This window comes from Thalia democratica, chromosome 6 (assembly GCF_965202585.1).
Source record: "Thalia democratica chromosome 6, ktThaDemo2.hap1.1, whole genome shotgun sequence".
Lineage (NCBI taxonomy): Eukaryota > Metazoa > Chordata > Thaliacea > Salpida > Salpidae > Thalia > Thalia democratica.
This window is the reverse complement of record NC_139170.1, coordinates 15,150,743-15,222,831: the sequence shown is the minus strand read 5'-3', so window position 1 is coordinate 15,222,831 and position 72,089 is coordinate 15,150,743. Positions and strand designations below refer to the sequence as shown.

Sequence of the window (72,089 nt, the reverse complement as noted above, 5' to 3'; positions counted from 1 at the left end):
CATTTTTTATTCAAAATAGGTTAAGCTGTACAAATAGAAAATTTAAAGTAATACAGTTTCACCAAGAAAAAATCTTTCTTACTTTATAAAGCCATAGATTTTTTTAGATAATTTTTAGCTAAAATCTACTATTCTTTTAATAACGAAATTTACAAAAAATATACGTTTCACCAACCAGTTTAAAAAGTTGAATATAAGTTGAATAAGTTTATGTATTATAAGTTGACAAAAATGTGTACTTAATTTTTTAAAGCTTTAGTTTAAATTTCAAACGCCGTTTTTAATTTCAATGGATTGCAGGACTTTTGTGACGTACGACTCGATAACAGAAATGTACCATCGTACACTAGGTCCTCATATCAAACTTTTTAAGCGCTTTTCTTTTATAAAAACAATAGTAGAACAGTGTAAAAAGTATTTTTAAATCTATTCGAGTTCTTTGAGTTTACAATAAATAGTCAATAAAACAGTGTTAGTTAATATAAAATAGTGTTTTCTATAAGAACTATTTTCATTTACTTTTATTTAAATATGTTTGTATTCTATATAGTTAGGTGTGTGTTTGATTTAAACATTTGTTTTCTCTGTCTTCTGCTTAAGTGGCTTAGATTTTGTTGCTTGAGTCCAATTTTTCACAATAGTCAACAATAATAGTAGTATATTTATTAAATTTATCAAATATTAGATAGTAGTGTCTTAAAAAACTACGATAAAACATTTAAAGACAATAAAAGTTTGTAGTTTAGTTCTTGAAAACACGGTTTTCGTTATTTTTGAATTACTTTACAGATGACGAGTTTTCTTAAACAAGTATCATAACATATTTCAAACATTAACAGTCAATTCTATTTTAAAATAAAACCCAGCGCACACGAAAATCAAAAATTGTTTGTCACATATCCTACCAGTAAAATACATTCAAAAAGACGCCGCGCCGACCCTTGTCATAAATCAGGCGTCGGCAAATTTTGGTCCACGGGCCAAATACGACCCTCAAAGCCAAAATCTGCGACGTGCGAGGAACTTTTTAGCTAAGACATAACTTTTTAAAACCATTAAAATAAACTAGTTTGTATTAAAAAAATTAAACAATCAATAAGACTATTATTTAAACAAATATTCTTTACCAGCGCTTTATTATTGGTCACTTTATCATATTTTTGATTATTTTCATACCAATTATTTTTGATATCTGCGGCCCTCGAAGATTTTTTCTAAACATCGGGCCCGTGAGCAATTTTCTTTTCGGATTTTGCTCGAGAGTAACAAAATGCTGCCGACCCCTGCCATAAGTTAATGCATGATAACAAATATAAGTTTTATTTCAAGTAGTAGTTGTTTATAATTTGAAAACTTCCATGTACCGTTTGAGAATACATGTGTCATATAATTTTTTTTACGAGAAAACAGTTTTAAGTATTATATGTTTACCTTATTCCTTATGAAACTCCTATTTTTTATAATCCTACTTTAAATTAGTATGTTCATATATACATAAAGCTATTAAATAGATACGTTAATTTATCACTGTTTTCTCTAATTTAAATAAAGTTTTACTTTTGAAAAAGCTCTGTTCTACTTGAACAAACTTGTAATAAACTTTTATCTAGTCGCATTAACAAACAAAACATGATGTACTTTAAATTAATTAGCACTCACATTCTTATACTATGTATATTTTTTTCAAACTAAACTATGATACTTGAGACCAGAGTAGAGCCCAGTATGTACTAACTTTTATTGGTTTAGCAAACTTAATAAGTAAAAAATGCAATTTCCTTCAAATTAGTAAACACTTGTAACTAGGTTTTTTAATCAGACAAAATACCTATTAAACCTAAATTAATCTTTATGTATGTTACACAAACTCCTATGAAACATCCTTAAAGAGATTTATTTCGTTTAAGCTCGCTCTTTTTGTAAGCAAATTTAAACGGTACTCTTTCTTTATCAAACTAACCCATGCTTCTGTGTGTTAACAAGTTAAACTTCATCGGAGCTCTGTAAAAAAAAAACTGTAAGGGAGGCATAATAAATAAAGAAAGAGTACTGTTTAAATGTATTATTATCATATATTCCAGTGAACTTGTTTCGCTAGGATTTTTATTTGCAAACGATTAACTTTGAATTTTAAATAGTTCATTTTGTAAACATAACATTTACGTATTCTTTACAAAACAATCTTTTAATATTATAGTAATTTTTTAATTGTAAAAAAATTAACCATGCACATATTCTACAAATAAAAATTGACAGCAATGCAAATTGTCAAATTACTATACAATTTAAGAGTTTTTTTTAAGTTTGTATTCTTTTGCGTGTTTTAAGTTAACAAGCTTCAACATCAACGTTTTGTTTACTTTATTATTTTACGAATTCTTAACCCAAGCGTGTAGTAAGTAAAAAATATGATAGATGCTCGGTTTTAAATTTCGTATCGTAACAAAGTAAAAAAATATATATATCAGAGTATTTTCTATTTTTAGATGAAATAAGGGGTCAGCAAACTGCGGCAAGCAAAGCAAAAATCTGTGATCCGTTTTTCAACTAAATACATAACTTAAAAAAATATACTTAAAAACATTGTGGTAAAAACTTAGTGTTACGCTCTGAGTTTAATAATAAGTTTTTTCTAATGTTTTTGCATTATTTGTTTTATCTTATTAACTATTCTTAATAAATTCGGACCGCGGAATTTTGTTTTAAAATCATCCCGTTACTTACATAGGTAAACTTTTATACGACAATAAAGATTCTAAATATTTTTGATCATTTCAAAAACTTTGAATAGAAATGAGCTATACATACTTAACTCTTTATTACGTAATATTAAAAAAATTATATCAACAATTTTTATTGTTTTATTTTTTTGTTTGGTATTAACATAAAAAAGTTTACCTTAAAAATTAAATCTAAAAATAAACTAATAAAAGTATTTATTTAGTTATACAAAAAAAAACATCAAATTTGATTTTGGCAGAGTTATCTCAAGAGAATTTTTAGAACAAAACTAAGAAATTTCAGTTTTATATAACGTAACTAAGCTAAAGTTCAAACATCGCTCTGAATAAATTGGGTAAAACAAAAAAATATTTCACTCAAAGTTATCAGACCGAAATTAAATACAGCTCTGTCTTCTATAAACTTTTACAAGACAAAACACATGCTCATTGCTTGTTTTACGCAGGAATCCGGTAAGAGTATGTTAAGCATACTTATTTGCAGATATGAAAGAAAATGGTATGTAGTTTTTTGTTTTTTCATAAATCTAATCTTTAAAAAATAAGGAAAGTTAATAGAAAAATCAAAGTGTACTAGGTTTAAACTATAATAACTTAGTATATTTGCAATAAAAAAAATAATATTTCAGCTTTATAAACTCCAAACATCATAAAAGTGCGAAAGTTATACTAACTCTTTTTTTTATTTATAAATTAAGTTTATATGAATTTAAGTTTTAAATAAGTTTAAAGTAAAAGCTAGATTGTTACATTAATTTTTTTTTTTGTTTTGCTTCTTTTTGTAATTTAATGTTTACAGCGTATTGATTAATGTTCAAAAAGTTTAAGTAAGAAAAACATCTTTAAAACAGTAACAAAAATACTTTTTTATTTGTCAAAGATTTTCTTTTGTTGTTTTATCAAAATGGAGAGAAGAAACTTTTGTTTTAAAAATAAATACGAAGAAGTTAATAGAATAGGATTATTTTGTTGTTACAATTTAATGTTAAACTATAGAAATATTTAAAAAATTAAAACTTCTTTCAAACTGATCGAAAATTTAATTTGTTATGTAAATACTTCATTGTATGATGTTAGCAATAAAAAAAAATGTCTATATTGTCTTTATCAATTACCTGACTTTTGTAGTACTCAAAATTTAAGTTCAGACAACAAACTTATTTTGATAGAATTATCAAATTTTGAAAATATGCCTAAAAACTAGGGTAAAGTACAAGTTTTTTTGCAGAAAAAATAACATTATCTTCATCTAAAAAATAAATGCATAAAAAGTTCTATAAAACCAATCTTATTTTCTTATAACTCACTTGTCAATGTACAATAGTTCCAATAGAAGTTATAAGGAAAATCCATCTTGATTAGATTTATCATAAGAGTTGGTTTGTTAATTTTAAGTATAAAGCATTTTTTGTAATACATTCTATTTGGAGTTACAATTTTTCAAGTATAGTTTTTAATCAATACAAATCACTTTGATATTTTCAAAAAATATTATTTGTTTTAATTTACATCCAGTTAATATCATTTGTCTATTAAAACTTAGACATAGGATAGTTTGTTTTGATTGTTATCTACATTTTAAACTAAATCATACTATATCAATATTTATAACGGACAAGAAAAACATACCATACTAGGCATATATTTATAACCTTAGTTTTTTTTTTGCAACAGGTTGTTTTAAGTAAAAAAAAAAAGAATTATATGTCAGTATACTTAGAGGAAGTTTTAAATTCTCCATACTTACAGGAAACTTTGATTCCAGCATTTTTGGTAAGAACTTTTTTGATAAACTAAGAAAGTTATTGTTCGAGACTTTAATAAGCTATATTGGTGTTTTTTTTTAACAATCAAAATAAAAAATTAAACTTTGAGGTTTATTTGCTTAAAAGAGTCTAAAGTTTTGTTTCTAATTAAAATAAATAACTAAACAAAATTCAACTAGGAAATCCAAGAAAACTTGGATGAACACGAAGAGGAAATTAATGGATTAGAAGAAGAACTTCAGCAGTTTTATGAAGAGACTAATAGCGAATTTAACCACATAACAGATGTCTTTGGAGTTATAGAGTTTGGAATCCAACGAGATCTTTCCCTCAAACGTTTTTTAAACAAGATCAATGAAAGTAAACAAAATAATAGAGAAAACCATAAGTATAATGCGAGGATGCAGGTAACTTTCAGAGAAATACTAAGAAAAAGCAAAGAAGTTATTAAAAGCTGGTGGGAAGACGAAGATAAAAAGGTTTTAATGCATCTAAAAACTGACGAACTGGAAAAGCTGATCAGTCAATCCCAACGTTATGCCACGAAACTGCGAGAAGAACACGAAAATCTCGAAAACATCCGATCGTATCTTTTGCAACACAACGAACAAATGCAACAAAGTTTAAACGCATCGCTTCACCAACTGATCAGCGAAGGTGCGACTTTTTGTCACCAAAAAGGCCTGACTGCTGCGAGAATTCAGCAGTTTCATCGGTTCCTGGCTGACGAATCAACAGTGGACAGTAAATGCGGGATTTGTCTGGAAGATTTGAAAGTTGGTGGAATAATGGTTCGCCTTGATTGCGCCGGGCATCATACATTTTGTCGGAATTGCACTGAAAAATGGTTTTACGATCACAATACCTGTCCAAACTGTAGGCACGTGTTTAGTTGATGATTACCAATGGATTTTAAAAAAATTTTATTTTTGCATAATTTTTTTTTATATATAACAATAATCTTAAAGTTTTTATTCATTAGAAATTAAACCCAGATAACATGTAAACTAGTTTTTTTGATAAAGTTCTATACAAAATGTTAATAGATTAGTTCGATTAACTAAATTAAAACTTTTGTTTACATTTATTTTTATTTTCGTTCTTGAATAATTATCTTGAGTTGTAAATGGTATTTACTTAAAGTTATCTATCTTTAAACGTTGATCAAAAAACCAATGACTAACAATTAATAACTATAACATTTCCAGATGACAAAAATACAAAAAGTTATAATATAAGCACAATTTGTTGTGACAGTATTTTAGCTAAAAATTGTAACAGAAACAACACTATCACTACCAAAGATTTCTTTTTATATTTAGCTCTTTTGAAAAAGTATGGCTCAGTATTTGATTGATGTTTCATAAAAAAAGATAACTAAAAATTTGAAACAACATTTGATTTAAATAATCTTTTTTTTTTGAACCTCCTAATTTTGTATTTAGATTTCATGCTGAATAAAAATTAAGTAACAATAGTGTTACTCATTTGGGGTTTAACATAAAGTTTTACCTTTAAGTTTTTACAACAATAAAAATAATTTTTAGTACGTAATAAATAGTGATCTACCGGATATCTGAATCCGGCCGGATCCTAGCTGAGGTTTAGCCGGATCCGTATCCAGTAGTTCAAAGAGACTAATTATTTTTTATAAAAACAAAACGTCTGTGTTTTTAAATAAACCCTGAAAAGACAAAAATAACTACCAAGCAAAAACAACTTTCTATAATTTTTATTTTACAAACTGTATTCATGTAGGTTTGAAAACATTTAAAAATATTTATTTGTTTCTATAGAAGTTCTTAGTTACGAAATTCTTAATTAAAAATATAAATATTTATGTTTTACCTTCTCTTTATCAGCATGTATTCTGCTTATTTGTAGCAGAAAAGATTGATGTGTAGTTGTACAGCTTTGTACTTTACATTTTATACAAGTAATTACTTTTTTCACTTTGTGATGTTTAAAAAAAAAAATAATTCGTTTTTAAGCTACGCACTTTAAAGCTTAAGTAAGTAGCAGTTAAAAATGTTAGTGTTTAAAAATAAATTCTGTTTAAACAATAATGCTTGAAAACAGTCTAAAGCTAGCAATGAAAGTTTTTAAACTTTAAAAGAGATAGCGTTAATTTAAGTCAAATAAAGCAAGTAAACTTTATCTTAGAAAATTAAGCAATTGCTACAAATAGATTGCAAAAGTGTTAAAGGTTAAAATAATTCATTAAAAAAAATGCTTAGTATAGAGATTAAAGCGTTACTTAAAGTTTCAATGAAAGAAAAAACTAGCTTCTATTTGTTCATTAAGAATTTTACAAAGAAAACAAGTAACATTTATAAGGTTATCAGTAATTTATACATTTTAAAACTGTTAAAAATGTTTTGAACTGATAAAATTTTAAAAGTACTAAGAGCTTATTGTACATTAGTTAAATTAATTAGATATATACTACTAAAGCAGGGATAGCCAACGTACGGCCCGCAAAAGAAATATTTTTTTTTGTAACTTGAACCGCGGGGTTTGAATACAAAATATTTTGTCCTAATATGAACCTTGATGCGACTAAAACTTGTAACCAGCATACTGTTGTCGAAAACATAGAATTAATATAGAGAAACTTAATCTAAGTTGAAAAATAAATAATAAGTTCTTTAAATATCAAGTTGATATTGTATTTAGATCTACCTCTTAATCTATGAAGTCTCCACGAACTTTTACAAAAATCAGTTAAGATTCTTATCGTTATAACTGTTTTTTTAATACTTTTTATATATAAATTGTCTGTAAATAAAACTCAAGGCTAACTTTTTCTATAAGCCCCTAGTGTAGGTGACTTACTTAAGTTATATATAGTTAAATTTTACTTAGGATCAAAGTTGTAATTTTAACATTTAGAATACGACTAGTTACCTTTACAAAACAATGCAACAAAGATCGTTTAAGTTAGTCGTTTAGTAAACTTTATAAAACTTTTAATAGTTTAGAAGCAGTTAACTTTTTTTTTTTAATTTTAAATAATGATTTGTCTTGTTAATTTTTTAAACAAATTTTTAAAATCATAAAGCATTTCAAAATTAGTTGAGAGAAAGTTTATAAATGTCTATTTTTTACAAATGATCTAGTTTTAAGCATTGAATAAAGTGAACTGTTAAAATTTATAATTATCAGTTTTTAACTTAAGTTAGCAGTTTTTAGTGGTTAAATAATTTCTAATTTTTTCCATATTAAAATAACTTATAGTAATATTTACATTTGAAACTATATTATGGATTAAATTAATTTCAACTCTTTTAATGCAAGAGTTTATATAATACTAAAATTAAGCTAACTATAAATTAGATTATAATATAAGATTTTATTATTGTAAACATTAAAAACTATTTTAATCTTCTATAAATATTTAAACAACAACAAAATGGTATTTAGATAAACTAACTCGTTATAATTTACCTATGGAGATTATTTTAAATCTAAATATCGCAAAAAGTTTTATGTTATTTATAGTTGACTAGATAAATAAAAAAAGTACTAAACTAACTGGTAATAAGCATTTATCTTGAAAGCATCCTACCGTTATTGAACTAATTAAGAAAAAATATTTGCCTCGTAGAAAGTTTTTGTTTAACTCTAGATATGTTAATTTGTTATTTTAATATTTCAAACTTGCCAAATACTGTGTAAGTCAACTTTTTAGAAAAGATCGAAATTTTCTTACAATTGTTACCGAAATAGTTTTACTATTTCTCGATATTTCTGAGCACAGTTATATCGTCTCGATACAAACCACTAGAAATAAGATGACACATGTTGACAGATAGTAGCAGAATCTAAGAGAAAATTCTTTTTTAAACTGTAAAAGATTTTGACACCTAAACAGCTTTTTAATAGTAAGTTTTGTTTCAAAAAATATAAAATGATAACATAAGTAAAAATAATAATAAATAATCTATTCAGAATGATGTGAAATGTTTTGTAACTTAAAAGCTTAATATGATTGTAGTTTTTAGGATCGTTTTACGTCACAACTGCTTACAAGTTTTCATAAATATTAAAGCTTTGATCAAATTGTCAAATTTGGTATGTGTCATAAATGCGCGAAGGGCGATTTTGCACGAGCAATCACTTTTGCACGGTTTCAGTTTAGCACAAGTTTACACTTTTTTCTTTAATTCTTTTTTTCTGCATTTAAAAAAAATGATCTTGATACTTGATCAGCAATTCAAACAATTTTGATTTGTTTTTTTTTTGTTCATTTTTTTAACTATAAGTGTTACCCCTAACCCTTACCCTTGGTCAATAATTTTGTTCTTTATACTATTACTATTTTATTTTTAATAAATAAATTAAAATAATACACTTAAAAACTAGCATATTGCATTATTTATACTATCTGTTTGCATCCAGTAATTTAAGCAATATTTCTATAGCCAATAGAATTCATTTTACAAAAAGTGTCTTTAATATTTCTTCAAATTAAAACAAAGTTTATTTTACCGAATTAAACCTTTTGTATTTGTTAAATTAAAATTGTTTATTTATTAGTAAAAAGCTAATTATTACAGTAAAAATTTTATACTTACGTTAATCCTTTAACAAATTAAACTTATTGTTACTTAAAGTAGGTATTAAAACATTCATACAACATTGTTGTACCAAATTTTTAAACACAATCTTCATATCTTGCCAAACAAATATAAAAAATCAGTTCCGTTTAACTAATAGTTTAAAAATTTTACAGCTGATCTAAAAATGTTATGTAAGGTTTTTAAAAAGCTTTGTTATGATCTTTTTTTAGTTAGCTTAACTCTTAAGTTGAAGTTTTTATTTAGTGAAAAGTAATTCAAAATCGTCTCAATTTATTTACATATACAAAGAAGCAAATACTCTATATTTTGATTTAAAAAAATAACGTTAGCAGTAAAACTATCAACAGTAAAAAATAATGATTCAAAACTAACTATTTTAAACAATAAAATACTAGACTACCAACAAAAAAATATTTTTTTAGAATAGTTAATCTTTGTTCGTAATATTTTACTGTTTTAACACATTTTTAAAAGAAACTGTTAGTCTTATACTTCAAAGTAAAATACTTTGAAAAAGTTTTTAATCTTTAAGTTTCTTGTAGTAAACTTTAAAATAAATATATGGTTCCGTAATTAAGAAAAAGGTTTTTTTTGAATCCCTTAGAGTTTCAAAGCTTTCGTTGTTTTAAATGAATTTGATGAGTTATGAGCAAAAGTGATAAGAACTAAAATTTTCGAGTTTAAAATTTTCGATGTACAGTAAAATTTAATTAAATTTTGGAATTACTATGAATTAAAAATATTTTTGGCAACGTATACATATTTAACTAAACTCGTGTACATTAATATCAAAGACTTTTTTAATCCATTTAATATTCAACTTTACTTGCCTTGAAATTTCAAGAAACTTGTTAACGAAGTATTTAAAACTTTTAAAGTTATTTTAATAAATAATCAAGTATATGTTTAATGTAATAATATAATAGTATTGAATATAAGCATTTAGTATAAGTTAAGTTTATGATCTAAAGGTACCTACATTTAGGTTACAATTGGCGTCCTGGTTTAAAGAACAATCAGTCTTTTAAATAACAGTTAAATATTACTAAGACACTATTTTACCCAAATAAGTTTTACTAGTGACCTTTTATTTTTAACCTAAATTAGTTTACCTTTTGTTTTGAAAGCAGTATTCATCACAATTTTATCTCACATTCCTATTTTTTTGTCATTTCTGTTATATACCGCATTTTATTTAGTAGTAGATTTAGAGAGATTTTACAACAAAGGTTGCATTTAATCTTTAAGAAGCAATACTTACATTTACCATATGCCCATTTAAGAACCTTTGAGTTTGTACCCATAACTAACAAGAATAGAGGGTTAGGAAAACTAATAAGTCAAAATTGAACTGACTATATTATTGTCCAAAAAGTCAAAGTAAAACTGACAAAGTTTAGTCCAAAAACTCTGAGTACAACTGATAAATTTTGAGTCAACAAAGTCAAAAATGCACTGACAAAATTATTGTCCAAAAAGTTAAAGTAGTTCTGACAAAATTTAGAACAGAAAGTCAAAATTAAACTGACAAAATTATAGTCCAAACAGTCAAAGTAGGTCTAACAAAATTTAGTACAAAAAGTCAAAATTGAACTGACATAATTATTGTCCAAAAAGTCAAAGTAGATCTGACAAAATTTAGTACAAAAATTAAAAAAAAAAATAACAAGGTATAAGCATAAATAAGTCTCAAAAGTGGTGACCAATTTTATTTGAAAGTAAGTGATATAAATTTATCTAAGGCTCTTAAATCTTAATAGCATAGTATAAAAAGAAAAGATTTATTAATAACTAAGACAGCAAAGACCAGTAACATGCTGAAAATTTTTGGAGTTTGTATTATAGAGGCTTGCATAGGCATGACATTTGAGTGATTTTTTTTGTATTTTTGTTATTTACCGGTTTTTCAATACTACAATCTTTATAGTAGAATGTGACTCATGTTTAATATTGTTTTAGAAGTTAAAGTAAATTAATTAAGCTAGTAAAACACATTAACTTTTTTTTTTTATTATTAAAAATAGATAATTTTTAGAACTAAATTACCATTTGTTAAAAATTGTTTAATTTTTTTTTTCTAGTTTGCTTTAAATCTTGTATGAAAAACATGAGTAGTTTTGAGACCAATTTAAATTTTGATATGTGTAACTTTTTTATTGTTTATGAAGAAAGTTTGTTGTTTATCTTCCAACAAAAAGGCAGAGAAGAAGTAGAGTGACGATTTTCTTTCAACAGTGGAGAAGAGGAAGTGTTACAGGATATCAAGTTGCATTTGATTACTGTTTAGATTTGGTTGGAAGTTTTTAGTTAAAAGTTTATTCAAGCGGTTTAGAGAAAGTTTGCAAGGTCAAGTTTTATACTGATGCAAGTTTAATTCAGTTGAAAAACGAAAAAATAAAGTGCAGACTAGAAATTACTGATGTAATGTTTCAAAAAGTTAAGAACGCTGCTGTTTAAATCAGCCACAGAAAGCAGTGTAGAATTCTAGCCACAGCCTGCTGCCGTAAACGTGATAATGAAGAATAGACATTTATATTCTTTTCTTGTGTTATTTAAAGTGTTTGTTTAACAATGATACTTTTTATATTAATTTTAATTTAAATCTTAAGTAGTTGAATCTTATTTTGTTTTAAACTTTCTTAAAGTATATTCCTGTTAGATTGATTCGTGTGTAAAGTTTTGACTACATTTAAAGTAGTTTCTAAAGTATGATGTTATTTATGTACTTGTTATTGTTTACAATTGTTCTTTAATACAAAATATTCATTCATTGTCATGCCTAGTTTTTTATAGAATAGCCCTAACTATCATTAAGAATCAGCATTTAGTATAAGTTAAGTTAAATATTAAAGATGCTTGTATCCATTAGTTACAATAACCATAGGTTACAATTGGTTACAATAATAATCAAGTAATTAACAGACTTAAGTTTTTTTTTTTTTTTTTGAGGAAATTAAAGAAAAGTTCTTCTTTTTTATGTTTGCAAATTTTGATTGCTTTCTATTATTACAGTTTTAGACTTGGAAAAGTATTGAAAAAAAAAAGAAAAAAAAAATATTTAAAAATTGAAGGAATTTTATTGTTGTTAATATCATTATTGTTAAATTGTAATAGTTTTTTATCTTTTTTTCTCGTAAAAAGCATAAATTTTATACTATTTATTTTCATGTTTTATAAAAGTTAAGTTCAGTTATTGTAAAAATCACTTTTTTAAAGTTCTTAAAAAGAAATTACAATAGTTTATTTAACTATTCAAATGTAAAAGTGTTTTTACTGTTTTTACTGTTCAAGTTAAATTATTAAATAAAATAAAAATTACCTTTTTAACAAAAGTAGTTATAATTTTTTTTTTAACTTCAGCGTATTATGTTTTATTTTCTTTAAAGAAGTTAAAACCTATAATTCAAGTGTTCACACGTTTGTTATTAGTGTTGTTTATCTACTTTTAAAAGTTGATTTAAAGTTGTATATATATTTTTTAGTTTATATGTTACTAAACAAGTATCATGGTACATTATTAAACACAAAATTCAGTTAATTTTCGTTAAGTTTTATTTTCTTTCATTTTTCTTTTCGTTTAATTGATTGTTCATTACTAGAGATTTAAATATTTAAATAAATAAAAAACTATGTATAATAGCTCTTAAGAAACTTTATAAGCATGTGGTGTACGACTGGATAACCGAAAGGTTCCTTTGTTCACCAAGTCCTTAGACCAAACTTTTTGAGCGCTTTTTTATCGTTCAATAAACAATAATAATAACAATAGTAATGATCAACTTATTAACAACGTTTTATAACAGATTTAATTCAAGATATCAAGAAGTATATTTATTGTTATAATGAAAGAAGGTCTGGTTTCTTTGACGAAAGTGTTAAGAAATTCAAGCCAGCTCGCCAGAAACAATTGGTGCAAACAGCTGCTGTACAAGTTAAACATCATTCACAATTCTTTCAAAAACGTTCATTGCAGCATTTGCCTTGATAACTTGAAAGTTGATAGAAACAACAACTTAGTGATTGTGAATGTTTCAGAAAAACCATACGTCAACCAAAACGTACAAGACATTGTTAGGTTCAAGGCACCCGAGTTGATTAATAGCAGTTCTAGAAGCAAAGCAGGTGACGTATGGGCAGCTGGAATCTGTATTTTCTATATAAACAACTTGTGTTACCCGTGGAAAGCTGCTGTCGATAGTGATGAAAAGTATTGCTTTTGGATGAATAAAAGTATATTTCCTTCGAATTTAGAATGTTTTTACTCTCATGCTGTGAAACAAATGCTTTGCGTGAATCCTCAGTCAAGACCCAATATTAGTCGTATAATTAAATTGACAAGCGGTTTTGAAATAGATGAAGAAAGTATAAGTAAGTTAATACAATTTATATATAAATTTATCTGAAATTTTTCTATATAAAGACGTTATAGATGGTAACCTTACAGTATACATTCATATATTTATATGTTATTTTAACTAAGTATTTTTAGAAAATATGATTTCGATGATTGTAACTGACTGGTTAATATATGTGAATGAGCAGCAAAACAAAGTTAGAAAACTAACACGAACTCATTTGGTTAAGGGTAAAGTTGAGCTTCCTAGACAAGGTATAAAAAGTTCTGATATAATGAATTAAGATAATTCATTTGCTACTTTACAGCTTTAAAATTTTAAAGTAATTTAATTTAATTAGTTAAAATTACTAACTTGTTATTTTCATTCTTAAATTTTTAAAACCAGCTTGACTATTTCTAAATTTTTGATTAGAGTTGTAATAATTATGAGTTTTGCCACTTTATTTTTGATAATATAATTTATGAAAAAAATTAAATGTAGTACTGTTACAAAATAATTTTTAACGCAGTCATGACTGAGTGCACAGATCCAAAATTTGCAAACGAACAAAACAGAGGTGAAGAAACCGTGGAAGATCTCAATTTCCTCAACGGGATCATGCACCTAAACACTCTTCTCGTTCCAAAAATCGACTATAGGACTCCTGAGTACTCGTTCGGCAGGTTCTTCGACGCGTGTGACGTAACAAAAGCTTTTCCGTCAATCGGTACCGCGAGAGCTGAGGTTTTACTGAACACAAAGTTGGACTCGAACTTGCTGAAGAGTATAGAGCAGTGTGGAGCGATCCGGAACGAAGTTTATTTGCAGCTTTCTCAAGCGATAAGAGCGCGCGTTTTGGGGTTTTCTTGCGAGCCGTCCATGTCCGACTTGAGGTGGTCATCGCCGTGGCCCAGCAAGAAGAAACCGTCGAGCGCGGACGAGTGCCAAAATCATCCCCTGAAGGGAAAAATTTATACGAGTGTTAAGACGAGGCACAGTGCGGGCGCAGACGACCACGTGATTGTTCAGGAAACTGAAACGCGCGCCGGCTACACTGCCCCGGTTTTTTCCGCCATGGCAACCGTCGCGTTCCCGCCAATTTGCAAAGGGGAAGTTTGGACGGTGGGATGGATTCAAGCGTTGAAGAAAGCCGACAGAAGATCTTACAGTGGTAGTCAAATGTAAGTTGATGATGTTTTATTTTCTAAGGCATGATTTTACAACATTTAAAAAAATAACATCATTAAAAATACCTTTAGTAAGTTAAAGCAGTGGTCGTTAAGGTGTACACTGGTGCACACTAGTGAACACGAAACTGTTTTAAGGGTGCACGAAATTTTGAGATAACAAAAAAAATACATAGAGTTAGATTAAGTATGTAGTTAATATTTAATAAAGTATTTAAAGAATGCTAAACTGGGGATTTTGTAGTGATTGCGGAGAAGTGTTCAACTAATAAGTATGTAAGACGAAGCAATATAACTAAAATATCATTGTGAAAATAAAGTAAAACTATTAAAGAGGTTAATTAAAAAAAGGATCAAATAAAAAGTTTCAGCTTCAGTTGCTAAATGGTTTGCATGTTAATACAAACTGATTTATGACTTTTAAGGAGAAATTCACTAATAAAAGTGTTTACGTAGTCCCACCACTAGCGGCGCTTATTAAAATTAGATCTTGGGGTGCACCGATTTTATTTTTGCAGATTGGTGTACACAGAATTTTATTAGCTTGACGACCACTGAGTTAAAGTATGTTAACAACTTATCAACTATTGAAAAAAAAAGAGTTATATTATTCTAAACTTACGAAAAATTTCAAACTGTTATTACTATCACTTTTTTGTTTAATTCAACTGTAGTCTATACTTTTAGTCTATTCAAAGGCACTTTTTAACGATATTTGCAACTCTATCATCTTAAGAAGGCACCAAAACTGATTAACATTGTTTAGTATTTATCATCTTACCATAATCGCACACTTTACTGAACTAAAAAAAGTTGCTTTATTCAACTTATTTTTTAAACTTTAAAAGTTTTGTTGTTTAAAATTTGAGTATTACTTCTGCTTTTGTAGGTGAATTTTACGGAAACGTTTTAAATGTTCTGTATTCAAATTTTTGAAAATTCTATACCCTTACACTAACACAGGGAATAGACAAACTGCGGCTTGCAAGTGGTAAAATTCAACCTGCGAGCATGTAATTTTGAAACATTCACTAGATATCCTCATATATGAAATAAAGAGTTAAAAAATGTTAGCTGAGATTTCAGGATATTTAAAAACTTACATTAGCTTTAAAAGAATGTCATTGTTATACTTGATGGGAGATTGAAAAAAAGGTTATGTTGTAACTAAAACTACAACTGCGGCCCGCAAAGATTTTCATTTTCAAATTTTTGGCCCCGATGACCAAATGTTTTTAAATCCCTGCCCTACTAGTAAGAACATAAAATATTTGAAACTATAAGTTAATAGATCATTGAAAATAGGTAAAGTGAGTTAATATAATTTTTAAATACTTAAAACTTAGATAAAAAGGAAAAACTCCTATTTAATAAAAAAACACTATTTATGTTTAGTAAAACATGTAAGTATGTCAATAATATTAGCCACCGACGGTAATTTCTGATTAAAGCTGTTACAAAAAATAGAAAAATAGTTTAAAACAAAATGATTAGATTAAAAGCATAATTTTACAATTATTTAAATACTGGAAGTTTTGAAAGCAATGTCCTCGAATTATTTTAACTTTGTTAAACTTTTAAATTTTTACCAACTTTAATTACTGAACTAAAATTAACTTAAAAATGATACCAAGTGAAACCTAGAAAACATATAAATACTATATTTGAACTACTAATCTTAAAATACTTCAAATTATGTGACAAAAATTGTTTATTGATGGACATTGGGTTTATTAATAGAATAATAAGAGCATTTATAGATACTTCGGAAAGCTGATCAGTCTTGAACAAGGAGAAAAGTATTGTCTCGATGGAAAAGACTTTTTATCTCCTTGGTTTGGTACGGACTCTTTTATAACTATTGAAGGACCAACTAAAAAATACTCTGTTGTTCACGTTTTGGTATGTTATATGAAAAAAATGGTATAAGCTTATTAATATTTATAACTATATTAAAGTTTATAAAACTTTAATAAAAAAAAATAAATTCTCTTTTTTCAATAGATTAAAAAAGTAATTGTACGCACATTGTTTTAAATGGTTATATAATGTAAACTAAAATAGTTAAGTAAGTATAACTAGTTTGCTCGAAACAAAAACTAATTGTTATAAACATATCAGCTTCAAGACCTGCCTTGCACGTCTTTTGATATGAACGTAACTGAAATTGACAAATTTGAGAGAGAAGACGAATTTGAACTGATGCTGACTGCAATCGAGGAAAATTCAGGTCACATGATCATTCTGGCGACTGTTGAATGGGGCAAGTCGCTTTGTTTAAAGTACGACAAAACGAAACCAATGCATGACAGATTAGAGCTGACGCATCTTGAAAGTCATTACAAAATCAAAAACAGTTAGCTAGTTTTCATTGGTTTTTAGGAACTTATAATGTTAACTTTTTTTAACCTATGTCTATATAACAGTTAAAAAGTAGTAAAAAATCAATTAAAAAAGTTAATTTAGTTGTACAAAAAGTAGTTTTATAAGAATTAAAAAAAAAAAGAACATAACAATAATTTCATAACAAATAAATAGACTTCAAATGAAACAATATAAAGTAATAAGAAAAATCTTAGAATGATTGAAAGAATTAGAAAACAAAATAGTTTTTAGATTTAAATAGAAATATTCTATTAAACATTTAATGTTATACTAAGTTTTATAGCAGCTTAATAAACATAATTCTTTAACAAATTAACAGAGCCTTTAGAAAACATGAAGCCTGTGTTTAGTATCAGTCACCTTTCAGGAGTGATAAAAAGACCAGAGTATTATTGTGGTTCAATACACAGCGCGCTGCACGGTCCTGTGGCCAACAAATCTGAACTGGATTTTCTGTACGATGACAATCTCCAAAGACATTACGAGAACCCAGAAGTTCTGGCGCATTGGAAGCGAAACCCCAGTTTGTTTCTGTACCACGGTCGGAGGTACTGCGCCGACAAACAAAACGAAGATGACAACGGTGCTTGCTTGTTTGATGCGGTGAACAACGCGTCAAACAACTTGTACGGTCACCAAGCGTCAAGTTTAAAGTTGTATAACACTGTGCTTGGTGCCATAAAGAGCTTGAGAATGGTGATGGGCACTGTGGGCATGGGACAATACGTCACTAAAACACTGAGAGTAAAGTGATATACTAATGCTATTAGGTTTCTGTTTCAACTTTTTAAATGTAAGATTAAATCTTTTGAATGAGATTTTGACTTAAAACCAAATTTTTAGAAAAACAAGTTTAAGCTATCATGATTACAACAATTTGTTGTGACAATATTGAAAGATTATTTAATAGATTAACTATTTTTAAATAACTTCTACTGGATTAACAAGTTAACACTCATTATTTTTCACCATAAAAATAATTAATTAAATGATTGTTAATTATTTCAACTTCAAAATTCATATTTTCCTTTTTTTTTAATACTTTTTTAAATTATATAAACTTAATTTTTTAAATTTTTTCACTAGTTTTCCTTTTTACTTAACAATAAATTAACATATTTAAAATATCTTTTTATTTTTAAGAGCTGAAAAAAAATATGGATAAGATGATGATTTGTTTATTTTTCTTGTTAAATAAATTATAGTCCTTCCTTGTTGTTATAAAAGCTTGAAATTTTCTTTTAATCTTCTAAACCAAAACTGTACCATAATAAAATATTTTTCAACTAAAACAAATTTATTTATTAAAAAGACATAAAATGCAGGTTATCCATTTAAGAAAAGACATTTGACTAAATATAAAGAACAAAAAACTATCAGCAAAGTGAATAAATATATAAGTTATTTAAAATGTGTTTGCTTTGTTTGCTTGATGAGTTTTTGAGATTTTATACAAAACAACTTGAAAAAAAAAATTCATATACAATTTAAACATATAAAGATATTATTACAATAAAAAAAATTAAAAGTAGCTGTACAAAACGGAAAATAAACTAATAATTAGAATATTTAAAAATCAGATTAATAAGAAATAATACCTATAAGTCTTAAGTATTTGGCCTTTAAAAAACTGTTGACATTCAGGTATAAAACATTACGATCAAACGATCAGTATTTACAACATGATTTAAAAAACATCGTATAGATCGTTACATTTTTTAAAAACTAGGAATTTTAAAGATTTATTTGTATATTTTTTGTTTTATAAAGCTTTTAGTCTTCAGTTATAAAGTAAAAACCATATTTTAAGCGAACACTTGATGTATTATTTGTTTTTAATGGTATATAAAAGTATGTGTTTATTAAACTCATAATTTAAGTTTAATATTATTAAAAGTAAATAAAAAGGTCACAGTTTAAAATTAGCAAGGTCACAACCAAACAAAAAAGATTAAAAAACATCTTAACGTTTTAAACTTATTTATAACTTATTAATAATTTAAACTTATTGAAATTTGTAAAAATAACCAAAGTATCTAACGATTTCTGGTATATCATTTTAAACTTAAAAACTAATAAAAGTATAAACATACTCTTTTAAAAAGTATTAAAATAGCATAGTAATTACTAGTAAAGCTGTTGGACATCGACGTGAAAATTTTAATATTTTTTACTTCGATAGTCCAAAAGTCGAGTTTATAAGTAATTTCATTTTTAAATCCTTTTCTTTTACTAATAATTCTTTAAATGATAAAAACACTTTGGGTATTAAAAACATTGTTTCGAAAAATAATAACAACCGCTAGTTGACGCATTTTGCCATGTAGAATTAACTTCCGATCACGCCGGGTTTCATGCTTTAATCAGCATGTTACATCATGCAACCATGTCTTGACCAGGCGATTGTTATGTAAAAAAGACGTATATAAACAGCAGAGCAAACAAGAAAGCACATTTGGATTTCGACGTTAACAAGAAGCATCACTACGCCAGTTTCCAGTCCGAAGCGTAAGCCGCCATCTTTGGAAAGCTAGCTGAACTCTCGGAAAACCTTCTCTTGGCGCTTTGAGTGTAAGTCGCCATCTTGGAAAAACTTGATGAACTCCGGTGAAACATTTTTATTCAAGTATTTGTTTGTTTTTCTGAAACATTTACTTTGTACTTAACTTCATAACTTCGTAGTTTTTATATCTTGTTCTATATACATTTTGTATACCTACTTTAGCAACGTCGACGGGGCGTACAACTTGATTTAAGTTGTTAACGTGCCATACTCGTAAGCCTACGCATACTGCAGCAGACAAGCAGCATAAACTTCCAGTTTGGATCATTTTGAATATTGAACTCGACCCATAAGCCCACGCATTCGGTGGCATACACTTATTACTCTTATCTTTCTTTTTCTTTATTCAAATATTGTATCTTTTTATCTCGCGCGCTCTACATCCAGTGTCAACGAGGAATTATAAGTTCCTACTTTCTGAACCAGTAAACTGTACGAGCAACCATTTGTTACAGCTCAACTAGAATTGTGAACTGCAAGAATACCTTCCATATAATAACTTTTAATATCGTTCTTTGATTGTATTGTATAATAAAGCATATAGGTACTTGTTAGTCTATATTTAAACTTAAACTATAAGTAAAATGAGTAGGGTATTAACTCTTACACACTCTTGCACTCGGTCGCAGACCGAGGTAGCAACTAAAGATAGAGATGGCCCCGAAGCTACTGCTAATCTGGCTCCTGTCGAAACTGCCGAGACGGTTTCCCATGAAACTAGAGACCCCAGTAGCTCGGAGTACATCAAAGCAAATGTAAAACTTGAATTAAAATAAAAGTTTAATTAAAAAACTTGAAATTTTCAAACGTATCATTAATATTACTAATTAAATTATAGTCCAAGTTATAACTTTATAGATCTTGTACTAGTAGCTTTTATTTTATAATCATTTAAACATTATATAATTCCAAAGATAACTTACAGGTTAAAATAATTTTTATTAAGGTAGTTGGACTAGCCTACAAGCATATAAAAATCCTTAAAGGTTAAAAAAATACATTAATTTACAACACTAAATGAGTATATGATACTGTTTGAAAAAATAACTAATAAAAAACCGACCGAGGGTAAGGGTAACAGTGATCGAAAAAAATAAAAAAAGACTAAATAAAAATTATCCATCAAAAAGAAAAAAGAAAACAAGAAAATAAATTATAAAAAACAAAAAAAAAAGGAAATAAAGATTTAACGACTGATGGTAAAAGGTAATAATTATAAAAAAATATTAAATTTAGAAAATTTTCAACTCGTGAAAAAGTATCTTTGTGCAAAATTGACCCCACGTGCAAAATTGACGTCCAGCAAAAGTGTCCCTCCGTGCATATTAGACTCCTACCCAATTCAGTCACCATCTATCTATGTTTCAAGTGCAAGACAGTTATTTGATACTTGATACTTTCTGCATTGTTTTGAATACTGATTGTTTAAATACTTGTTCATAAAGTGAGGTTCTCATACAAGCATGAGTTAGAAAGTCACACCAACAAATATTATTCAGGTCCTTAAACAGATTATTATGTTACCATATCTAAAATTTTTTTTTAACTCAAAGTATAAAATAAAGTTTATGTTTTGTCCTTGAATTTTTGAGTAAAAACATAATCATTCTGATGGTTATTTAATAAAGGTTTGTTCACTTTTTTTTAGTTTTAAGTTTAGACTAATAATGATGGAAATTTTATCAAATTGTGTAACTCAAACACCATCTAAAAGTATATTAATTAAATTAGGTAAGTTTTTAGGATGAACTATTGTGTTATTTAAAAATTATGTTAGTTTAAAATGAATAATAAGTAAAATTTTGACACATACTTAATTTTCTTTATAGTAGTCAAACATCAGTTTTATTATTCCCTGTTACAACAATAAACTTTTTCTGAATGCTTAGCAAGTAATTGTCACATCACATGTAATTATACCCTTTAAATTAACATTAATTTTACCAAAAAACAGCTATATAATTTAACTGCTGAAAAAAATCGTTTGGTGACATGTCATTTGGAAAATACTTACAAGGTTAAAATCTAAACACTAGAAACCACAAAATGTGGAAAATTAAATGCTCAAATATCTGAAAAAGTATCTGCTGAAACTGCAATTTTACCATTTTATGATTACTGCTTTTAGTGTGAACTCACAATCAGCTGTTGCATATTAAAAATAAAAATATTTACATGTATTAAGCTCTATAAAAATGTCCAGAAAATAACAAATGACTGAAAAAAAATTCATAATAAGATATTTTTCTGTTCAATAAAATAGAAATTGGTACAAAAGTTTGTTAGTAATATTTTTATAAGAAATAACAAAATTTCTACATTAATCTAATGCAGGGTTTCCCAAAATGGGCCATGAGCAGTAAAGTAACCACAGAGAGGCATGAGGTCTTATTTTGAAACTTACACCAGATATGCTGAAGTTCTTGATGAAGAGCAGAAAAAAAGGTCTTAAGTATTTTTTTACACTAGATATTTTAAATTTGCTGATGAAGAAAGAAAAAAGGTCTTAAGTAGGTGTGGGGAGTACAGCACATTTTTTTGGTCATATTGTAATATTCATTTAAGTCCATATGATTTGGATGTGTTTTTGCTTCATTCATAAAGAAGAATCTGAAAAAAAAAGTATACTTGCAGCCCAAAAAACTAATTTCAACCCCAAAAATCATATACTTTTTGATTTTTTGACTTAAACAGTAATAAAATCACTTACATACATATACTAGACTTATAATTTATGTCTTAAATGAAAGCTTATACTTATTGACATATATCTAAAGACATATTAATTGCTTTTGATATATCATGACGTCATAATCACCCTAAATGTGCAAAATTTGTCTGCAAAATGTAAGGGTAGGGTGTACAGTACATTTTTTTGGTCATATTGTAAAATTCAAATAAGTAAATATGATTCAGATGTATTTTTAATCAGTTGAAAAGAATCTAAAAAAAGAAAAATATAGTTTTGCAAAAAAAAGTTGCTGCCCAAAAAACTGATTTCAACCCCAAAAATCACATATTTTTTGATTTTTGGGCAACAACTTTTTTTTTTGCAAATTAATATTTTTTTAAGATTCTTTTTAACTAAGCAAAAACACATCCAAATCATATTAACTGATGATCAAAGCATTTAGCTTTATGAAACATATGTTCTGGTTTTTTTTAATCAACTTTTCTAACGAAAATTTATCTACATTAATAAAACACTAAATTTTAAAATACAATTGTATCTCTCTTCTGTTAAACAGAACTGATCTTCAGTCTGTTTATTGTGTATATTATATGTATATATCACTTGAAATAAACCTTTTTTTAAAAAGCCCTTAAGGCGGGCTCCGTGTGAAAGATTTGATTTATCAAGTTAAATAACTAAATTCTATATATATCTACAGAGATCTGTTCTTAAATTTATTTGAGAACAGTGAAACGCCGTTAGTTGGAATAAAGTTTTAACACAAAAACATCTGTGGTATATATTCCGATAAGCTTAGCTTATCAGGATCTCCAGAATTTCACGCCTTTAAACGTTACATCTTATATATATATATATATATATATATGTTTAATAGTCAAATACAGTTTATATTTTAAAATGGTGATACCTAGTTACAAAAACTTGTTCTATACTATCTTTGTTATTGCAATTTTATGTAAATTTATAAGTTTTAGTAAATAATATTTAAGTCCGTTTATGGTATTATACAGGGTTGCTAAAAAACATGGAATCCTGGAAAAACCACAAATTTGAGAAATTTTGAAAAAAAACGTGTAATTTTGAATATAAATCACTAAAAAACCTAGTTTTAAACAATTTTTACATTTGAAGTAATGAAATTTCATTTTGACACCAAAATCTGTCATATAATTATATTTCTCTTTTTTTTAATTAAAAACATATTTAAAGCAGCTTTACAATATTCTTTTAATGTTGTTATACTAATTAAGACAGCATTTTACCTTAAACTTAATTTTATTCCATAAGTAGACCAAAAAACTTGTACTTTCAAAAATACGGAAGAGATTCATAAAACCTGGTTGAAATATCTCAAAAACTTTTAACACCCCTGTATTTACTATGCTACCACTAAATTAAGAAAGCATTAACTCTAATTTTCTTTCAGTCTAATATATTTTTTGTAAATTAAAATAGAATATCTAAAGATAACAATACAAAAATTTATCAACTTATTTTCAAGTTTATTAGTTTAAGCAGATCATAGTGCTTGTATAAACACGGCTCTCAGTTAACAATTTCCCTAAATAATTCAAATTTTACAAAATAGCACTAAATTTCCTTCAACATAATTTTGAATAATAATAAAACTAATTAGATTTCCCTAAATTTTGTTTTTTGTCGGAATAGTTTTTAGTTTTATATGCTATTGACTATGAGGATTTTTATAATTTTTCCAGTAATTAAAAATAAGATTAATCCCTTCAAAGGCTTATGGTAACTTACTTGACTTGAATGATTTATTAGATGCATTTGGGTTCAATAGCAAATGGTTTTATTAATGTTATCTCTATAAACCAGAGTTACCAGAATTCCAAAATCAAGGCGTTCTGATTTACAAATAAAAAATGTTTGTTTTAACTTAAAAGTAATGGATGATCAAGAAACAGATGTAAAAGTGGCCATTTGCAGATAAAAATCTAGGAACTATGGTGGTATAAACTATTTTATGTTTACAAAAACTTTATAAAAGCAAACTTAGTTTTAGAAAATTTAACTCTAAGTCTATGATCAAGAAATTAAAATAATTTCAATGAGAAAACTGCTCTTAAAATTAAAGGAAGTGATGAGTTATAACAGTAGTTTAAGTAAAAGTTTTCTATTTCTTTTAGGTTTTGTGAATAGTATATAATTTAAAAAAGTCCTGTGCACACCAAATTTTTAAGTAAATGTATTTCTTATAGAAGTATTCTTTGTAATGGTAACTTTAATAAGTTTCATAAAGTTTTAAAACCTTTCAACAAAAAATATCTTGATAATTCTTTCTTATTTCTGTATAATTTAAGAATATTTAATGTTCATTCTAAAACTTAGTAACAAGTTATGAAGAATAAAAGATCAGATAACAAGTATGTTTAAAAAAATTAATCATTTCTAGAGGATAAATTTTATTTAAAAAATTTCATTTTTTGTTTTCATCTTCATACTACTAACACATAGTTTTACAATGTATATAATACTTTCCACTTAAAATTATATTCACCATAAACTAGTTTTTATACATATTAAAGTGCACATTTAGATAAACTTTAAAAACACCTGCTTTAGCAATTATAGACAAATTGAGCAACTTAAGTTACAAACTTATTTACTTGTTAGCAATTAGTAATGTCTCAGCCTATATGTTTGTATATTTTAAAACTTATTTAAAAACTACACTTGATTTTGTTTTCCTACACAAGTTATTGTTTTTAAAAATTAAGTTTTAACCCTGGTTTTAATTTATAAAATTTAGTAGTAAGGTAAACACTTGTTTTCATTTAAACTTCATTATTTGTATACAAATTGCAATATTTTTTCAGATTTAGAAAAAAATTAGATTGTGAAAATTAATTTTAAGTTTTATAAGTTGATAAACAGATATAAAATGGGAAAGTCAGTTTGGAAACAGTCAAACAAGTCTCACAACCATGGTAGACACAGAAGTAAAGGAGCTCTGAAAGCTTTGACTGCTGGTAAGTTGATAAGAAAATATATGTTTTAAGTTTGAACAATCTTTTTAAAGCACATTCTTCTTATTTTTGTAATTATTAAATATTATAGCTAGTACAATCAAAAGTTGGTGAAGATAAGTTGTTATGAAATAACAAAAAAACACTTTATCTATAAGTCAAAAACAATTTGTTTTAATCTATCCTAGATACAATGCCACTTAATAATAAAAACTTAATAGGATTTATGCTAAAATATTTACATATAACGTTTAATATACAAACCTTTGCAATATTATGTTATTTTATAAAAATGTGAAGTTATATATTATTAATTATTATTATTATTATATAGTAGTAAAGTTTAATATATACTAACATTTTAACTGGATCTAACCAAATAGAAAAGTATTTGTATAATTAAGAAATTTTATGTCAAAATTAAAATATATTTTAAATACTACATTTGTAAATCAATACTTAAGTGTTTAAATGTTCTAATAAATTGACAAGTTTTCATAAATTTAATTTATTCAGACATTTTATGTATTCTTACATAACTATTTTGTAAATAAAAATAACTCTCTTAATTAAGTTTTTTGCATTTCAAAAAATACTAGATAACTTGAAGGTTAATAATAGGTTGTTATCACCTATGTCTAATTATGTCTGATTAAAACAATTGAAATTAGTCTTAGTAAATAAATTTCTTTGTATTTAGTTTTTTATTGGTTTTTAGCTATGAATGTTTTAGAATTAAAAATTAAAACAGAAAATGCCAACAAAGACAAGTGTGGACTAAAATATACTAAATTATTTATATTGTGCTAATACTATATAGCTGTTAAATTTATGTGTATAAAATACAAAGTAATAGAAAAGAGCAAAGTTTCTAGGATCCTATAACTTTTATTTGTCTTTAATTGATAAAGATCAGTTAAATTTCAAGGTTGAACAAAATTGTTTAATCAAACCTGTGCAATATTACTAAGTTTAAGTTGAAAATTTGTTAATTTAATATAGGTCCCAGCAAAGCAAGTTTGCTGGAATATATAATAAAAACAATTGCCCAGTAAATTTTTTTATTGAACTATTTTCAATTAAATTTAAGTAGTGTGCAAATTGTTTTTATTTTAAACTATAGCTAATCAAAAGCTGATTATAAAATCCTTAGGAATACTTATAATTTTATTTATAAGATTGAACTATTAAGGGCATAGGGGTGGGTAAACACCCTTTTTTGGTTTTTTATCTTATTTTATATAGTTTTTACAAAGCTACAAGATGCTTTTTACAGATTTAAAAAATTCAAAACAGTTTTTGAGATATAGCCAGTCAAAGTTGGAGGCAACAATAGGAACCTTATAGAAGGCGCAAACTAAAACAGCAAATAACTAGAAATCACTAAAAATCTATCTCCTCCTACATTTTTTGAGATAATTACCTCAAATTTTTAAGAAATGTTCTTTGCAATATTTAGAAATTTCTGTTGGAACAGAATTTAAAAAAATTAAAAAATAAAAATTTTATAACAAAAAATCTAAAAAAAAACTGTTTTTTTTTGTTTATTTTTTATATAAAATTTTTATATTTAATTTATTTTAAATTCCTTCTGACAGAATTTTCTAAATATATTAAGGAACATTTCCTGAAAATTTGAGGTAGTTATCTCAAAAAACATAGGAGGAGATAGATTTTTAATGAAATAGTCTATTTTTGCCGTTTTAGTTTGCGCCTCCCATAAGGAGCCTATTGTTGCCTCCAACTTCGACCAGCTATATTTCAAAAATTATTTTGAATTTTTTAAATCTGTAAAAAGCATCTTGTAGCTTTGTAAAAACTATATAAAATAAGATAAAAAACCAAAAAAGGGTGTTTACCCACCCCTATGCCCTTAAGCATTTTAGTAGAAATAATTTAATTTACTGTTTAATTAAACAAAAATGAGTTTAAAAAGATAAACAGCTTACAGTAGTATTAAAAAACTATTATATAGTTAGAAATAGGTTTTTATAGTTGTTACACATGCATTACTGACACAATTAGAGTTGAAAAATAGAGTAGTTTTATAAGTAGTGTGACTTAGTAGAAGGGTTGCCAATTACTCACACAACTCTTGCTAATTTAAGATTTATGAAAAACTCGGACCAACTCAGGCTAATTGAGCTTTTCTAGGTTATTTGAAAAACTCATGCAGACCCAGCTAGATTGATTAAAAAAACTAAGGCTTATTGACTTTTTCTCCTAAATTCTCTGGGTTGTTTTTCTAAAACATAAATAAAGTTTAATAGATTCAAATTTTGTTACTTCTAGTTAACGTTTTTTCAACATTTTGTTTGTTAGTTTTATAACCTTGATTTCAATTATTATGTAAAAAAATAAAAGATAAAAGTTAATATTATAGCAATGCTAAAATTAAGATTTATGATGGAAAATAAACAGTTTTAGTTTGAACAGGAAGATTATAAGATTAACCATTGAAGATTTAAAAATTTCAATATTTTATTCAATAAAATTAAGTTTTCAAACTGACGACTATTGTGTAGAGATATAATAAAGTCGATCATATATTGTTAGAAAAAAATTAAATTTATTTTGTATAAATCTATAACATATATGTTTTTATTATTATTTTTTTATTACCTTATAAAACTTAGCTTCTAGTTAAACTATAGGGTAACTCTGATAAAAGTAATTTCAAAAATAAAAAATCCTTAATTTTATTCAAAATGAAAAAGGTTATATGAAAATAAGTTGAATTTTGTTCTGTTTTATTATTTTAATTAATAAACAATTTCAAAATTTTATAGGAAGAGTTGAAAAGCATGTGTCATCTACAAAAAAGAAGATTGATACTTGCAAGAGAGTAAAAAAAGATCAGATTAAACAAAAAAGAGAACTGAAACTTCTTCAAGTTAGTTTACTAGCTTGTAGGTGTAGTAATATAAACATTTGTATCAACAATTCTAATTACTCTTTTTTAAGTTCTTTTAAGTGTTACTTAAAGTATAATTAAATTTAATCTGATTTCAAGTGAATTAGTTCTTGTAATGGGAGTAATATATCAAAAACAACTATTAGCAGATTATTATTGTTCCTTTTATACTTAAAAAAAAGTAGTGCCGATATTTGAACAGCATTAAAAACAAAATTGTAAATTTGCCCTTATTAAATGGTTGCTTCTCTTAGGCTACTCATTTTTTGAACGACAAAAAATATGCTCAATCCTAGGACCTGGTGTACCAAAAACCATTCGGTTCTCGAGTCATACACCAGAACAGTTTAACGTCATGCCCAGGACACAATAATAAATAAATAAAATAAAATGAATTTACTAAGCCTTAGTATTACATTTAAAAAAATAAATTAATTAGTCAAATTTCTAATTTTTTTTTAAAACAAAGTTTAGTTTCAAGTTGCTATGTAGATATACTCACATTCTATTGCACTTATTATACATTATTATCCAAGTTTATGAGGTTCAAAGTAAGTATAGGTAGTTAAAAATCTATATATGGGGTTAAAATTTTAGAACTTTTTATTACTTTTAAACTATGGATATATTTTGTTACAAAAAGTATCAGTAATGATATTAGTTGTTTTTTCATGTATAGTATGCCAAAATTTTGTAATATTGGAAAAAGGCCTAGTTCTGAAAAGTGTTCAGTTCACGCCTTTAAAACATTTCTTTTAAACAGGTTTCAGAAATGAAGAAGAGTGTGGGAAAACATGGTACTTCACCACACCTGGTAGTAATAATTCCCCTGCACGCCAGTGTTGATTGCAGCAAACTGAAGAGAGATCTGCTTCCAGAAGAAGCTCACCACAACACCTTGGAAACATCTGGAAGTATTTTCAACTACTACAAGCAGAAACACCGGTTTCAAGTAAGCTTTAATCAGATATATGTTACTAAGTAACAGAAACTTTAGTTTGCTATTAAACTTAGTAACTTACTTATTTTAATTTGGTCCTAAGTTAAATGTTTATCTTAACTTGAGCTTGTATCAGGGCTTACGGAAGTCCAGGCTTAGGCTCTGTAGACTTTCATCAATGTTTGGTGATGCTAACTTATGACTTAGTTTTACTTAGATTATTAATTGTATTTAATGATCATAAACTTTAACTGTAAAATATATTTTCTACGTCCTTTGTTATAGGTGTATATATTTATAATTAAGAAATAAAATTAAAGTATATGTTAAACATCCTAATAACAATTAAGTAGTTGTCACCACAAATAATTTTTCTGAAAAAAATGTTTTTAGTGCTTATAATAGTCTTATAATAGTTTAAGCTTTTAAGGCAGTATGTTATTTTGTCAAAAAATTTAAAGTATTAAACTCAAAAATTGTATATATTTTTAAATTTTATAAGTTAGTGAGCAAGATAGGAGTTTTAACAATATTTTATTTATTTAAATAAATTTTTTTTTTAATATTGAGATATGTAATTTTGATAGTAGATAATAAGCGTATTTAAAAAAATCTAATTTCATTTAAAAGTTATTAAGAACATAAATTTGTATTATTAATTGAAATAAACAATTGAAAAGTAATTATTTTAACAATTTTAAAGACTTAAATTATGTGATGCCGATTCTGGCAGTATCTAAGTTTTAATAAAAAATATCTGGATCATTAATTAATTATATGTACTGTGTAAATTTATTCAAAAAATTTGTGAGGTGAGTGTACACATATAAATACATGTTAAATAAATTCTCTTGACTTCTCATAACAAATAAGTTTTGTTTTTATGAAGAAAGGTAATATTTTGGGTAATATTGCTTTAACAGTCGTTTGTAAACTTTAGTAAAAATATTTGTATTATGCTTAATGTAGGTAATTTTTGACTAAAATTTACTGGGTACGCACTTTTGAGCTTTGTTCAAAGTGCAAATTTAGGTGGTAGTTTACTATATCAAAATAATATCATTGGCTAAATGATTATTAGTGTTTTATCATTAATCATTATTTGTAAATTTTTAAAAAATACTTTTTTTTAGATAGTTACACCAGAATCAGACAAGCTTGATATATACCTGCAATACACATCAGTGGCAGACACGGTGGTGTTTGTTGTAGATATGAACGAAAATGAACCCATTGATCAGCAAGGACTGCTCGCACTCAAAACGATACAAGCTACTGGACTGTCATCTCAAAGTTTGTGTTTTGTTATTTTTAAACTCTCGGTACTTATAAATTTATGCAATTCATTTTAAAGTTGTCTGAAGAAAGTAAACATTGAATATATGTTTTCAAAAAGAGAAAAAATAGATTACTATTTATAAGGTCGTAGTATTTTTTAGTAGTAAAATATTTTAATCACTAATTTTTTTAAATGCAGCTTTGGGTTGGAAAAAATCCAATGTTATTATATATAAAAACATTTATTTTAACTTGAGTTTTAGTTAATATAATCAATTTGTCTCTATTTTCTTTACCTAAGTTATCAGTAAACAAAAAAAAAGCATATTATAAAAGTATGGTGTGTATATCTATATACATATATATTTAATACAAAATAAATCAATATTTTAAATGAAGTTAAAATGAACAGTCTTTTGTGGCCAAAACCTGTTTTTAAACTATCCATCAACAAAGAAGCACCAATCAGTGAAGAGTTTTGTAAGTAAATTCGTAGAGAATCACGGAAACAACAGCAAATTTCAAGTTGTGGATTCTCAAAGTGACTTGGACCAGCTTCTCAGAAAGGTAATATTTTGATTTATATGTAAATACAGTTATTTATTGACGTTTTATTGGTACTGCAGTCTTAAATTTTACTGATGTGTATTTTTAGATATTTATGATTGTTTTATTTAATTTATTACTCTCTATCTTAAAAGTGTTATTATTTAAAATTTTGAAATATATACTTAGTATCTTAGCATTTCAATGACGCCAGAGAAATATAAGCTAGGTATTAAATAGTTTTCTAATTTTTCAAAGACTATAATTAACTAAATTAGTTATCAAAAACAGATATGCGAGTGCAAACGAAAAATTATTGGAATGTGGGAAAAGAGAGCTTTTCTATTGGCTGATAATTTGCAATTCGAAGACAACGTTTTGAAGGTAAAAAAGTTTTATAACTTAAACTTTTACTATTATAATGTTAAAATAATATATGTTAAATAGCTTAAAAGAAGTTGTAGAAAAATATGTGGGAAAAAAAGTTATTTTGAAAAAAGATATAGTGTTTTAGCTATTATATTATGGATTAATGATGGTTTGGTCAGTATAACTTATCTTGACTGACTTGTATTTATAAATTACTTACCTCTTGCAGTTCAGTATTAAAAAAACTTTTTGTAAATACTAATTAATTTTAAGTTCTCTATCATAACATCAGTACAAGTTTTAAGGCATTTACATTTAATGCTATTAGTAATCACTATATTTAAATTATTTTTGTACTTTACTAGGGACTAATTTAATAAGAATTACTTATAATTTATGTTAAGTATATGTAGAAACTTTAAATTTTTGTGTTTTTAAAATATTAAGCACTGAATTATTTTTTTATATAAATTTAAATATTTTAAGTTTGATTGAAATTAGTTGTAAAATATTGTATTTAAATTTATAAACATATCCCAAGAAAAATATAAAATAGTTAAGGCCATATAGGGGTCAAACTTTTTTTTATTAAAAGATAACATTGAACCTTCTTTGAGACCTTAAATTGTATACTATAAGTTACTTTTGAAAAAAATCTGTAGACTATAATTTTAAAGTCAGTCTTGTAAAACGTTTTTGATACAAACATATGGGAAGCTTTATATATATCCGCTCATCTAGTAATTTATAAAACTAGTGAATATAAAATCTATCACCTATTTTTAAAAACAAATTTTTCCTAAAATTTTACAAAGTGCTCCATGCAATTTTTCACCACTAGTTTTTAAAAATGATCTATAAAAGTTTATGACCAAAATAAATAAAATCTCAATTTTCATTAAGTTTCAATTAAATCTATTATTTATTTTAATCTAATAGAACCTATTGAAATCAATATTTCAATTTCAAATGATTAGACTGAGAAAAAGTAAAAACAATTGCTTAAAATGGTACAAGGAAAAATTAACTTTGTGAAATACTTTTTTTTTAGATTCAACCATTCATAAAGAAACCTATCAAACTTTGATAGCTTATATCACAAAAATTACTTTAATTTTTTTAATATGGTTAAAAATGGTCAGTAGCCTAGTCAAAAGGTAAAAAATAAGACTACATTTGAAAAATAGACTGATTTATCTTCTATGGCCTTAATCTACTTAATATTTATAGTAACAATTAATATCAAAAAGCTAATTGAATGTCTATTAGCTTAGGGTAGAAACGTTTTTAAAAAAGAGCGCACGGAACTCTTGGAAAAGTCCTCACGGGCTGCGTGATTTAAAATAAAAATATTCCAAAAAATTTAAAAAAGTCTATTAAAAAAATACTACATTGAAATAAGCTACATACAAAATAAGATTCTCATCACTTAAAAAATAGAGTTTTAGTTGTTTTTCACAAGTAGTTTTCAAGCTGTGAATGCGTTGTTGTCCAGAGATTTTGCTTGGAGGGTTCTACGCCGCCCACCTCTCGATTAGCTTTTTAACAAAGTTTAAGTATAAAAATTACATTTTTAACAAAATTTAAGTATACAAGTTTGGTGTTAACTTGAGCATGTCTTACGGCAGTCGAAGGTTCTGGTTTCGGCTATGTTAGACTTTCATCTATGCTTTCTTTGATATAGAATTTTAGTACATTACATATTGACTTACATAACTTACACAGGTAAGCGGATATGTTCGCAACAACTCACTGAATGTAAACAGACTTGTACACGCAGTAGGTTGGGGTAATTTCAGGGTGAAGAGAATTGTGAAAGTTCATGAAAACTGTCCCTATTCAGCTAAGGAAAAAGTCAATAAGGTATGCAAGTTGATGTAGTTAAAAGTTAACCTTATAAAGTATTCACATACCTTATTGAAATGGTAGCAAGGTTTTATTTAAGATGTTTTGCTTCTGTTCCAATAATTCATGATCAATAATTTTTTAAATGAAGCTTTTAAATCGATACTAGTAAACTTAAATATTTAAGGTTTTATCAATCTAAATACAAACTTACACTAAAAAATTCACCTAAGTTAAAAGCTGTTTTAGGTTAATTTATTAATTTTTACAACATAGGTTTACATTTGGTTTTCAGTAACATAAATTGTTTTATATTATTATCTTTAGCATATGTTTTTTTTTAAATTAATTACTTTTAGATAGTTTACACAAAAAAAAGCATTTCGATTTTATTGACACCAATAAGTCTAATTTCAGTAAATGAAGTTTTATTTTGTTATAATTAGTTTTTTGTTACATTTCTTTATAAAATTTTTTATTAAGGTATTTTTATACAATTTTATTTATTTTTTTTAATGTTTTTCAATGTACTTCACATGAAAAATTTACACTTGAACTTAAGTTTCTAATTAAAGTTAAATACTTTACATGCTTAAACTTTAAAATTTTTAAGATCAGTCAAAGTTTTTATGTACTTATACATGATAAAGTTTAATTGTGTCTTTTAGTTATAAACTATAAACACTTGATCAAACGTTTGATTGAGTTTAAACAAGTGAAACATTGTTTTGTTAATAAAGTTTAAAAATTTGAATTGATAAACTATAAACAACAATTAATGAAGAAATATATTTTATTTTTTTCTTGAAAATGTTGTACTATGTTTAGATTAAAGTTAATATAACTTTAGTTATTAATATAAATATTGTGATCTAAATCTATAACTCGTTTTATTTTGGTTAACTTGAATTAATTTTATTTTCTACGATGTTAAAAACTGCAATTTATTTTCAGTACATTTTTTAGTTACAATTTTATAAAAAGTTTATGTATGCTTAAACTAAAAGTTTAGGAAACTTACTAAACAAATTTCAATAAAACTTTAAGAAAAGCACTTTGAAACAATTTTTCATAAAAAACGATTTCAAATTTTATTACAAAAAAAAACAGTTTTTTGAACCAAATGTGAGGAATATATAACTAAAAGTATTCTTGGTTTTGATTATCTAAAAATTCTTTCCACCTATTATAATTTAATATTTTTGACTAACACAAAGCTAGGAATTAAAAGAGACATTTTCTTGCACACGAAATTTATCCATGTAAAAGTCGATGAAAGTTATAAATTGTTTTCGCTTTAATAAATACTTCTACTTGAAGAAATACAAAATAAAATTTCCAACATATCAGATGCAGAACGGTGCACCAGGAGAAGCATACGAGGAAGTTTCACCCGACAGCAGATTGCAGTGTTCGCTCGATGTTGAAGCAGTGTTCGATCCCATGGATGCCGATCAACCTCGTATCACCGATGAAGAACTTAAACAGGCTGAAGGTATCAACATAAGATATATAAAACTTTTTGCTGCTGGTTTTTTGGTAAACGTTTTAACATACATTTTAAATATTAACCAACAAGTTTAAATGTTGTTTTAATTAACAGGTGTAAATTTTAATTGTGTTTTCTCACGGGATGAATAACTGTTAATAATTACTTTCGATAATATAGACTTTTAAAAAGTTAATATACTTTTGGTTATTTTCAAGCATAAATAGGGACCCCGTAAAGCGTAAACAAACAGCATAACTAAATTTCAATAAATTTAATCGAAATAGTACCCCCAAAAAAATAGAAAATGATTTGTGTTGTTCACTATATCTATTGTCTCTTCAATATTAAGAAAACAATACGTATTATTATTTATTTTTATAGATAAATCAACAAATTTAACTATAAAACTTGATTTTTATAAATTTATTGTAAACTTCTTAGTTTTTTTTTTGTCAAAGTACTTCATCTAAATTATTAGATTTAAAGTGTATTAATTTAATTTTAATTTGTTTAAAGTAACTGGGAGTAAACCATGCTGCCTAATCCAGTATTATCTTGTTCCACTAAGTTGTTAAATCCAAAATTATATATCTTCATTTTGCTTACACAATAATGTCCCATGAAAGATTTTGGTTGCAATTGTTTGTTAGTTATAAAAGAATTTCGATTTTTAGGGTATGATATATTTTAAATAGAATTAATAAAAATTAATTAAGAGTTGTATACTACTTAGTTTTGTATTTAAAAAAAATCTGAAGCTATTTAGTTAACAAAATTAAATAGTTCTTTTCGAATAAAATTTTGGGTGATAATTCTGTTGAATTTTATTTAATTAGTACTGTAATAGGACGGTCTTAACTTACTATAGAAGTGTAAAAAAAATTTTAAATTACAATATAACGCCGAATCTAGTTTTTGTTCTTATTTTATCTTTACAGCGTTCTTAAGCTAGAAAACTAAGATATAGTTTATTTTGTTATACATAATCATACTTTTACAGAGGAGTACTTATACATGAAGAAGCAAGTGCCAGTCGGTACGAGCACGTACCAGAGTGAGTGGCAACTCGCTGATGGTGATGAGGGCAGATGGCAGGAAACGAGCGATGTTGAAGATATGGAAGAAGAGCTTTATGACGAAGAAGAAGATTTTGAAGAAGAAGATTTTGAAGATAGTTAGTATTTTGTTTGTTATAAGTTATCCAGTTAACAATATAGTTTATACTGAATAAAACGCTGTAAACTAGAACTTGTCTAAGTTGAAAAATTAAAGTTAAAATTAAGCTTGTTTTGATGTAGCTTATATTGTATTTTGTAACCTTTAGTTCACCGACCATTTTGATTAAGATCATAATGTAAATTTTATTTTATGTAAAAAAATACTAGTTTTGTTTAAAATGATTCCTGCAATACTTAATTATGTTACTTTTTCTACTTACATACATTTAAATGCGACAAGCTTTTTAGTTCATGTACTTGATACTATTTAATAAATAATTAAGGACGTTTACATTTTATGGAAAAATCAACTTTTTAGTTCATACTTACAACTCCTGAAATTTCTTAATTTTTGTTGTTTATTCCTGATAAAACGTTCGGTTTTATTAGAAAATGTTATTTAACGATTATGACATCATAGGCGAAGAGGAGCTAGACGACGAATATAAGCCGCAAGAGATGGATGCGGTTACTGAGGCTGACGGTAAATCGGTGCGCTTCAACTTGGCGGCGCCCAGCGAAAGCATGGCACTCGACAGCGACGTCAACCGGATAGACGAGGACGAGCTGCAGAGGTTCAGGGACGCCAGGAGCCACGAAAATTTCCCCGACGAAGTCGACACGCCTCGTGAGAAACCCGCCAGGGAGAGGTTGGTTTGAGAAATTACTTCCATAACGCCTTAGTGATATTCGCTCAATTAATTTTTTGACATATTGTAAAATTAATTAGTTTCTTTTGTTATTATTTTTTAGCTAAATTCAACTTTTTTGTTATAAACTTTGACTTAGTTAATGCTTAAAATCAATTTAGTGCGTGATGCACTGAAATTAATGAGGTATTAAATTGTAATTTTTTTAAGCAAAAGTAATGGTACTTTTAAGCACTGTTGAATTTATTTATTGCCTTTGTATAATATGATAATTATTTCAATCAGATTCGTAAATTACCGCGGTCTTGATTCATTCCGGACTTCACCTTGGGACAAATTTGAGAACCTGCCAGAGGATTACGCCAAGATTTACAATTTCAACAACAAGCAACACTTTAACAGGTTTCATATTGGTTAAAATGTTATTTGAACAAATTTAAATTTATAACTTGTAATACACAATAATTAATGACTTGTAATACACATTAAAACGATATAGAAGCAATTAATTTAGACAAGCTTACTTGCTCTTAAACATTTTCTATATATTTTCAGTTTAGTTTCCTATCTTATATAATTATTTGTGTTGACTATAAAATGTTGTTCAACTTATTGAGTATATATGCTAATAATATTTGAATTTTTTTAAAAATTTTTTAACATTATAAAATAAATCTTTGTACAGCACAAGGCATTACTCGTATTTATTTTATCAAGTTTTGTCTATTGAAGTTTCGAGTTGTTTACAATAAAAAAGGGAAACATGTTTAAGATGATCAACTTTTTGATGTTTATTAACACTTATTTTGTGATAGAAGACAGATGCATGTTTAATTTTAACAGGATCAAAAAATTGGTGAAAAACATGGAGTGTGAGAGGAATCACCAAGTAGGATCGGGTTGTTACGTCACAATAGAACTTGAAGGTGTCGACAGTCACCTGTTCAATGTTGCAAGCAGCTCAAATTATCCATTCACACTGTTCTCACTATTCCAGTTTGAACAGAAGGTTTGCATATAAGACTTGTGAATTTAAGTTGATTTGTATCTGTAACAGTTATGCTGGAAAATTTAAGCTGTTCTTATCATATTTGAATTTTTTTGTTGTTGTTGTTGTGTACTTCTTAAACTTGTTTTTTTATTTGTTTTCTATTATCCTTAAAATTTTTTTCATTATTATTTAAAAATTTTAATTTAGTGAATGATACAGCATTTGAATTTTGTAAAATGTATATTAAAATATCAACGTTTAATTGTAATAACTAAAAAGTTACATTACAAATTAATAAAACTTAGTTGTAACTGATTTTAACATGAATCTGTTTTTTTACCAAAACACATAGCTTATACATGTTTTTAATTCTGTTTAGATGTTTGCTAAATAAAAACAATGATGAAGTAAAATAAGACTTATACTTGTCTTAAGAAAATAAATATTAATAAACATCAAAAAGTATTATTTAAAGTTTCGCGAAATGGACTTTAAACAAACAAGTTATGAAATTATATTGACGCTAACTTATGCTACTTTTGTTTCTTTGAACATGAATGTATATTTTTTAACAACAGATGAGTGTGTTGAATTTTGCCATCAAGAAAATTGTGGAAACAGAACCAATCAAAAGCAGGGATAAGCATAATAAATTGGTGTTTCATGTCGGCTTCAGGAGATTCACTGCAAGTCCTGTATTTTCACAACATACTTCAGGTAAATATTTTTTTTAAACTTCTGAATATTTAAGTTTAACTAAAAACGAAGTGATTTAGAAAGCAATTTCATTGAGCTGATTGAATTACAATGGTTTTTGTGTTACTAACTTAATACAATTTTTTTTTAATTTGCAGCTTATTTAATTGTTTTAATAAAACTGAACATTTTACGAATGAAAATGTTGATTTAAAAATATAAGAATTTGTATCTGTTTTGTTATATAATTTGTACAAGTTCTCATTATTTAATAGTAATATGTAATTACCAGGCAACAAGCACAAGATGGAGAGATATATGCCCTCCAGCGGCGTGTTCGTTGCCACTTGTTTCGCCCCGGTTACATTCCCCCCTGCCAACGTGCTCGTGTTCAGGCAAGGAAGAGGTTTGTTCATTATAAGTTTAATCTGTGCAATAAACAGTTTGTTATATTATATGTTTGTAAATCAGTCATTACAAGTTGTGATAGTTTTATTGTAAACTGTTTTAACCTAAGCAGCTTTTTCTAATTTTACCATCTAGAACTCAATTTTAGTTTGTTGTTGTTCGGAATAGATATGTTACGGAATAAATATAGATCGAGTATTTGTTTTGAAAATTTTGAATAAATTAAAATTTACTAATTTGTTACCGTATTAAATTGTACGTAATTAGTTTTTTATGTAAACATGCAAATTATTTTGGAGTATAAATTTATATACAGTACTTATACTAGCAATTGTCTAATGCTTTTTTAATCATTGTAGTTTTTAGTTGTAAGCATTTTAAAGTTTAAAGCATGAAAAACTTGACAAAAATTTCTAAAATTTTAAACAGTTTTTTTTTTGTAAAAACAAAGAAAAAATAAAGATAGTAGAAAATAAATGACTTAAGAAAACTTAGCGAGTTAAACTAAATATTTTACTTTTTTTGTTTCAGTTATTAAAGTTTCTTAGCTGGTTTGTTATGTTTTTAACAATCTTAAAGTACGAATGTAAAATTGACAAGATGTTATGATTATTAAAATAAGTATGTTATAATAAAGTTAGAAAATTGACTTGTAACATTTAAATGATAAATATTTGTAAGTGATATATAATTAATATGACTTAATCAATGCAATGATGCCAGCATTGTTAAAATGATGTAATTACAGAGCAAGAAGGTCCTATTTGCATGGGAACATTACTGAGCAATGATGCCAACAGAGTCATAGTGAAAAGAACAGTGCTAAGTGGTCACCCGTTCAAAGTAAACAAGAAGTCCTGCGTTGTCAGATACATGTTCTTCAGCCCTGGTTTGTTTCCAACTTTTAGTACATTATACCTAGTCACATCAATTGTAGAACAGTACATTCTTTTACTTATAACATAATTATTTGCTTTTTACATAAAAATTAATTAATCTGTCTTTTTTGAGACGCCTTTTATCGTAAATATGGCGAGGTGATATTAGTTTATGACTCAAGGTTTTAACTACAGTAACATTTAAAATAAATGATATAAATAATTTTAATTGAATAACACATCTTCAAAATATTTTTTTGCGTATAACACACTGGAAAATTTCTTCTTTTGTTATCTATTATTGAAAACATCGTTATAAAAACTAGATTTATATAATTTAACCTTAAGTAAGTTTTCACAGTTTGTATCACGTGGCTTTACATATATGATTTTTGATATTAATAACAAATACACAGAGGACATTGAATACTTCAAACAAGTTGAGTTGAGAACGAAGCACGGCAGAAGGGGTAATATCAAGTATCCAGTCGGTAAGTTGAAAACTAGTTAAAATATTGTGAGAAATTTTGTGTTTTAATTTGTTGCTTCAAACTAGTGATGTACCGGACCCACAATCTCGGGTCCGGCCGGACCCGGATCTGGACTTTTTTTAAAAATTAGAATCCGGCCGGAACCGGATCCGGACTTTTTTTTCAAATTAGAGTCCGGCCGGAACCGGATCCGGACTTTTTTTTTCAAATTAGAATCCGGCCGGAACCGGATCCGGACTTTTTTTTTCAAATTAGAATCGGGCCGGATCCGGATATCAGACAAAAATGGCAATATCCGGCCGGACCCGGATAGTCACTCCGGTACATCACTAGTATAAACTAGCCTGAGTCAGAATTAGGTTTAAAAAAATTGAAAAAAAAAAGAACTTTAATCCAATAATAAGTAGAACAGCTAGCCACAAGGTTTACAAATTTAGGTGTTATTTACAATTATAAATCTGAAATCAAGTACTTGAAGAAAATACACTAGAAAATTAGAAAATACTGGATCAGCTCAAACTCATTCAAAATCTAAAAGAAAAATAGCCTGAGGCAGTCCAAGATTTTCTAAAATTCCAAAAAAAATTCAAACTAGCAGGGTTGCCACTGTTTAAGTCAATAAAACTAGCTAGAGTGAGTATAAACAAGCCTGAGTCGAATGAGGTTTTTAAAAACTGAAAAAATTACTTTAATCTAATAATCAGTAGAACAGCTAGCAAAGATTGACAATTTGGCAGTAAAGTTGTGGACTGATTGTGGTACACTTAACTTATTAGTACTACCCATCGTAATTAAATCCTACCTTATTTAATTCATATCTAACAAATACTTAATTCTAACTGAGACTACTTTCTGTAATCAAACACAACAGTTTTGAGAGATGAATCTTTTATATAAAACACAACAAGAAATACTAGCATATACAAAACTATTAATTACTTTGGTAACACTTTAAAAACTGGAAGCTATTTAAATCTATATCAAAAGACTTAAAACAATAAACTAAAAATTAAATAAAACTTTTAGTAAACAAGAAACTGTAAAATATTTAATAAACTATTAAACTATAAACCTGGCTTAAATATTTAAACAATTAAACACCAGTTGAAATATTCACTTTTAAAACAAAACACTACTTACATTAAGCATTCACAAAAAAGTTCAAGATATTTTGTTGCTTCAAGCTGCACACCAAACTAACTAACTGCTTACATATAAATTGCCTGTCATGTTCTGATGTTTTGTTGCATCAGTATTTAGTTTGATACATTTCGTCATATGATTCTCATTGGCTCGTACATTCAACCGTATTAACTCTAAATTTTCTCTGAGCTCAACTTTAAACAGTAAATGATGCAAGTTTTCATTCCAAAGTTTTCAATTTTACAACATATATAAAGAGTTGCTTTTCTGAAATGTTTATTTCATAGTTTAAATGTAAATTAGTCACGTGTACAAGATGAGCCAATCACGGTAGGTGTTTAATTTTGACTGACGAAAATGACTCTTATAAATTTACACAGGGTTCGTTTTTGAAAAAATACTTTTCAGTATGCCGTTTTTTACTCACTAGATCCGGGTCCGGACTTTTTTATAAAATTAGAATCCGGCCGGATCCGGACTTTTTTTACAAATTAGAATCCGGCCGGAACCGGACCCGGACTATTTTTTCAAATTAGAATCCGGCCGGATCCGGATATCAGACAAAAATGGCAATATCCGGCCGGACTCGGACCCGGATAGTGAGTCCGGTACATCATTACTTCAAACCAAGAGTCGGCAAACACTTGTTAAAAACTAGGCTCAAGCATTCAAACTAATTTGTTAAACTTAGTAAAAAAATAAAAACTTAATAACGTCGTTTTACATATCAACAAGGTCCAGTGCTAATTTTGTTATTTAATTTAAACTTGTTGTTGGTATAATATTATTATTACAATTTTTTTAGATACAGTGTCCCGTTAATGACCTTATCAACTTTAAAAACTTCTGATCCCTGTTTTATTGTCAGTAAATAAAAAAAAATATTTATAAAATTTTACTGTTTTTCCACAGGAACGCACGGGCTGATGAAGTGTTACTTCAACAACTCCATGTCCAACCAGGACACTGTGCTGATGTCCCTCTACAAAAGGGTATTTCCCCTTTACGATTCTTACGACCAGCACACACCGCAGCTGGTTGCCACGCAACAAGAACTTGCCATGGAAGAATGATTTGGTTGTTAGGAAGTTTATTTATTAGGAATTTTGACTAGCGTATTGTTTATTATAATAAACTATAGTAAATTGTTTCTCTGATTTGATATGTTTAAATATTTCTTATTGTTGGGCATTAGTTGATATTTATTAAATTATTTCCATTTTTTAAGAAGTTTACTCTGTATAAATAGTATTTAAAACTTTTAAACACTTTATGTTTTTACGCAGAATTTTTGTAAAAAAAGTTTATAAACAAAAATTTAGCTAGTTTTATTTATTAATACTATAGTGTTATCAAGGTTTTAGATAGGGTTCAAGTATATAAACGTTAAAAAAAGTATTTATATGATTGCATTGGAAATCAGACTGCAGTTAAAAAACAAACAAAATTTACTTATAATATTAATATCTTTAATTTAAAGTTTTTTGTTTTCTTAAGACTGCAGTCGTAAAGAGTCATTTTTACAAGTACACATTAATACAAGAGTTATGTATTGCAAACTGGTAATTATGTAATTTTGTTAGATTTATTTTCTTATTTTATGGACTAATACCACAAACAGCCCACAAAAATATTTGTTTCTTAATTTATTTTTAGTGTATAAACATTATTACAAAATCACTTTACAGGATTTTTAAAAACTTAAGTTTGAAAACTATTTATTTAAGATCTTGTAGTGTCATACATGCTTTTAGAGCAGTTATCATTCTTGCAATCTTAATGTATAAAGAAACAATATTTTACTAAATTCATTATGACTATAATTAAAAGTAGCAGCTAAAAAAATCTATTACAACGATTTTACCTCTTTGTAAATTAATTTATATTTAAATTTATATATCAATTAGAATTAAACCTGGTGCCTTAGAATTGACAAATAAAGTCAAAGTTTTTATTATATTTTTATTATAAGCACACAAATGATTAACTTGAATTAGTATTAGTTTTACAGCACCTAATAAACAAACAGTTTGAGGCGCATGAAAAAGCTGAAAGTAGTTATCAAAAAGTTTTAAACTATCTTCGCAGTTAATAGATTGTTTTTCGAGTGAAAATATTTGAATGTTGGCTTATATTCATTCAAATAAATCAATATTTTAAACTTTCATAGTATGAAAAATGAGAGTAAACAAAATCCTAATAGTAATTAAGTACTACAAATTGTAGCTGATAAAAATAATTAATACAATTTTTATCAGCTATAAAAAAGTTAAATCCATATTTTATTAAAAAACACCGTGATAATTTGGAAATGTTTTAATGATGTTTAATTTTTGAAACAACAAAAATGTTTTATTTATCGTGCATAAAAGAATTTGAAACTTTTTGATTAATTGTTTATGTTTTGCATGCATTGTTTTGTATACAAAATTGTACACCCTTATCTAATTTAATTTTTTTTGTATCATAAATAATTGACATATTAAATACGAGTTAAATAATTACTACGTTTTACATTCCATACATATTTATTGTTTGACGACATAAAGAAACGCTCTAAAAAGTGAGCCTTATTTATTTGTGAACAGTAAGACATTATTTCAAAAGTTATGAGTAATGTAACTAAGAAAGCATATATTTCTACGCATATAAGTATTCATATTAATATATATGTTTTTATGTTCAAAAAATAATATTTTGCTGTTTTAATTAAAGTAAATAGATACATTTTATCCTTTCAACTAGTTAAACTAGAATTTTGTACTTAAATTAGCTATAAAACTCAAAGATAAACTTCAAAAAGTATTCTACTGGGTAAAAAAAAGTATAAAACATTAAGTTCGAGTTTTATTTTTAATTGTTCTAAAATATTTTATAGTAACATAATTAACCAAAAAAACCATCTGCTAAGTTGAAAGCAATTTTTAAGGCAAATTAAAACAAACAAACTGCTTTAGTTAAAGATAAACTAATTATCAGATCTAAAACCATCGTAAAGCAAATAACTGAAATTCTACAACTAAAGTTTTTAGCACCAGTTTTTGTTATGCTTTTAACAAACGCTGTTGCTGTGTTTGATGAATTTTTCCGGGTTGATGATAGAAAAACTGCTGTTGAATTGCTTTCACTTGTTACTATTTTAGTGGGAGCTACCGTCGGATTTTTTTGTGAATAATTTATGCTCTCTGGTTCTGTTTCTTGGCTTATCACAATTGATTCGCTAGACCAAAATTTTGTATAACTTTCCACAACAACCGTTCTGAATATTTTAAATATAGTTTATAAGAAACTTGTTGAAATTTTTACTGAATTTCAGCTTCAAGCATAAATGTTATAATTAAGTTTATAAAGATACTTTAAGTTTTTTTTTTAATAAAAAATATAAAACGGGTACACACAATTATTAACCAATAAAATCTAAAGCACTTTTACCCTTTTATGATATGAACCATAGCACATATGGGTAGGTGTCAAATATGCACGAAGGGACATTTTTGTGCGATGGGTCACTTTTCCTCGAAGGGTTACTTTCACACGCAGACACTTTTACACAAGTTGATTTTTTTTTATACTTATTTTTTTTTATTAATTTGTTCATTTTATTTTAGTATCACTGTTACTCCTTACCCTTGGTCGATAACTTTTTTTGTTTGTTTTGTATTTTCTTTTAACAATTTTGTTAATTATTATTTATTTTTACCATCACTGTTACCCCTTCACATCGGTCGATAACTTATTTTTTCTTCTTTTTTTGTTTTGTTATTAATTTATCGTTTTTAGTTTTTTGTGTTGTTTTTGTAATTAATAATATTTTTTCTTTATTTTTTACTCTAGTGTAAAAGTGACTACTCGTGCAAAAATGTCTCTTTGTGCATATTTGACCCATTCCAAGCATATATAAATTCAAACTGCTTTAGAAAAAAAAATCCACCTTTAAGTAATAAATAAAATTATAAACTTGAACAAAATATCTCCGTAGTCAAACTGCGGTAACCACTCGAGTGTGACGGCCGTTTTCACATCCGGGCTGGAATGAGTGACTGCGTCATCCGCGTTGCTGCAACTCATTGCTTTCAAAACTTCCGGAAGTTCCTGCCAAACACCGACTGGCTCCGTACCATCGGGTGTTCGTGCTTGTATAAATATTCCTTTGAAACCGGCACCGTTTCGGCCAATTACAGATACTGGAGAAATCGATTTATTAATCAACATTTATAGTAAAGTATAAATTTTATCGGTTTAGTAGAGCCTATTACTTTTTAGCATAAATTTCGCTCATAAAAAGTGAATTGAAATATCCCCCTCGGATACTCGCTAAAGTTTTTTTTTACTTTTGGAAGAAACTAAAGTGTGCATATATTTATGTATACACACTGTTAAACCAAAGATCTTTAAAAATAAAACTACTGCTTATATAAAAAATATCTCAAAAACTACTCTGCTAGAACTGTGTAACAAAATTAATTTCATTAAACTAAAACGTTCCACATACATTAACGTAGGTTTCACATAATTCTAAAAAACTTAAAACTTAGACAAACTACGGGTTCACACATAAAACAAACTTTCCACTGGAACGTGCGCCTTGTACGAGCTGTTACTAATTGATATCGTGTAAGGCGAAGGTGTGTCTTGGAAGGAGATCGGGTGGTGACGCGGAACCATGTCTCCACAAGCGCTCTCGTCAGCTCCCGTTGAAAACGCTCTTGTGTTTGAAAGGCCCACCAACACGTATAGAAGCGACAACAAGCTGCAGCTTTTCATCACAGTTGTGTATTTACTTGTTGCGGAAAATAGTTTATTAACAAGTATATTTTTAAATATAGAGCTTTTCATATCTGAAAATAATTAGGCGTATGGCTGTAATGAAAAATCATTTGACACATTAGCTGTTAAGAGTTCGAAGTATTTTACCAGTTTGGTTTTTGTTTATGTTGGACATCCATTTTTAAAGCTACTAACTTCCTTTTTTTAATAAACAAGACTAACTTTTTTATGAAAAAAAAAACGATGAATAACACAACATAAAATAACTTTACCACTTAAAATTTGTTGTAAAGAAAAATTGTTGTAAATAATAAATTTGTATATAAGTAAAATTATATACCTCAGATAATTATTAATGTTTGTTAGGTATATAAGAAATTAAAAAGCTTACAGATTTTATAAGTTCAAAACTATTTTTGAATATTTTACTTAGTATTTTTTACGTAGACAAAAAACTTTTTTCCTCTCAACTTTCTAATTCAAGTTGCTTAAAGGCTTTTTTATAACGTTAAAAGTCATAAAAACTATGAAAAGTTACAATAGAAAGAGTTCGATGCTAGTGTTTTATTTTACCATAAAAAGATATCATTGCAAAAATGGCGAATTATAAATATTGTAAACCTAATAGTAAGTACTAATCATCGCTTTTATTGATAAAAAACGCTTCATTTGCAGATGTAGTTTTTACTAGCTTAGATAGTTGTAAACTAAACGCCTGGCAACTAAAAAGTAGAACTTTAAGTGAAAAGTGTTTGCTTACAAACTTCTTCGAGATTTTAAAGTTCTTAGATAAAACTTTAAGTTTGCAAATGTTTTACTTGTACAAGTTTAATAGAGTTGTCAAAGGTAAATTAAACTTGGTTAGTCTTAAAAAAGCAATAAGTGCTTTGTGTATCAAATTTAAGTTAAATAAGTATTTTATACCAAAACTACGTACACCAATATTTTTGCATGATAAACATCTTAAATTTAACATACTTTTGTTGAAAATATATTTGGTATGCAAAAACCAACTTTAAAGACTGAAGAAACAAATAACTTTATAACAATAGTATATATAACCTGAAAACATAAGCAACAATAAAGCTTATCTACATTTTAAGTATAAAACAAAAGTTCTATGTTGAAAATTAAAACACTATGGTTTGTACTGTTAATACCATAACTGCAAGCTTTCATCTACAAATTAGCCACACTATGATTGAGCATGATATTTTTAGTTAAAACAAACAATATTTGTTTATTGTTTATTTACAATTTTTTCTATCATAAATTGTTGAATCTATGCTGCAGACTACTTTAATATTCTTAATACTTGAAAACAAAAAAAAAGGTTTAAGAAAACTATAAGGTTTCAATACAAAAAAAAAGTTGCACAAGTTTTGTTGATCAACAACTAAATTGTTCTACGAATAAAAAGTTTTAATATTTTATTTTAATATAATTCAAATTTTATCTTAGTTTATTCCAAAATAAGTTATATATTCTATTTTCTTGAAGAAAAGATAATCTTGAAGTACACTGAAAAAAAAAAGCATTCGAATACGACCCTACAAGATTAAAAAATCTAAAGTTTAGAAAAGAAATTGTCCGAGCCAATTAAGTGTTGCTGTGAAAAAATGTAATTTTTGAAGCAAAACTTAAGTAAAACTTCCAAAAAGATATGTTCCTAAAAATCTAAGGGTTTTGTTTGTGACTATTGTTTTGTGACAGCTTAATCAGATTTAAATAAATAATTAATTTAGCTATTATTTCATTTCTGCTGGTAAGTTTTAGCTGTTTCGATAAATACTCCAGTAGTTTACTTGCTTGTAAAAATAATTATTTAACTTAATTATTGATAAGTTTATATTTACGCGTCATTTAAAATCTATTAAATGTTAAAGTCAAAAAATTTAAACTTAAACATTTTTACTTTATAAAAAATGAACTTTGGTTTGATATAAAACAAAAATTAGTCATCTTTTTAAAACTACTAAAACTTTCAGCTATTTATAAGCTGTATTGGCTTAATAATTTTATCTGAATTTTATTTTAATATTTCATATAAAACTTCATACTTTAACTAAAACTAAACTGTGTTGTTTTAGTACAATAGCATTGTGTTATTTAAAATTGTGACTGAATAAACTCTGAACCTTTAAACTTTAAGTTATAAATCGAAAACTTTAAAGTGTTAATGTACGTTTGTTAAGCAACAAATAAAATTCTTGTTGTTCTAAAAATGAATTCATTTTTTATGATTATCAGAAACGTGGTTGCCAGAACTAATAAGTTATGTACACTGAATACATAATAAATGCTCGTATGTTTAAATTTACATTTGTCATCCTCATGTAACTTTTTGAATTAAATGGTTTAAAGCGAAAACTCTGATCAGAAGTAAGGAAACAGGATGTTAAATATTTTTATTTAAAATAAGCAAACTCTATAAAAAAATTAAAAAAAAAAAACATTGTTTACCTAAAATTCTTACTATGTAAAAATTTACAGTTCTACTTAGTCTAAGTCAGCTAATTATTTATTATTTTCCTAATACTAACTTTGTACAATGTTTTAATCCAATTTTCTTAAATTTAAGGCATAAAAACCTTTTGTGATATTTTGGCTTTTAAAATAAACCATTTTGTTAATTCTGAGTCACTACTTAAGTTTTGACTACTAAAATATGTACACGTGTTGTCATACACTCAGATTATAAACAACACTATTTATGAAAATTAATATTTTTTTAGATCATGGAGTTACTTTTAATTTTATTAGTTTTGTACATACTTAAAAATCAAGTATATCGTTTTATTTTTACATTTGAGTTACACTTTAATAGTTTTTTTATTACATTAGGTAGAGTTTTTACTGAATAGAAGCATGTAACCATCGAAATAAATTTGATTAATATCATTCAAAAGTCCTTCATTTTTATTTAAAATAGAAGACTTTAATTGTAGAACTTTATTAAAGTAAATTTATGTAGTTCTCACTTCACTTGTTTTTAACATTGTGTAATCTTTTTCTACTATGCAAGTTTTTTAAATATTATCTAAAAATACCTAAAGCATTTTGGTCTAGTTGAGGTACAAACTTAGGCTAGCTTTATAAAGCTCAAGCAATTTTTTGTTACTAACACTGACTTTTTTTTGCATTAAAGAGTGGCAACATGTAGGAGCATTGTAGTATATTTTATTATAATCTTAGTAGAATTCCTAAATACTAATGCTACTTAAATAATGTAAGCTAAAATTAATTAATTAATATTAATTTAAAAGTATATATTTAACTGAAAATATTTAGTTTTTGAAATACTTGAGTAAATTCTATAAAAAATGTTTTTTAATGCATATAACAGCCTTTGTTTTCATTTATTAAATGTAAGACTACTTTTTTAGTTTAAACCAGGGTTTCCCAAGGTGGGCCATGACAGATACTCAGAGGGCCACGAGCAGCAAAGGAGTAAGAGGGGGCCATGAGGTCATAATTTAAAACATTAGATATTCTAGAGTTACAGATGAAAAAAAAGGTCCTACGTGTTTTTTATGGTAGTTTGTAAACTTTAAGGTTGTTGCTTCTATAAGCCATATTAATTTTATATATTTTTTATATCTTTAAAAGCACAAACTCAGCCTGAAAATTTAGCTTTATTAGGTTAAATCCTTATTTTCTTCGGTAAATTAAAAATAACTTATTTTAATTATTTTTTACCCTATATACTCTGTGTTCAAAATTGTTTTACAGTTAAAGTAAGCAAATATAACAAAAATTTTTATCAAAAAAGCAAAATTAAAAATGTCAAATTAAATTGAATAAGATTATCTTATTATATACAAATACAAATAGTAAAGCTTTTTTTAATAACAAATTAGCCTATTAATAAAACAGAAAGTTATATACAATGTTTTAGTTAAATGATATAATAAAGTTCTTAGCGCAAAGCTACTAAACATCACAAGCGACTTATGATGACGTCATACAGCGAGTTAAGAATTGTAAACTTACGAAAGTTTAATGTATTTCCATAAAAACATGTAGTTATGTTTAAACTGCAAAAAAAAAACTTTAATATATATATATGATTTATAACTAATTAGTATGTGGTGTAAGTTTGTTGTGTTCTGCTCTCTTATCACTTTTCATGAATCCCCACTGCTAAGTCAAGTTTTGGGCATAATAAACTAACTAGTTTTCAACAATAAGTAAGTTTAATATTAAAGTTAAAAAGTTTTAATTGTTTTGTTTAATTTCTTACAGCTTAGAAAAAAAAATAAAATAAAAGAAGTATCATGTAAAAATATACTGTTTGTTTATTAAAAACCAAATAATAGTTTTGTCTACAGCAATGGTAATTATTATTAATTTCATATTTAATACTAAGAATCATTTAAAGGCTTTTAAGTAAATAAATCATAAAAACTTTGTTAACTTTGAAAATTTTTCTAGGTTTGGTATTTTTAAGTTTTCAAAATCTAGTAGCACAAAGCTGTTAAAATATATACAAAATTAAAAAAACACAACTTTGTTACAACATGCTTAAATCATTTTAGCACTAGTACGTTTTACTAAAGTTTGTTTCCACTTTAAATTTAAAAAGTTCAGTGAAATATAAACTCAAAAAGGTAGTCATAGGTATTGCTAACCCACACGTTCAAAAAAGCTTATTATTTGAAGCATTCTGTTAAAATGATATTATAAAGTACACAAAACATAAACAAAACCTAGATCAAGTATCTGCTAAAAATCAAACAAGAAAAATATTAACAACTTTGAGAATTACATTTGAAAGGTTCCGCTTCCAGCCACACTATGCTCTTCTGAAGATCTCATTTCAATGTCCTCCAACTGTTCGAATGTAATAATGTTGGCAGGTGTTTCTTTTTCAATTTCTTTCATCTTTTGTTGAGTGATTGTCGGATCTCCCCTTAATAACGGATTCTGATCCAGCAGCTTCTTTAAAAGGATCAGCTAAAATGATTTTATAAATTAACAACTTAAATCACAGTTCAAATTAAAAACCTTAAAAAATATCTGCGTGTTTAAAAAAATTAAGGTACTTTTTTTCTTTATCTAATTTTCTTTAATTAGGTGGAAAAACTGTACTCACCAGATCTTTGTTTACGTACTTTGTGAAATCTTCTCCAAATATTTTGTTCCTAGCTTGCTTTACTAGATCAAGATTGTTTAAAGCATGGTAGTCGATCAAGGTAAACAAAATTAAGCCAGCGCTGAATAAATCACAGCGCTGGCTATACTTTTTTTTAGTTTCGTCCAGCTGAAAAAAAGCAATTAAAAACTTTATTCAATGTTTTCCTAAAGATAAATGAACTGTTTTAAATACCCAAGTTGTAAACTATTAGAGAAGTATGATCTTTATTTTACAACTAGAAAGCAATCAGAGTAGAAAATAAAACAAATTGACCAACCATCTCTGGGGCACAAAACATTTTTGTACCCAAAGTTCCTGGTGTCCTCGTGTTCGCGTCGATGTCTTCATCCCTGATTGAAACTGTTCCACTTTCATACAAAACTGGCATTCTTCTATCTTCTCTTCTCTTTTTAGCAGCGTATATTTTTGATCTTTTCTTGTATGTTGTTCTTATGTTACTAAAACATGCAAGTCCAAAATCTGCAATTTTCAGGATCCCTCGACCAGATACAAGTATATTATCTGGTTTAAGATCCCTGTGGGCAATTTTCTTTTCCCACAGGTAACTCAAGCCAGTGAAGAGCTAAACAAAAATTAAAACTATTAGTTTGTTGGTACACTTATATTTTTGTTTTTTTAAGGTCAGGGGTTTCCTAAAGTAAGCGGTTTTGGCTTTCAGAAGTCAATAACTAGTAAGCAGATATAAAAGTAAATGGGTTATTTTTAGTTAAAGGCGTGATGTTTGAGATATGGGGGATGATTTTTATTTCTGTCAAGTAGGCAATTTTGTAAAAGATTTAGGAAATATAGGTTAAATTTTTTTAAACAAATGACATATCAGCCATTCTTTATCAATTTAAAAAGTAGTTTTTTTTTGTAGTAAAGTTTTTAAAACATTTTTACTAAATTTGATAATTTTCAAAGTGTTTTATACATTCGAATAAAACAAGTCATCCTAAAATTTTTAGTTGTTTTCATTAGTAAATTTTAAAGCCAACTAAAGTACACTGGTTAAATTATTAAACTTTTAAAGTAACTTAAAACAAAAAAAAAACATTTAAAAACCTAAAAAAAATACTTAATTTCTTCACAGGGGGGCATGAGGCATAAGTTTTAAACTTACACTAAATATTTTGTATTTGATGGTAAAGAGCATAAAAAAGATCTTAGGTGTATATAAGGTAAGTTTTTTGAGAAGTTTACTCGGAGAAGGATTTTTTATTCTTTTAAGGGGACCTTATGGAAAAAGTTGGGGAAATGCTGGAATAAAATGATGTTTTCAGGTACAAAGAAACAAAATAACTAGTTAAAATTATAAAGTACTTGTACAATTTATATTAACAAACTGGCTTTAAAACAAATCAAAGCTGTTTTCTATATGCTTTTTTTTACATTATTTATTAAAGTTTTGTAGAAATTTACATATCTTTAAAGGTTTTAGCTAAACACCGACACTTACCTGTATACCGAGGTTAACTCTTGCCTTTACTAACGGTTGATACTTATTCATGTATCTGGTTAGAGTACCGCCATCTACCTCTTCCAAAACAATGGCTATTATTTTCTCTACTAAAAATGACTCTTTTTTAGAATAAATAATGTTTCTTTTATTCACAAGCTCAACAGTAAGATGTCGAATGTAAAAATTTAAGACAGTGGTCTTCATTGCTTGCACACTAGTGCTCAGAAATAATATTTTGCTCTAACATCGGAAAATTCTCTTTATGAAATTTGTTTAATAGGCGAACAGTTCACAAAGTGTAATTTATATGATAGTTTAAGTATAAAAATATTTACTTTAATAACAGTTATATACGAATTTATTGCTTGTATTTTTGACAAACCATGTTTGGAAGTATTGTTAAAAAATTTGTCCAAGTTAAAGATTTTTTTTGAGTCAAAATTGTTTTCGTCAATTTCTTCTTGACTTTTCTTCACAAATTTTTCAAGCTTGTCTCTAAAAATTATTTCTTGTTCATTAACACCTAGTCACTTCTCAAGAAGTTTAAAAAAAAGAAACTGGTAAAATTCAAGCTAACTTAAAGGCTTTGTTGTTGCGAATGTCGAAACAATTGTAGAACCTGAGTATATTTTGACTATTCAGGTCTTTAATTTTCTCCACCTCATTCTTCATAAGCTTCGTATCCGCACTGTAAAAAACATTAAATTACTAAAAGAAAATATTTTTTTGCAGTAACTTTTAAACTAACAAACTTGGTTGAAGAAAGTTAGCTTTTTGTGTTAACCTGAAGTCTTATAAAAGCTAATTAAATTTATGACATTAAACATTTAAACATTCTTTTCAATATATGTTGTCTATTCCGCCACTAATTTTACAATTAGCTCGCCAAGGTTTACTTATGCCAATTTGTAATTTTATAAGTCCTAAGAAAGTTAAGGTAAAAAAAAAATATTTTCTTTAAACATTATTGAAAAAACTCGTTCTGACTCAGTTTTAATCTAAAGTCTAGCTGGATTTTAAATAGCTTAATTAAAACATAGTGTACATAGCTTTACTAAGTTGCTTTGTTTATTTTCATTAAGTGTATTGTATTATAGTTTAATTTTCTACTCAACAGTATGGCTGCTAAAACTTTTTGTGTATATGTATACTATTATCAATCTCATTAATTTTTAACCCACAAACCCATTAACTTTAGTTGACTCATCTTATTTTTAAAATTTAAAGAAACTCAATTCTGCAACATTTTAAGACAATATGTTTGCTAAGAACAAGCTGTAACTTTTGTGTATTTAAAGTATAATTTACATAACATGAAATAATAAAATTAGTTAATGGTAAATTGACTAAAGAAGTATTTTTAATGTTTTACATTTGGAGACACTTACAAATCATAAAAACATTTCATCAACATTGAATTTAATGTAATTGTATTTTTTACAGAATATTATTAATATATAATGCCCGTTGAACTAGAAGTTGAAAGGCCATCTGGCACTTTTTATTTCCACGATCAAGAACTAACACGTTGTCAAGCGGCCAGAGAGTGCGCCAAAACGAATACGATTCTCGCGCCAATCACTGAGAAGTCCGAATTCACTGCCTTATCTAAGGCTTTCCTCGATTACGAAGATGAATCACCCCTACCATACCATGTCGGCCTTGAAATCGCCAGCGACAACAGCGGGCGAGTTTTCAGTAACGGAGTAGAATGGGACCAAAAGAAACACGGATCTTTTTACACCGAAGCAGATTACCCGCCGGATTCCGGAGAGTGCCTGAGTGCGTTTATGGTACCCGGAATTTTCCCTGACGAAATGGTGGTTGACTACAAGTATGACTGTGAGGGATATACTTCAAGGTTTATCTGTTTCAAACCGAAAAAGTCCTCTTCGGCAAAAGGATTAAACTCAGCCAATGGCCAAGTTTCGCTTTCATACGCAACGTTTTTCACCGCAATCGGGTCTGCAGGGTTTCTTGTTTGCTGCTCACTGGGGGTTGCAATTTATTTTTACAAGACACGCTCTCATAAGCAAGATCCCAGTGAAACTTAGAGACAATATTGACTATTTTGAAACTTGTTCTGTTTTATATTCGTGTATGTAATAAAGTTTAGTTTAAATTATGTATGTTAGTTTTAAAACAATTTTACTTAAAAACTATTTTATATAGTTTAAAGGCTCAGCTTAAAAAAGTATGAACTCGTTTAGTTAATACCCGTTAGCAACTTACAATCTATTTACAGTAACATTTTTATAAGATTAATTTTACATAAGTAACAATGGTCAAGTGTAAGCGTAGTAATCTTTCACTAAAAAACATTAAAATAAAAAACAAAAAGTTGAGGAATCAAAAAGTTTGATTTTCTTTTAACATCATTTTGACTCAGTTTTAATCTACACTCTAGCTGAATTTAAATAACTAGAATAAAACAGTGTGCATTAGGATATTAAGCTGCGTTGTATATTTTTCATTAAGTGTTTTGCATTATAGTTGAATGTTCTATATTACGGCTGCCTAAACTTTATTTATATGTGTATATGTATATAATTAGCAATATCATAAAAGTTTAACCAACAAAACCATTAAAATAAGACTCATCTTATTTTTTAAATTTAAAGAAATTCAGTTCTGCAACATTTTCATTCAATATGTTCACTAAGAACCAGCTGTAATTTTTGTATATTTAATGTAAAGTTTATATAACATGAAACAGTAGAATTAATTATTTGTAAACTAGTTAAAAAAGTACTTTTTATGTCTTACATTTGTTGACACATTTACTATAAAATAGTTTCATCAACAATGAAATTTGTTCAATTAAAATTTTTATTACAGAATATTATAAATATATAATGCCCGTTGAACTAGAAGTTGAAAGGCCATCCGGCACTTTTTATTTCCACGATCAAGAAGTAACACGGTGTCAAGCGGCCAGAGAATGCGCCAAAACGAATTCGATTCTCGCACCAATCACTGAGAAGTCCGACTTCACTGCCTTATCTAAGGCTTACAATGACCACGAGTCTGAGTCAATAGAGTCTTTTCACGTCGGCCTTGAAATCGCCAGCGACAACAGTGGGCGAGTTTTTAGTAACGGAGTAGAATGGAACCAAAAGAAACACGGATCTTTTTACACCGAAGCAGATTACAAACCTGTCTCTAGATTACAATGCCTGAATGCGTTTATGGTACCCGGATTTTTTCCTGACGAAATGGTGATTGACTACAAATATAACTGTGAAAGATATCCTTCAAGGTTTATTTGTTTCAAACCGAAAAAGCCATCTTCGGCAAGAGGGTTAAACTCTGCAAATGACCAAAGTTCTGTTTCATACGCAACGCTCTTTGCTGTTATTGGGTCTGCAGGGTTTCTTGTATGCTGTTCTTTTGGGGTTGCAGCGTATTTTTACAAGAAGTCAAGATCTAAGCAACACCCAAGTGAAATTTAAAGACCTATATTTCTTGCTTACTACTTTTTTAATTTGAATATAATAAAGCTATTGGTAAAATTTTTGTGTTTAAACATATATATAAATTATAGTACGTTAAAGTTTAAAGTATCTAATTAATTAAAATTTTTTTGAAAATGTTCTTGTTTAAATCGAACTTAATATAACAATAACTTGGAAACTTTTTACAAGGGCAGTAAATACTAACTAAAAAAACAAAACTCAGTGTTTTATTAAAAGTATAATAATTAGTCACTAAAACATATAATCGAAACTGACTTCCCGTAAGGCTTAAGTAATTTGATGGCTCGTCTTTCTGTTCCGTCTTTTTTTGTTGTGACAAAAACGGCACCGAAGCCACCCTGAAATAATAAACTCATAATATTTTTATGTGTTTTGATTAAAAGACACATTTTAGTTTAGATATATCCTTGCATGTACGCAAAAACTTATTTTTATCGATTTCTGATGATTAAATAATAGTGATTAAAAAAGTTGAACTATACAAAATAAAACGGCATAGAAATTTTTATTCAGTAATTTAATACTGATCACTCAAAATGAAAATCAATCTAAAAAATATTAAAAAGTAAAATGAGTATAAATTTTTTTATTTCAGTACTTTTAAACAAAATTGTTATTTTTCCTTATGGTTAATATCATAAGTTTTTATTCTTGTAAAGAGGAGCTAACACGTTTGTTTGAATGTTAAATTGTTGCGACATTATTCTTTCTATTGAGTACTTTTTTTTAAGAACGCATTGCCGGTTAAGTACGTTCTTTTGAGAAAAAAATTCATTATAGTGTTTTAAGATAAAAGCTTTAGGATTGAAACAAGTGTGGCACTTTTACTAAGTTTTTATTTAACATACTAAATAAAATCAAACAAAAATATGAAAATTGGAACAGTTATGAACAAAAATATATACTCTTTAAATATACTAAATGATGTTTATGGGTACATGAACAAAACAAAAATATATAAAAATAAAAAAATTACATTGTTTATATTTAAGTATACTTTGTAAGTTTTAAGAAACATGAAATTTTGTTACAGAAACACAACTTGAAAAAAAACAGTGTATTTACTTTTGAGAGTAAGTATAAAGTATTTAGCTCTTACTAATTATTATTAATTTAATATAATGTTTATGACGCCGGTTTTTTATGAAGATTTATAAGCAGTTTTAAACCGTTAGCAAATTTAACTAATTACAATTTAGCACATTTAGACTTTAAGTTTATAAAAACTGAGGATATTTTATAAAACTAAATTTTAATAAGTGCTAAAAAAAGATTGAATTTTATCTACATTAGAAAAGTATTTTTTACTAAAAAAGATCTAATAAACAACTCAAAGTTTATGCTTAAACTTTTGACATAGTTACTTTGCTAAGTACAAAAATTTGTATGGCTTTCTCAGTAAATTACCAAAATACTTAATGTGGTTTTAGAAAAGGTTCAAGATGTAAGTAGAGAAAACTTAATGTTAACAATTTTTATAAATATATTTTTATTAAAAATTTATTGTTGCCAACTGTTAGGTTAGACTAGTATAAATAACTTTATAATAAAATAATTGTTTGTAAGCTTTTCTTTATTAAACTGATATATGTTTCTGTGTGTTACACACTTCAACGAGCTTCAGTAAAAAATAAAAACAGCAAGAAATGACTAAAAAATAAAGTAGATGAGTGTGTGCATTTACTAAAGGTAACTATAATTTTTACTAAAGATTAATGATTAATCTTAGATATAATATTTTTCATAAAATCCGACTGTTATAAGTTTAGAAAAAAGGCGTAAATCAATAAGTTGTAATTCATATTTTTAAATTAATAAACAAACTTAAGCTAAAGTACTACAAAGTGCTACATATTTATCACTAAATTACGTTTAATGCTGTTTAAAGCTATATAAATTAAGAGTGGTATAAAACTGTTTAATGTTAATACTAATTAGATTTTTATTATAAAAACGTTAAGCAAAATACAAAATAAAAACCAACTAATCACATAAAGATCAAAAAATTAATTGAGTATAAAACTGTCAATTTTTATTTTGCATTTTACTTAACGTTTAGTAATTTAGGTCAAATGATTATTAAAACTAAATAGTTATATATTACTCGTAATTAATATAGCTTTTGAGATTAAGACGCAATGAAATGATAAGCATATATCATTTCGTAGTTATTTAATTTGAATTTATTTATAAGTTTTATAAGTATTTTAATTATTACTACTAATTTACGTCTTTTTTCTAAATTTATAACCGTTAAATTGTATAACGTATATTGTATCTAATACTAACTATTATTCTATAATAATTTTGCTCATCTTTAAGAAATGCACATACTCAACTTCTTTATCTTTTATTCTTTTCTTGCAGTATTAATCTTTTAAAGAAGTCCGTTGAAGTGTGTTAACTCGTTTAACCCACAAAAATACATGTCAGTTCAATAAAGACTGACATAATTAAGTACTGCGCAAATTGAATCAATTATATACTTGATCGAACTTGCTTCGTTAGGATCACTATATTAACGATTGGCTTGTAGTATTATAAGTAATTTTATAATACCTAAATGACATTGCAAGTTTAAGTAAACAGGTTTAAGTATTTTTCATTGAAAATAAATGCTACACCGAAGTAATAAAAACCCTACTATTGATAGCATATGAATAACTATCAAGATAAAAGTCTTATTATTAAAAAAAGCTAAAATAATACTTAAACTCACAATATAGCTACTTTTACTCAAGCATTTTTGTATTTGTTACTAATTTAAATCAAAAAATCTATTTTGCTTGAGATTTATGACTTTTTCTTGGTACTTTTTCGACTAATAAAAGTAATTTTATCAGAATACAATATTTAACTTTTTAAGAAATATAAAAGCTAAGTAACAATTTTAAGCCAAGTTTTTTAAAGAAAAATTATATAAAAAAGTTTTAATGAGATAAATCGAACTATTTCGGCTAATCATTAATAACTTACTTGGCCGAGAAATTTTTTAATGACGTATGGTTCAAATTCCGAAGTTTTCTCTTTTCTGTACTTCTGTAATTTAAGTTTTTTTTTATTACAAGCTTTGTTTTACATATATATATATATATTTAAATTAAAAGTACAAACGAGTGTTTAAAGTGTATGTATAAATAAAATGTACTTGGATTAGACTAATGCAAGCAAAAGTTTGATTATTTCAAGTATATTTAGACTTCACTTGAAAACATGTACTTTATATGAGGTAATGCAAATACATCTCAAAAAGTGCACCGATGCACAGTAATTTCAAAGAATTTTTTTACTTTCAATAAAATTTTCATAAGCAATCAAAGTGTCTATATAACATTTGCTATTTTCTATGATTTTTTATCTTAGAATAAAACTTTTAACAAAAATGAAACAAAATGCTCAATAACAGCAGTTGATTTATTATAAAAGTTTTTATTTCCCTACCTCACACAAAACTTATTTATTAAGTGGATTAATGTTTAAACTTTCAAATTATCATTATAATACCTGTTCTAGACAGGACATTATACTGTTTAGGTTAAGTATATAGTTGACTCAATAATCGAAAGGTTTTTGCTTAGACTAGGTCCTTCGACCAACACTTTTAAGCAATTTTTTTTTGTTAAACTAGTTTAATATGACGGAAAGTTAAAGTTTTAATTATTACCTTTCTACATAAATAACCAGCGAAAAATGCTATAGACATTGCAACTGTAAGGATAATATATTTATAAGGAAAACTTTCTTCCTCTTTATGTCTGTTCCCTTTTATAACTGATACATTTTTGTTCTTTGATCTTTCCTTATCTTGTGGGCTTTTACTTTTATTGCCCTTCTTTTTATGTTTGTTTTTTTTTGTAGTAGTTTTTGGAAATTCTGTTGAACTGACTCGATCAGTTTCTTCAAGTTTGCACAAATACAAATTAGTGCCTGAAGATTTGCACTTTCGCACCTTAATAACTTTATTAAACCAAAACGAAATTGAGAAAAAGCATTTTTTTTCGGTTTCTAATTTTGATATTGCCATTAAAACTTTTCTGAAATTCAGCTTACAGTTTTCACTGTTTTGAGTTATTTTATGTTTTAAATATCCAAGTAGACTGCTATTGAAAGTTGCCATAGAGGAATTAAGTTTTCCACAACTCTTTACGGCTTCGTCAAATGTGTGATTACTTGTCATCATCGTGTACTTGTATTTTTCATAGTTGAATGAGGTACAGTTGCCACTGTCGTCTGTAGAGTTAATTTTGAATGAAAACATTTAGTTTAAATCACACCAAAACTATTGTTTAAATTACTACTAGTCAACAATGAATTATATAACAAATAATTAACTAAACTATTTATGGACAAAAATGTTATTAAATTTATGCAGAAGACTTTAAATCTAATTCAAAAACTAAATATCAACTTCAAAGTTCAAGGTTTTTATTGTCAGAATGTATGTGTGTAGCTTTTTCATTTTTCATATAAATATTCTTTTCTACTACTGCACATATATCTTTTACTATATGTAAATACAAGAGAAAAGCTAGATTTATTTATTTTAAGTGTTTATTCAAAAAAGTCTTAAACAATAAATTGGACTGATTTAATAAATATGAAGTTTTAGGAAATTACAAAATAAAAATGAAAATATCAAACTGTTATTGTTTTAAGTTATAACTTTATTAATTCAAGAATGCAAGTTTTATGAAACCAGTAACTACTTACAACTTTTGTTTTTTAAAAGAACATATTTACAATACGGACAATCCGATAAGTTAAATTGACGAATCACATAAGTTTTACTTAGAGTGAATGAACTAAATGAAAATTTTATATGTTAAAAAAAACCGATCGGAAGAACGGAACAAAGTAAATAGTAAAAGAAAAATATACTATTGTTATGGTGCTGAAAATTTCAGTTAACAAAGACAGAAAATGTTCGATTTTTTTTTTAATTAATTTTATTTGTAAAACACGTCTCAATGACAAATCATGATAAAATACAACCTACTTATTTGAAACAACCTACTTACTAAACATACTTCAACCGCTTTTTATATATAACGGATCAGATTTAAAAAAAAAATTTTGCAGACTAACTTATTATATTTTTTTTCGCAGGCCGCAGTGTTTTCTTGTAGTTATACTACAAGAAAACACTTTAAAAACTCAACTTAACTGAAATGGTTATTATTTAGACAATACTGTCCACTTACAAGAAAAAAGCATATTAAAGAATATACATATAAAATTAAATTTCCTTGTTTCACAAAAGTTTTTTACAAGCATCTACGAGCGAGTAATTGATGATAAGCTTAATATTAAATATATAAAGTTGTTGTTCGCAATTGAAAAAGTACATTAACACTATTTATAATTAGGTTATTACAACATGTGCAGCCATAAAAATTAAGAACGAATTCAAAGTATAATTTAAGAGCTTATTTGTATCTCTTTAAGCATAATAAAAAATATTTCATGAAAAACTTTGTTTGATAAATCATAAAAACCTGAGACAGAAATTTTCTGGAAGACTTTGAGTTTTAATAAGAATAAAATTTTGTTTTTTATTTAGCAAATAAACTCCTTTAAACTAAAGTTTTAAACAAATTTTGTTTATAAAACAAAAATAATCTATTTGTATTTATTAAATTAAATCACATCAAAAACTCTAAAAGTAAGCATAAACAATACTTTATTATTTTTTTAAAATTTTCTGCTGAAGAAGAACATAAAATTGAAAGCAAATTATATTTTTTTTCTAAAGGATTAGAAACAAAATGCTCATTATGGTAAATAGTAAAAGTAGTTGTACACAACTAAGTATACTTTTACACTGTAGCTATATAACGTTATAAAAAAACTAATTTTTTAAAATCTGTAATTTTTCAAATTTTGCTTCGATATACAAAACATTAAATAATTTCAGATAAAAAATATGTCTATATCAAAATGAGAAAAGTATAGTGTAAAAAATAAATTATTAAAAAAAGTATATTTTTGATTGTAATGTACATTCAAATAGTAAATAATTATTATTATGTTTTGAAATAGTATTTTTATTTAAAAATTCAGAGTATAATTTGTTATGCAAATTTGCGATAACATATCTTTTTAAATTTGTTTAAACTTAAAAAACACTATTAGTTTTTAATAAAAAAAACTTAAGACCAAATTTGTTTTTGGACTAAAAAAAGTTACTATCATAAGCAAGATTTTATTTATTAGCCTAGTTTTACTATCTTATAAATATGTAGTTTAAAACGTAAAAAGAGAGACTTTAGTTTTAAGTATCCTAATTAACTAACAAGTTTATTCCTTAATATAAAATACACACAAAACTTGTAACTAAAAAAATTTTAGTTGGTAAAATCTAAGCATACTTAAATTAAAAGTTGTCCGGAAAATAAGTTGTTACTTGTAACAATCGATTAAAAAGTATATCAAAAACCCTTTTATAAATATATTTGATAGTCAGTTTACACGTGTTTCTTTACGCAACGGTTGGCTAACTGCGGCCCATGGGTCGCATTCGGCCCGTGTAGGTTGAAACTGCAGCGGGCGTAAGGCAAAATGAGGTAAAATGACTCACATTTAATATTCTGTGGTTTAAAACAAAGAGTAAAAAAGGTCATAAATTTAATTAACGGGAGTTTTTTAATAAGTGACGTTGTAACTAAGACTACAACTGCAGCCCACGAATATTTTGTTTTGTAATTGTAGCCCGCGACTGCAAAATACCTACCTACACCTAAACTAAAGCTTTTGAAAAATATCTAAAAAAGGCTTATGTAAGAAGTTAAACGAAATAAATATTAAAAATTTTAAATTTCAAACTGTTTTGGCCTGTAAATTTTTTATCCATGTTATGCAATACATAAATAAATTTTTTTTTATAAAAATTAGATTTATATGTTAGCTTAAATAGGCTTACATGAAAATATTAAAAAATTGTTTAAAAGTGTGATTATATTTTTAATATACACTGTGTACAAATTGAAATTAACGTTAAATGTTGCTAAAAAGTAAGTATTAAAGAAAAAAAGTTTAAATAAACAAAAAAGTTTAACTTATTTGGTTTCGGTTTTTATACTAGATTTTAACTTAAACATGCGAAATGTTTACTTTAGTTAATGGTTTATATTTTAAACACGTAAAATGATAAATAACGATAATTATAACTAAGCAAGGTATAATTCTGATATGATAAAATTATGTAGAGTTTTAAAGTATAAATAAGATTGATGAAACTACAATTTAAAATTAAACAGTTAAATAAAATAAAGTAATATAAGTTAAACTGTTACACTAAACTAAACACAATTTTCTTTATGTGTTAGTTACATTATAAGACATAAAAAAAAATCAAAAATAAGTCAAAAAGTTATTTTATTAATTTTCTAAGATCTTTTTCAGAAAAAGTATAAGAAATTTGAAGTATAACATTCCGTTTTAAAGCTACTATGATAAAACTAAGTTATTTCAAAAATATAGTTTTTTGAAACTTAAAATTGAAAAGATTTTTGTAATGTACGTTCAATATAATGACCAACTTTAAAATATAAATGTATATTTACTTGATTTAGCTTTGTTGTACTAGTTATAAAACATCAAACAATTTCAAAGAAAAATTATAGATTTTAATAATTTAAATTGAAATAAAAGTTTTGTCTTTTGAGTAAATTAAACTGTATATTAAATATTTTAAATATACAATGAAATAGTCAGTGTAAAGTAAAAAAAAATAGTAACAAGCAATGAAGAGAAATTTCGATTATAATTCTATCACTTCATAAAAAAATATTTGGTATAAAACTATTTGTGTTCTAAAAAGCTTTAAAATTTCTTCTTATAAATATACTTAGTAAAGTTACACAAAGTAAATCGTAAAATGATCAAAATACTTTAAACTTCAAGTTTTTATATCAAAACTAAGCGATTCTTAAAAATGGGAACATATTAATACAAAATAAAGTTTGCATAAAATTCTTAGGGTTTACAACAGTATTTCCCAAAGTTGACTATGACAGAAATTTGGGGGCCATGAGCAGCAAAGGGGCCAAAGGGGGGCCATGAGGTCATAATTTTAAACTTACACTAGGTATTCTTGAGTTGATGCTGAAAGAAAAAATAAAAAAAGGTCTTATGCGTTTTTATTAGCAGTTTTTTGAGTAATGTTGTTGGAGGAGGCCATATTTTTTAAATTTCTTTAAAGGGGGCCTTTTGAAAAAAAGTTTGGGAAACCCTGGATTACAAAAACATAATTTTTTTTTAAATTGTCTATGAAAGTATTTGGACACTTGTTGTTAAAACTCAATTCAAAAACGTTCTAGGTTAAAATAAAATTATATCAACAAAATAAAGAATAAGTCTTAAACACAAAAAAAAAACAAATAACAAACTTTGTTATTGTTTTGCAATGTTGAAATAATTATCTATCAAATAAAAAATAACAGAAATAAGTTACTGTGATTTATAATAATTTAATGTAGATATTTTGAAGTTAAGCAAGTACTATTTACTCATTAGTTTTTGTCAAAAAATGATAAGAATAAGAAGTGACTGTTTAAAATTATAAAGTCATAGTGGTTTAAGTGTTTTTATTCGCAGCAATTAGTTTAATGCTCCAAACTTTAGAAAAGTTTTATTGTAAGGGATTGAAATTTAAAATTTTTTAAGTATACAAAAAGTTGTTTAGTTTTAACATATGTTATATTATAGTTTAAAAAATTATATACATAATAACTAACTTAACGATACAAACCTTTTTTTTTTTATTAGAGTAAACTTAAATTTAGAAGATATTGTAAATCAAAAGTTCATTGAATACAACCATTTAGCTGATTAAAATCTTACAATTATGATATAAACTGTAGCAATTACTTGTGTTTTCATATTTAATACTGGGTATAACTTTAAAGCTTTTAAAACTTCTAAAACCAGTTTTTAAAATATTAACCAAAGATCTTTTTTAAGTATAATATTTTGTAAAAAAGATACTATATGGATACTAGACAAAATTATTGAATACTTTCGAAAATATGAGCAACTAATTAAAGAAGATTAAGCTAGTTGGAGTTTAGTACACTAAAAGTAATTTTTAAAGTTTTTTCTACTTTTTAAACAAAAAATTGAAAGATGTTTAAAAAAAATAAATTTAGATCTTTGGTTTTTAGCTTTATTTTTTTTATTTTCCGTTAGATTGCATACTTACGTCAAAGTTTTATCTTCGTATAGCTTCTAAAAACAATTTTGTTAGCGAAAAAAATATATTATAAACGAGTAATTCTCCTGTATTAGGTAGATAAGTGAACTAATAAAATTCCATAATTAGAACAAGCGAGAAAAAAAAACTAATTGAAAACTAGTTTTAAAACTACTCCGATACATTAAATATAACCAAAGTAAAAGGTCAGTAAAATACTATACCACTAACATATAAAAGTTCAAACGAAATTTATTTTTTAAAGTTTAAATGTTGAATTTATTATAATATTAGTTTGTTTGTACTTAAAAACGAATTAAAAGGAACAATATATTTATTGCTTAAAAAAAATCTGAAAAATAAAACTTTTCTAATCTAGTTTGTGAAGAAATTGTTTAGGTTCGAAATAAAAGTTATTTAAGCTTGTATAAACAGAATAGAGTATAGAAGTAGTTTTGAAAAAAAGTATTTGAAATAGCTAACTATATTAAGGTTAAGAAAAAGTTTATGTACAAGATTTGTTTTTCTAATACTTTATTAGTATAAAAAACCACTTACAGTAATTGTTTTTCAGTGTTTCTTCAGCTTTGGTTTGAAGTGAATCTGTTTAAATATATTTGTCTTAAATGATGTTTAAAATTATTCGAACAATTATTTTTTTTTTTGGCAATTAACTAAAAGCAACTACTCAACAAACAAAGTACTAAGTAAAGAGCAACAAAAACAGTTATAAAGTAGTCTTAATCATTTTGAACTAAAATACTAAAAGTTTAAATATACAAACATTGCGTTTCACTAATTTATTTAAAATGCTATTATAATTCAAGCGTAAGCGAAAAAATTAAAGTCATACGTTTAGAATAACTGAAGATACTACATACATCGAAAAAAAGTTACTTAAGGTAGACAAAAACATAAAACATGATAAAAATGTTTAAATTAAATATTTTTTCTCAGAATTACGAGCTGTTTACTTTTAGCTTACAACTTAAAAAAAAAACTTACACTACTCAAAATTAAAGAACTTGTAAACATTTAATTACAAACAAACCAGATGTTGTAAGGCAAAGAAAAACAAAAATTAAAGTTGTATCTAAAAACTAAAGGATATCTGGCGTTAAAAACTAAACGTTACTTTTTTCTTAACAATATTACTCAAACTTTATTAAATTTTTGTTTTGAAATATTTCAATAATAAAATTATGTAAACTAATATAAATATTTAAACGTTCAAACCAGCGCACTTTATTTATTTACTACTTTATTATTTAGAAGTATTATATATTATATATTTAGTAATTTCGTATATTATCATTTTATTTTATTATTTAGATCAGGGTTCTAATCTAAGTTTTGTGTATTTTATTATACACCATATGTTTAACTTTTTATTGAAAAATATAAAAAAATTAGTTTTTTAATTATTTTAAAAGTTGTTTAATAAACTTTACGCTAATTTTTTTTATAGAAAATACTAGTAACCTTGACTTAAAAATAAAACTTCAAAATAGGCTCTTTAAACAGATAAAAATGTTTTTAAACTGTAACCAAACAAACTAAACGTTCATAAAAATGTTTAATTTCGTACAGAAAAAAACGAAAACGTTCATTCAATGATACTTTTTTTCAATATAAAGTGTTATCAGAACATTAGGCAAAAAAAATTTTCTAATGAATAAAAAACTTATCGTTATTTTAATATGCTTTTCTTACAATTTTTTTTTAAATATACAATGGAATTTATACAATGTATTTATTTTCTTTTAATATTAACACAAACAGTTTTTCAATGTATAAGAAATTAATTTTTGTTTTTACATGTTGTTCTTACAAAAGTTTTTTATTTACAATGAAATCAATACATTTCATTTGTTATTTTTGTAATTAAAAATTAAAGTTGACTAAAGAAGCTTTGTTTTCTTAAGTATAAACTAAGAGAAAATTATTATTCATTAAAGTATTATAACTTTTTTAAATATTTATTTTTAATTAGTTTTTTAAAATTTGTTAATTTTTATTTAAAGTCATTAATATCATTATGATTTTTTAACTACTATCAAGCTAGTACAAATGTTTTAATATAGATATGTACATGCTGAACTTGTTACTTTTTAAAGAAAAAGTTAAAAGAAAACGCTTTAAAATTTAATGAGCACTTATCTGGTTAGCTAAACTGAACTGAAAATTAAAAATTGCATATTATTTTATAAAATAAAAACTAAATAGATACTACTACTAAATAATAAATTGTCCTGATACTAAATTGTCCTGGGCATGACGTTAAACTGTTCTGGTGTATGACTCGACAACCGAAAAGTTTTTTGTATACCAGGTCCTTGGACCAAACCTTTTGAGCGTATTTTTTTGTCGTTCAATAAACATTAATACTACAAAAGGTTTAAATAAAAGTAACAAATTTAGTTTTGAATAAACAAACTTATGAATAAAACTAAAAGCTCCAACTTATTAGAAACAAACTTACTTTTCTGGTAGGTTGTTAAACTAATTTTACTTGCAACTGCTTCATTACCTGTCAATATTGGATGTATGGTTAGGTAAACTATACATTTAATAAAATCAAAGCATATAAAATACATAAATAAACTATGCTAGCTTCTTTGTTTTTTATTTAGATTTAATACAAATAGGTTTAATGTATAAAGTTATATTTCAATAGTTTTAAGAAAAAATAATACACATAATTTGTATATGTTCAATTAACTTTGTTTTAAATCTTTTTTAAACATACAAACAGAAATAAATATACTAATATGATAAACATAATTTTTAAAATACGTTGGCTTTGCTAATTATACTTAACACTCAAATAAAGTGTTTTTAGCTGAATATTGTACTTCTAATACTTCGCCTTAGCAAAAATTTACAAATACATTTTCGTTTTTTTTTAATTTTCATCAGTAAGAACTAAACTTTAGTATTAAAGTAGTTTCAAAACTAAAATAGCCTACATGTCAGTGTTTTCTAAGCTCATTTTCATTATCGCTTAAGTTGCAGAAGTTAAAAAGTAATAATCGCCCGCCTTAAGTAAATATTCTTCTTTTATAAGACAATCACCCAATTACTTATTTGCTATCTACTATTAAAATTACTTGTTAATGCTACCTGATAGTAAAAATTGCCCTTAATATTGCCTACTTTTGGAACCCTGCTCGATACAAGTAAGGTTATGTTGTACATAAAGTTTAAGTAATTCTACAGATTTCTTACATTAAAGTGTAGTTGGTTTTATTTAGTTCTTATGAATTAAGTTCAAATAAATAACCAAAGTTAAAAGTTTACTTAAAATTAAATAATGATATTTGTTGAGAAAATGATGTTTAGTTTTAAAAACAAGTTTTCTTAATTTTACGGAAAGGGTATAAACAATTTTTTCAGCTTTAATTGATTATTAAATACTTTATACACCAAACTTTTATAACAATTGGTTATCGTCAATTTTATAAACAACTAACACGTTGAATATTTTTGGTATTAGTTTAATACTTTAGTAAACTAAAAATTAATAAAAGCAAAATTTGTTTATACTTCTTATAAATCATTAGTTATTAATCTAATAATTCATAAGTTAAAAAAAATTCGCAATAAAAATATATTACAAAAGCTTTAAACGAATTTTTAAAAGGCTATGAGCAGTTTTTAATAATTAAAACAGAACAAATTAATTTAATCTAAATAACTTAAATTTAAAAAAAAATTGACAAATTCTTATAACTATTTTTGAAATTAAGTTATTTCAGTATTTACTTTAATCAGTATGAAGTTTCACATTTTTAGTTTAAAAACAAAACTTACCAAGTACCCAAAGGAACACTATCAACCCTAGAAGAACTGTTAAATTCTCCATTTGGTTGTTTAAAGACTAACTACTTCTAGAAAAATATAGCTTGTTTAAATGTTTTTCTATAACAATTTTATTAAAACTAAAGTGAGTTAACAAACAAAAAATACGTAAAACAAGTATTAAAGTCTAAAAGTTGTAAATATTAATAGAATAGTTTAATTTTACTAATTTTTAAACAAAGCAGTAACTGATTGATACAGTTACAATAAAGTAAAAATAAAAACAAAGTTTTAAATGTTTAAATATTCAGTTTACTTAGTTAAATTTAGGTTTATAGAAACGGTTTAAAAAAAAACATTTACTAAATTAAAATATAAGTTTTTGCTTTTTGATTAAAACAAAAAAAAAACATAGTCGTGCGTTTCATAACGAAACTAAATATACAAACCTGGAATTTGTTATAAATTCTGATGAATAAACAAAATACAACTTTTTTAAAACAAAATATAAACAATTTTGAAATTAGCTACGATGTGCATTTTCGTTTAAAAAAATATTTTTTTATTTAGTATTTTAAGTAAGAAAATGAAACAATTAACGCTTTTTTAAAAAATTATAGGTTTGATAAAAGAAACTTGTTATCTACCGCTGTTAAATTTAGTTTATATAAAAATTACCTATTTAAAACTTTTGATGCATTAAACATAAACAAAAAAGTACAGAAGTGTTAAACGGGTCATACTTTTAACTAGAAACCATAAGTAAGGTTTTAAAATATAACATATGCTTTGATTTGTACTTTTAAAGTTATTAGAAAACGATTACTAACCTTTTGCCTATTTCAATTTTTATTTTAATATCAAGGTTTCAAGCATAAAATCAATTGAAAAATTCTACAAAAATTGAAATATTTTAACCACTTAAAATCTTATATTTATCAAAGTTTTGTAAAAAGAAATAAAATAAAAGAATATCCTCTTTTTATAAGATGTACCAAACATTTAACACAAAAACATAGATTTTTTCTTATACTAAATAGGCATAATCTTAAAAAGAGTTTTTATGTGTTAGAACGCTGTACTTTTTACGCACATTGAAAAGTGGTTTATTAAAAAAATTAAACTTACAAATGACTTTTAGAAAAAAACTATTTTTACTTTAGCAACTTAGCTTAGTTGTAACATTTGAAAGAATGATGTTTTACATTAAATATACCAAATATAAATAGATTCTTAAGATTTAATTTAGCTTAAGTACTAAAAAGCGGTTTATCGATATGAAAAATCAAACTACGCCGTGCTTGTATCATATTTCATAAAACAAATCGTTTGTTTCAATTAAATACTTGTTTATTCTATAAATTATATTTTAAGTCTGGTGGTCAGCAAAGCAACATAAAAATGGATTTCATAAGAACTAATAACTAAAAACTTAATTTTAAATTATAAATTAACGTATATTAATAATGATACACATTAGTATACTGAACTCTCAAACCAATTGTGTAAATTTTTATTCTGTTTTATCTATAACATATATATATAAGCACCGTTTATAACTTATTTTAAAAACTAATAATTAAATGATTTTATATTTAGTAATCTAAACTGCTGTAGTTCAAATGTTTACGTTTTTAAAATAAAATTATAAAAGTTTCCAAAAGTTTTGATGATATAAAATAGGTTTTTATATTAATTATTTGTACTTTTAAGCTTAAAAATGACTTACAAAGTGTTTTAAGTATGATATCTCAACAGACAGTTTGAAAAACAATTGATTGTCATCATAAGAATTAGTTTCAAGTCAATATGCTATTTTTCTAGTCATTGTCTCCAATATTTTTAACTACTGTCTAAATCAAAGTGTATTCATATCTTAGAAATAAAAATTGACATGTTAAGTAATTCTGATTAAAAATAGGACATCAAAATATTTTTATAAATATTTCTGGCTCCGTTAGAATACTTAACAAAGTTTGATTAAAAAAAGTAAATAAAGTTAGGTATTCTCAAAAAAAAAAAGCTTTCAAACTATTAAGAAATCAATGTATTTCAAAAGTTTAAAAAAAAATTAGAAAATAACTAAAAAATAAGCTGATTTTAAATCAAACACATGTTTGAAAATATACACCCAAGTTGTTTTTACAACAAAAGTTTAATATAAAATGAAAAACTTGACCGAACTTATTAAAAGGAGTTTGAAATAAAAATATGTTATCATTTCTAGTATCATAATACGTTAAAACTTGTTTTTTTTTATATAGATAACTTTATAAAGTTTATCATTTTACGCTAAAGTAGAACTTTTTATCATATTTAGATATGTATTGTATTTTATTGATATATTAACCTTTGAAAAACAGTTATACTAGTCGACAAAATATAAAGATACTAATTATTCCATGTGCAACATTTTACTTAAGAAGTTCAAAAAAAAGTGGTTGAATATAATAGCTGTTTGTTATCTGTTTTTCGATTAACTTTAAACTTTATATATAGTTTTAACTTTATTATATTTAAACCTTCTTATGTATTTTTTTCAATTAGTGTTTAAAACAAAAAAATTTACGTATAAAAATAACTTACTAAATCTGTCGTCAAAAGTGCGAAGATACCTGATAGGTGCGAAGAAGCGTCACAGGTTTAAACTTTGTATGCAGTTTTAACTTTATTACACTTAACCTCCTTACTTGTTCTTTATTTTATAGATGCTTAAAACTAAAAATTGCACGTATCAAAAATAGTTTACTAAGTTATAATGTCAAAAGTGCGGAGGTACACATTAGGTGCGAGGAAGCGTCGCAGGTTTAATCTTCGGCTTTAAACTTATGAGCAATGACTTATTTGTTATTTCTAGTTTACTTTACAAAAAAAAATCTAGTTAATATAAACTCTTCTAAATATATTATAAGTATTAGTTACTATATTAACTTCTAGTAAATACACATTAAAGTATTGTGAACATAAATAGATACAAGCTTAAAGTTATCAATCTGTATGAAAATTTAATGTTATCACACATAGTATTAAAAACACTATTGATAACTTTTAAAAATTTGTGATTAGATAAGGTATAAGATATCATATGAGAAAACAACCTCTTTTTTAATGCAAGTTATACGGCTAAGTGAAGCAGCTAGCTAGTAATTTA

At 26.0% G+C, this 72,089-nt stretch overlaps 1 protein-coding gene across 1 annotated transcript; it reads left to right on the top strand.

Annotated features, from left to right (window-relative positions):
• The first annotated feature begins 25,101 nt into the window (after positions 1-25,101).
• LOC145838020 (pre-rRNA-processing protein TSR1 homolog) lies at positions 25,102-42,249 on the top strand. The gene is made up of 17 exons (XM_082945542.1): positions 25,102-25,250; positions 28,037-28,140; positions 28,925-29,113; positions 30,235-30,394; positions 30,792-30,946; positions 31,217-31,309; positions 33,020-33,157; positions 34,490-34,634; positions 35,632-35,805; positions 36,270-36,498; positions 36,784-36,900; positions 37,342-37,507; positions 38,068-38,206; positions 38,478-38,591; positions 39,342-39,482; positions 39,888-39,962; positions 42,018-42,249. The coding sequence occupies exons 1-17, from the start codon at positions 25,163-25,165 to the stop codon at positions 42,176-42,178; spliced, it is 2,388 nt and encodes a 795-aa protein (XP_082801668.1). The 5' UTR covers positions 25,102-25,162; the 3' UTR covers positions 42,179-42,249.
• Positions 42,250-72,089: the final 29,840 nt, after the last annotated feature.

Excerpts from the sequence above, each read along its gene's own strand:
- LOC145838020 (XM_082945542.1), top strand. The coding sequence starts at position 25,163 with ATGGGAAAGTCAGTTTGGAAACAGTCAAACAAGTCTCACAACCATGGT. Across the intron at positions 37,508-38,067 it reads TATTCCAGTTTGAACAGAAG|ATGAGTGTGTTGAATTTTGC; the intron begins GTTTGCATATAA and ends TTTTAACAACAG. Across the intron at positions 38,592-39,341 it reads CGTGTTCAGGCAAGGAAGAG|AGCAAGAAGGTCCTATTTGC; the intron begins GTTTGTTCATTA and ends ATGTAATTACAG.